This window comes from Azolla caroliniana, unplaced genomic scaffold, assembly GCF_043228905.1.
Source record: "Azolla caroliniana isolate FFs.n. ecotype wild unplaced genomic scaffold, voAzoCaro1.0.p SCAF_1, whole genome shotgun sequence".
NCBI classification, from domain to species: domain Eukaryota; kingdom Viridiplantae; phylum Streptophyta; class Polypodiopsida; order Salviniales; family Salviniaceae; genus Azolla; species Azolla caroliniana.
Window position 1 is genome coordinate 11757864 of NW_028230436.1, and position 71702 is coordinate 11829565.

Consider the following 71702-nt stretch of genomic DNA (forward strand, 5'->3'; position numbering starts at 1 on the left):
ATTGATGGCCATGTATGGACAAGAATGTGCTAGACCATGTGTTTGTTTCGAACTCTATGATAAAGTTATCTTTTATCTTGGCTTTGGTGCAACCTTTTATCTCCAATAGGAAATGACAATTCGTGTCTTTGGATTTCATTGTAGGGTTGCCATGTACTCAATGTCATGAAAATGTAGTGTTAGTTGTGTTTTTTTGGTTGACTAAGTTGGCCCACTTTATTCATATTGTGAATAAAGGAACTATTTTTCAAGAAGCCAATTGGTTTACTCCAATTCAACCTACCATATCGTAAGGAATAACGCTATGTGTGTCTTGATGTCATTGTTGTCCCAATACTTGGGATAGGTATACATGTGGTCTTCGACGATACTGTCTTATGGATAGGAAATGTTGATAGGTGGCGATGGTGTCATGGAAATTGCAAGGATGGGAAAGTGTGAGTGGGACCACAAGGGTCTTGAACCATGCCAAATGGTTCACCAAACTTTGTTGGTACAAGTAAGGTATCATTGTTAGCAGTTGCCCCTAATAGTTATTGGTATGTTCCTAATGCAATTGGGGTATTCTTAGTTGTAGTCCCCACACAAATCACTCTCATAATAAGTCCCCCCCAATCTAGACATCATTCTATTTGAGATGGGTCATGATCATAGGCCTCACACTAAGATTATCAATCGTCAAAGTCATAAGCATCAGAATAGCCTAAACAATCTTGGCGGTGTAATTGAGGTTGTAGTCTAGGATGACATATGTTTAACGTTCATCTAGGAATTCCCATTGAGTGACTCGGTCATGGTTTGTTTAGCTTGACGCCATGTACATAGGCACTTGATTGTTTGAGGTTGTTGTAGGGGCAACGTTCCATAGTGTGCCATTGTGCACAAACAAATTTCACGCTAAATAGGCAATGGGTAGTTGTCCATGATGAAAAGGGCAGAAGTTGAGGCAATTGGTAGGTACATATAGTGAACAACTTGTTAGAAATGAGAAACTCCTTGTCAATGGGAAGAGATCAATGTGGGTTTGTGCATCTCAAAGGTTGCACCAGTTCCGAATCAGTCGATGGCAAGGTGGGCGTGATGGACCATATCTTGATGCATCGATTGGAAGAAAATAAAAAGAACCCTAGGGGTGGTTCGGAGGGGTTCCATATATGTGTGCATAACTTTCTCGCAAGTGTTCTCACGTTGCTGCTGGATACATGCAAGAAGGCGGATGGATAAAGTCATAGGTATATAACGTCGGGAAATCGAAAATGATGGCGAGCAATATAAGGAGGGGAGGAGACTAGGCAAAAGGATGCAGTTTTTCGAGAAAAAGGCTACTATGTGTAAGTTATATATACAATACAATACAAAGAGGGTATGGTCAGTACTTAGTAAAGGATGAGATGGGATGGGATGGTAATGGTAATGAATGGTATGTAGTATGATGTACTATGGACAGAATGGAAGTGGCTTGACGTCTTCAGCATGCCCCTTTTCTTCTTTCTTTTGCTTTCCTAGAAAAAGCACTATCTTTGAACATGGATGGAGAAAACGCATGAGCATATGCACTAGGTCTAAAGCAGCATCTACATATGAAGGTAAAACGGTGTGCTACGTTTCTCATTCATCAGCGCAAACTGCGAATTCAGGATGCATACCACAGAAGGGAGTTTGGAAGCCACCTCTTATGCTTACGAGCCTGAGCCATGGAAAATCCATAGAAAAGTAGCAATTGCCACACATATCACATTTGATGATCAGATTTTACGACCTTTCTCGCATTCCTATCTATGGCTGTACTAATTGCTTCTGGTGGTCATCGGATTATAAGAGCTTTCTTACTGTTCCTATTGATGATTCAATGACATGCAAAACAGAAGGGAATGGAAATTACTTAAGCTTGAAGAAATGCTTGCATCAGGGGAAGACTTGCCTCAAATTCCCTCCATTGAGACCATTGGATACATGTTGCAGAAATGTAGGGAGGAGAAAAATGATTTTTTCACAAGGCGGCTATATGATTATATACAAAAATTTGGTCTTGAGAATCACCCATCTATCGGTAACTACCTGGTTCCTATGTTAGCTGATGCTGGAAACGTTTGTGATGCTCATAAAGTGTTCCATAACTTGGAGTTTCCCAATGAGTATAGTTGGAATTCTCTTATTACTTGCTTCATCAAGTATGGAGATCCTCAGAAAGCGTTCATTCTATACCAGAAAATGTGCATAAGCTCTGTGAAACCTACTGCATACACTTTTGTTGCTTTATTGAAGGCCTGTGCCAACTTGAAAGATGTCGAACGAGGTAAAAGTTTGCATTATGAGATCATTTCATCTAATTTAGAAACACAACTATTCGTTGGCAGCAGCTTGATTGATATGTATGCGAAATGTGGGCTTCTTGAGAAATCACAAGAAGTGTTTGATAAGCTTCTTGAGAGAGATGCAGTGTCGTGGAATGCTTTGATAGCTGGATATTTTACACATGGTCTATGTGAAGAAGCAATGATTTGCTTCAACCAGATGAAAGTGGAGGGTGTTGCACCGACTTCTGTCACATTTATTTTCATCTTAAAATTATGTGGAAACCTAATGAATGTATGCAAAGGTCAACAAATACACGCCTCTGTGATTGAGAATTGGATCATTGAAAGAGTTCCTGAAATTAGCAATGCATTGATTGATATGTATGCTAATTGTGGCTTCCTTGCAGAAGCAGAGGATATACTGAACAAACTTCCTTCCCGGAATATATTCTCATGGGCAGCATTGATCGGAGGCTATTCTAAACATAAACTTGATTTGAAAGTAATAAACTGTTTCCAAAAATTGTGCTCTGATGGTATTGTTCCAAATGTTGCCACTTCTATTTGTAGCTTAAAAGCTTGTGGCAACATTGGAGATGTAACGAAAGCTCAAGAGGTACATCATATGATATGTAAGGAAGGTTTGCTAGAAAAAAATGATCTCATTGGTACTGCAATGGTTGATATGTTTGCCAATTGTGGTATGCTTGAAAAGGCACACGAGGTATTCAAAAATCTTTCAGGTCGTGATATAGTGTCATGGACAGCACTGATTTCAGGGTATTCCAAACATGGCTTTTGTGAAAAAGCATTGGAATTGTTTAAAGAGATGCAAATTTCAGGTATTTCTCCAGATACATTCTGTTGGAATACACTAATAGACGGATATACTAAACATGGGTATTATGAAGAAGCATTGACGTGTTTTGAGATTATGCAATCTGAAGGTATCTCTCCAGACTGTCTTTCATTTGTCTTTACCTTGATAGCTTGTGGCTCTATGGGACTTAAGAACAAGGCCAAAGAAATGCATACTGAGATTGCCATGAGAGGGTTTTTGGAGAAGGACATTGTTGTTGGGAATGCATTGGTTGATTTCTATGTGACTTCTGGAATGATTCTTGAAGCTCAACATGTGTTCGATAAACTTCCAGCTTCAGATGTTATTTCATGGACAGCTCTCTTGGGAGGATATGCAAACCACGGTCTTGGTGAGAAAGCCTTAGATTTCTTTTCGCAAATGCAATTTTTAGGTATTGCACCAAGCCCTGTCACGTTTGTTTGCATTTTAAAAGCATGTGGCACTGTATGTGCAAGAGAAATGGGCCGAGTGATACACGGCGAGATAGAGAAAAAGGGTTTTTTTGAGCATGAACTGTTTGTTGGTAATGCATTGATCGACATGTATGCCAATTGTGGATTGCTTGATGAAGCACAAGAAGTGTTTGACGTACTTCCATCACATGACATCATCTCCTGGACTTCACTCATTGCTGGATATGCAATGCATGGATATTGTGAGGAGGCAATGAATTGTTTTGAACATATGAATCACAATGGTATCATTCCAGATGCAGTATCATGGAGTACGCTGATTGCAGGATATGCTAAACATAATTTGAGGGAGGAAGCATTGAATTGTCTCGAGCTTATGAAACTTGAAGGTATTTCTCCTGATGCAGTTACATATGCTTCTAGCTTGAAAGCTTGTGGAACTATACGGCTCATAGAAAAAGGAAAAGATATATATGCTGAAATAACAGTTAAAGGGCTTTTGGAAAGTGATATTGTTGTTGGCAATGCACTAGTTGATTTGTACGCAACCTGTGGCCTACTGGAAGAAGCTCAGGATGTGTTCGATGGGCTTCCAATGTGGGATGCCATCTCGTGGACCACATTAATTGCAGGTTATACCAAGCACGGTTATGGTGAAGAAGCTCTGCGTTGTTTTGATCATATGAAGGAGGAGGGCTTCTCTCCGGATGTTTTGACTTACCTTTGCACCTTGAAAGCTTGTGGTAGCATGGGAGCAACAGAGAAAGGTGAAAAGATCCATGAAGAGATTGTGGCACATGGCTTAATTGAAAAGGACCTTATTGTTGCTAATGCAGTGATTGATATGTACACGAGTTTTGGCTTTGTACAGAAAGCACAAGAAGTTTTTAACCAGCTTCCGGTTCAAAATGCTGTATCGTGGACATCACTTATTGCAGGATATGCCAAACATGGATCGGCAAATGATGCATTGAATTGTCTTGAGGATATGCAAGTTAAAGGTGTTTCTCCAGATGCTTTATCATGGAATGCTCTGATTGCAGGGTATGCACATCTAGGTGAAAGTGAAAGTGTTTTTCATGTCCTTGATAGAATGATTTCAGAAAATGTAAGACCTAGTTTTGACACATTAATAAGTGTGCTTACTGCATGCAGTCATGCAGGTCTTGTGAGTACGAGTCAAGTATACATAGAATGCATCAGTAAAGAGTATGGAATTGAATTGAGTATTGAGCATCATGTTTGTATGATTGATTTGTTTGCTCGTGTGGGCCAATTAGACAAAGCAGTAGCACTAATCAAGTTGATGCCTTACCATCCTAATCTTGTGGTTTGGCACACTATACTGGGTGCTTGTAGAAAATGGGGTGATGTTGAGATTGGAATATGGGCATTTTCTCATGCAGTGCAATTGGATGAAGGAGATGTTGGGGCTTATGTTTCTCTCTATAATATTTATGCTGATGTTGGCATGCACCAACATGCTAAGAGAGTTGAGGAGCTGAGCATTAGAAAACAATGGTGGGCAGCAGAACAATATTGGGTTGCTGTTGGCTGATGTAACATTGTTTACAATGGGTACTTTTCTATCCTATTTTTATTGGGAGTAGCCTCAATCAAGCTCATATCTGGCTTTGATGGTGAGATTTGTTTACACAGGATTATGGTGATAGCAACCTTGATTGCACCAGAAATGTGGATGCATAGCCTTCTATGCAAGTGTGAAACGAGATCATATGATGAGATGCAAACTCAGCCTTAATAGTGTGATATTTTTTATTTATTCGACAAGAACACCAGAAAAAGGCGTGAGTGAATGCATTTCCATACAAACTTCGAAGGTCAAGAATCAAATGGGAATAAACCCATGGGATTCATGTGAAGAATCAATCCCTTATAAACCTCAAAGGTAAAGTCTAATCAAGAGAGAATAAATCCATGCCTGCTCATGTGAAGGGCCCCTATTAAAACTTGATGATAAAGAATCCAAAAACAATAAATGATCAAAATTGCCTGAATGAGTTGATGTGAACCCATCTCTAAGGGGGTTGGGGGCATGTGAAGAACCCCTTATAAACACTGGAGGAGAAGGCCTTATTGAATCAAGAGCCATTACAACAGTTAACACACGATGTTACTACTCTAGGAATTCATATTAATGGCAGCCCTCCTGCGAGATACAGGGCAGCGCCATCACAAGCTTCCCTATATATGCCTTGCAGCAAAGGTGCCACGGCCCCCATCATGGTGGCTTACCAAGTCCATTGTTGTTGACTGGGGTCACTACACTCTGGAAAGTGTCATGGTGAAGGTAAGCGCTGCACACAACCTCCTTTTTCCACTGATTCACTTTCCTCTTTCTCTTATCATTGCCTCCCCAACTAATGAAATTGTTTGCCTCGAGAGCTCACGAAAAAGTTCATTGAAATCTTCTATTGTTGTCCTAATTCCCAACATTAGCTCCAAACTAGATGTGTCGACTCAAGATGTGTAACACCAAGCACATATTTAATCTTCGATGCAGTGATGCCTACTTGATAAGCTTGCATTGTTTGAGTGGATAGTAGATTCTTTACCAATAGCCAAGACCATATACTCAAGAGTGAACGAGTTTCGTGTTAGTATGTTACATGTGTGAATTGGGTCATGGATGCCCACTTTTCGGGGAGAATTGAACCTTGAGAGCATGATTTGACTCTCTTTGCTTCTTCCATCAACTCCTTTTTATGCATCAACCAAACACGATCATTGTGGGTATCGATATCTTTGCCACTCATTGTGTGTTGTGAGTTTTTGGTGGTACTGTTTTGCATGGTTGGGTTTAGTAATTAAAGTTACATTTACTCTTGTTTATCTGGGCAAGACATTGTTGTACCTTTTATTTGTTGATAATGGGTAGTTTACTTGAGTTGATCATGTGGTTTTTTATTATTTGCCAAAGTTAGATACACCTAACCCAATATGGTTTAATTGCAGGTAAGAATATATTGAGTGAAGAAAAACATTGGATAACACTTAATTGAATGCCCAATTAATTGAATGGATGTCAAAACTGGAAAAGAGAAAAGAAGAAGGAACAAGGTAGATTGAGAGAGTTTGACGAGATAGAAAATGTAATATAGATAGAGTAACTTTAATAATCGTGGCTAGATATAACTCAAGAGCTAAAGACTGGCGTTGAACTAGAATGCTAATCGTGAACCTCTTCAAATAGATTTCACACTGAAATGGGTGAAGAACACTTGGCACACATGAATGACAAGATGCATGAAGGGAACTTGGTGCATATGCATGAGCTTATGCATGAAGAACACTTGGCACACATATGTGAGCATGGAATGCTTGCAAGCTACATGTCCTCTCATGAGTCAAAACATGTATACATGATATGGGTCACGAATATCTTAATAGGGCATTGTAGTCATAATAATGGATGACAAGGAGGTTGAGGGATAAATTCATAAATTGGAAGTCACGAGTTTTGTGACCTCTTTTGTTTGTGTTTCATTTTGTATTGGATAAGAAGGCTTTGCATTTCATTTTGCAACATCTTCAATGTTTTTTGTGGATAAAGAGAGATAAAATAGATATCACATGAGTTGTAGGGAACCATCTAATAACCTCCAAGCACTTGAGGGGAGTTGCATTGTTGGACTTATCTAGGCATGTGATGGGTTACAAATTTTTGTTATTGCAAGACATGTGTTCACACTCACAATAACAAATATATTTGTCCAATATTTCATTGAGAAGAAAGGTAATTACTTAGTGGAAGTATTCCACTTAAAATTCCATGTTTTTCATGTGCTCAATACTTGGTTGTCTCATGACTTTTTTATTATTTTGTTGACATGGAAAGAAGAGTTTGTGCTCTCAATTTAATCACTTCTTTCATTTACGGGTCAAAGAGGTGGGAGTTGTAGTTGAGGCTCAACACACAACGATTATTATACCCATTTATGGATTTATTGGTAGTAACTATAGAGCATAACATTGATAGAGGGTCTTTTACATATACAAACTAAAGAACAACCATGGGTTGATTGGCTCTTCTGTATACAAACCATGGAAGATAATATTCATCATTTCATATGGCAATGTTTGCTCGCTCGCCAGATTTGGGATTGTGTTTCTTAGATTTGGCAAGTTTTGTCATGTTGTTATTTGACCCAAGCCACATGTGGTTACACCCTCAATATTATGGTTGTTTTATAATGTTCTCTTCTACCATGTTTTGGACCTACCAATGTCAAGTTATAGCCATAAAATCTCTTCTCCTTTCAAGAAACACCAACACCTAATCCATTAATGCATGATTATGTGTGATATTTTAAATAATCGTAACCATGCTTTTTAGTTTTTGAGTTCATGAGAGGGGTATGATTTTATATTTGTCTCATTTAAACATTTGTCTGTTTTTGGTGAAAAGTGCCACCATACTAACTTCTAAGGATGATTCGTGGGGTATGTTAAGGTATGATGTATATGGAGAGAAACAAGCCACAAAGACCTTTTTCTCTGAAAACCTAAGCCATTTGGTGAATAATGGCCAGTTTGATTCTTACCTACAAATAGATCGCTCTTGTTTTAAGAATCTAGTGTTTATCTTTAGTTTCGTTGGGTGAAAGAGATGGAGAACGGACAACATTATTGTCGTGGTTTTGTTTGGAAACTCAATAGAGTAGGGGGAATCTCCCTAAAGCTACGGCTCTCGTAGTACAAACGAGGGAAGGGTAAATTGATCACGCCACGTCTGTCTGGGGTGCAAATTAAAAGAAGACCCGCTAGCAATGGGTGGGAGAGGAGGGGGGAACCACGGGAGTTGTCGATTTGTACTTACTGTACATACATACATACAAATACATACAAACATATATGAGAGAAGAGAAGAGAAACGGGGGTACCAACATTTTGTATGTATGTACTACAAAGATGTACTACTACTACTACTACTACATCTACTAGAGAAAGAGCACAAGGGGCCACATTTGTAAATATGAGAAACTATGGGGACCAATATGTCTTAAAGCCTTCCATTTCCCTCTGAGCAGACGCAAACGCAGACGCAGACGACGAAGCAGACGACGACGAAGCAGAAGCAGAAGCAGAAGCAGAAGCAGCAGAAAGGGGGGTAAAGATGATGCACATGACCTTCTACTGGGGCAAGGACGCCACAATTCTGTTCGATGGATGGAAAACCTCCACATGGACCACCTACTTCCCCTCCCTCCTCGCCCTCTTCCTCGTCTCTGTCTTCTACTCATACCTCTCCATCGCTAGGGTTTCTCCCTCCTCTTCCTCCTTTCTCTCCGCTAAACCTACGTATTCCGTTATTTCGGATCCTTTGGTTCCGGACGGACGAAGGAAACGAAAGATCCCCGTTCCTTCAAGCAGGAAACTTCTGAATTCCGTCATTTTTGGCATCCGAGTCGCGATCAGCTACTTGCTTATGCTCGCTGTTATGTCTTTCAATGGAGGCGTCTTCATCGCTGTGGTTCTTGGCTTCATCGTTGGTTATTATTTTGCTAGTGATCTATCTTCTGATACTGATTCTTCTGCTGATGACGGAGATATCTGTTGCGCTTAGATCCTGCATCTTCTTACTTGTAAGTTTCTTGTTTTGTAATCCAATATGACGATGGATATTGTACATAAAGCTTTCCATTCTCTGAGATTTCCGTGGAGGTTCACGCACGTGTGCCATTAATGTAAATCAAGTCTCCATTACTTTTATCATCCATGAATATGTGGATCCTGCTTTCTTTCTTTACCATCCATGAACTTTTAAGTTTCTTTATTTACCATCCTATATGATGATTTGCATCGATATGCCTACTGCCTCTTAGATCCTGCTTCATCTTACTTGCAAGTTTTTAACTTTACCATCCAACATGGTGATTTATTCTTGAACGTCAAATTTCCATTTCCCATGGTAGCCATTGATATGTGTACATACACCAAATCTCCACTTTCTTAAAGTTATAACATAGATGTACATACAATTTGCATTTTCTGTTGTATACACGAGGATGGAGATGCCTTTACCATCCAATATGGTGATGGATTCTTGAACATCAAATTTCCATTTTCCATGGTATCCATAGATGTGTAGATACACCAAAACTCCATTTTCTTAAAGTTATAACGTAGATGTACATACAATTTGCATTTTCTGTTGTATCCACGAGGATGGAGATGCCTGTTAAACTTAGGTTTTGCTTCTGTCTTACTTGTAAGTTTCTTTCTGTTCCATATAATATGATGATCGATTATTGTAAACCAAGTTCCCATTCTCACTGATTTCATGGATCGACACACCAGTGTGTCCCGTTGGTGCTTCTTCAAAAGTGAATGATTGTCCTATATGTAGTAAATATCATGTGGGCCATAATTGGGTTATTGCATCAAACTAAAATTTGAATGTCTTTTATCTACAGTTGTGTCCTAACTATTGAATTTTACATGTTCTCTCACATTCTTTAGCATCAGTGGTGTTGTCCCTGCACATTCCTAGCAATAGAGGCATTGTTACAACATAGTCAAGGGACAATGTCTAAAGAGAGTTGTGTTTGGAGGAGTCCCAATCGGCCTAACAAAAGTTTAAACTCTGAGTTTACGTCCCTCAAATCTCTAATTAGTTGTAGTCTTCTTTAGTTTTAGTTGCTTTTCACTAATCTCTATTAATCCCTAAACCGCAAAATTTGAACCATCCATGCTACTTGTAATTGGGATTGATTGCGCCATGGCAACTTAGATAGGTAGATTGTTGCAAACCTACCCCACCAAGCAAGGATGGCTCAAACAAGACATTTGTAGTCAATGAGGTAATGGTAGTCCGATAGAACATTACAAAACAACACATGAGGTTGGTTGACACTAGAGGAAAAATTGATCAAACCCGAACCGAAGCAACTACATTAGCCAATTAGGCTCAACAAGCACATTATTCACCATAAACATCAAAACATGGTCATGGAAATATTGATCTTAGCATACTACGGCATGATAGATATGAAGTTCTACTTCAAATCATAGAAATGGGGATAAAACTTCGCTCTATCTTATTGGAAATCAAAATCAAAGGAGGAAGAGGTAGACCTTTTACAAGAGATATTAGAGGAAGCCGTTAAAAGGGGGGAATGACACACAAAACTTGGGCAAGAATATAGTGGTCACCCCGAAGTCTACTCTCCAAAGAACCTATCCCCAATCGAGAGTTGGTGGGCACTAGTATCCCTTATGTAGAGAGGAAGACCATTGATATCGTCACCAAGACGAGCAAATCACAATGATATGATTGCACCAATTAACAAGGTATGGAGACACCTATGAACATGTCCTTCCAAATATCATAAGGCCTATGAGCCTATCATAAACATAAAGCATGTCACGATTTTTGGGCTCACACTTGATAAACTAGTTGGAATAGACAAATTTGCATCTTTTAACCTCACATTTACGGTTGACTCCCTAAGAAGCACCAAATTATTTTAATTACATTTGGGAAGAATTTATCACTAGTTTTGCATGATGTGCCATCAAATAGAATCTAATTGATTGGCAATTTTTCCAAACAAAAAGCAAATGAGATAATACATGATTATATTGACCCCACGAATAATATTCAAAATCAAAAGTAAAACAAGAGATAAAATGTTTGATGACTATAAACTCATCAACCCTACATAATTTTCAATCATGTCGGTCTTTCTTTGAAGCGAAGCATACTCCGAGATGATGGTGATGGAGGACAATGATAGACTTCAAAAAGCAACCATGATAATCATAAACTTAAAAATGACAATATATATACACCCCACTTGAAGCACCTTAGAGGAGGACGGAAAGATCAATTAGTTTGTTAATATGAATGGGAGAATATAGGAAGTTATTTATGTCAAGCACACCATATAGACCACAACACCTACATTTAAACCATAATAACTGTGAATTAGGATATAAATTGTCTACCTATAAACTCCTAAGCACGCTGAGAAAATTCTAATAGCTTTGACCAACTTGAAATTGAGAATGGTGGGTGATTTGGTCTAGAAACTAGAAGGCATGGTCACAAACAATACATTCAAAGTCTATTGGCTAGAACTTACCTCATTTTGGTAGTCACGAATCGTGAAAGAAAGTAGTGTATGATTGCTTCTTGGAGTGAACTTTCTTAAGAGTCTCTATTGTGGTGTACGTGATGCTCTGATACCATATGTTGGAAGCGATCGTCAAGTACGGAACAATCTCAACATCTCTTTGTGATGAAGATCGTTAGAGACTGGAGAGAAACAGATTAAGAACAATAGAAAACTAGAACATAAGACAATATCAACGAGAAAACAATGAGAAGAGGGACCGCAGAGTAGGCACAAACAAGATGTAATTGTATTATTCTCAAAAGTTACAATAGCACAATGTACAAAGTGAACAACCCTAACACTAGGTTACAAGAGTCAATTTCAATACTAACTGACTTAGAGCAACTGCCCTTTCTACTATTTACAGAAATGGCCTAAACCTAGTGTGTCCAATTGGACAATGTGAATACATCCATTAAAGACCTATATTCAATAGAGATAGCATGAGACACAAGGGCTGAAATAGAGAAGAGAAGTTCTAAGTTAGCCCATGTGAGTAAGACAGAGAGAAGATGTGAAGACAACAAGGGTAGGCATAGGGATCGGCAACGACTCGGCTCAAGCCTAAACCGTTTAGCTAAACCAGTTTTAAACAGGTTAGCGGGTTAGTGGCTTGGCTCGACTCAGTTTAGGTTTGAGCCTACCTAAACGGTTTGAGCTAGGAACCGCTTCACAAACCAGTACCTAAACTACTACACAAACTAGTTCCTAAACTGATTTAGGCCAAACCAGTTTAGCCTAAATCGCTTTATGGATCAGTTCAAGTTTGAGAACCCCAAAATGGTTTAAGCTTAACCAGTTTGGCTTGGATAAGGACAAACCGGTTAAGCCTAAACCGAACCGTTGCCGATTCCTAGGTAGGCACAGTTTTGTGGAACTTGCCCAAACCTTATAAGTGATTTCAGACACCAATCTGTTACATCTACAACTAAATAGGTTTAGTCGTTTCATATATTCTTGTTATGAGATTCATACTTCTATGATACTCTCTAAGACTGGAGCCTTTCATTCAGAAAGCTGAAAGCTCTGTAATTTGTTTGTTTTTCGTACTCTTCATTCATAGTCAATTTGTTGGCTAGAGTGCACGTGATTTTTTCTTGATTTGTGTTTGTGTCTCAAAATAATTTTCCACGTAAAACAGTGTGTAGCTTGATTTGTGTTTGTGTCTCAAAATAATTTGCTACTTATCTCTTATTGTAAACACTTCATCTTTTCTGCCCACCATGTTTTGTGCTCGTTTCAGGACCCCCATGTTTTAGGTACATCGAACTATACTATTAGAATTTAGGACTTTGACCATGAGTTAATCTATATGTGAAAGGGAATAAGACATGTGATCACTAAGTATACACCTAAAAAATCCATGAATAGGAAGGCCTTGGTCACGGATGACCAATTGGTCACAACTGAATTGGAGACTAGATGTTTAGTTCATGAGCCCACAATAAATTGGTAATTCAGCCATGATGAATTGTAGCTAAAACATGGATATGGAAAACTTGCCTCCATTAGCATCTCACCACATTGTTTTTTGTACTCTTCATTCATAGTGAATTTGTTGGCTAGAGTGCCCGTGGTTTTTTCTTGATTTGGGATTTTCCACGTAAAATAGTGTGTGTTGATTTGTGTTTGTGTGTCAGAATAATTTGCTGCTTATCTCTTATTGTAAACACTTCATCTCTTCTCCCCACCATGTTTTGTGCTCATTTCGGGACCCCCATGTTTTTTAGGTAGATCGCACTATACTATTAGGACTTTGGACATGAGGTAATCTATATATGAAAGGGAATAAGACATGCGATATCTAAGTATACACTTAAAAAATACATGAATAGGAAGGCCTTGCTCACGGATGACCGATTGGTCACAACTGAATTGGAGACTAGATGTTTAGTTCATGAGCCCACAATAAATTGGTAATTCAGCCATGATGAATTGTAGCTAAAACATGGATATGGAAAACTTGCCTCCATTAGCATCTCACCACATTGGTTTTTGTACTCTTCATTCGTAGTGAATTTGTTGGCTAGAATGCCCGTGGTTTTTTATTGATTTGGGATTTTCCACGTAAAATAGTGTGTAGCTTTATTTGTGTCTCAGAATAATCTGCTCCTTATCTCTAATTGTAAACACTTCATCTCTTCTCCCCACCATGTTTTGTGCTCGTTTCAGGACCCCCATGTTTTAGGTACATCGCACTATACTATTAGGACTTTGGACATGAGTTAATCTATATATGAAAGGGAATAAGACATGTGATATCTAAGTATACACTTAAAAAATACATGAATAGGAAGGCCTTGCTCACGGATGACCGATTGGTCACAACTGAATTGGAAACTAGATGTTTAGTTCATGAGTCCACAATAAATTGGTAATTCAGCCACGATGAATTGTAGCTAAAACATGGATATGGAAAACTTGCCTTCATTAGCATCTCATCACATTGTTTTTTGTACTCTTCATTCATAGTGAATTTGTTGGCTAGAGTGCCCATGGTTTTTTCGTGAGTTGGGATTTTCCACGTAAAATAGTGTGTAGCTTGATTTGTATTTGTGTCTCAGAATAATTTGTTGATTATCTCTTATTGTAAATACTTCATCTCTTCTCCCCACTATGTTTTGTGCTCGTTTCAGGAACCTCATGTTTTAGGTACATCACACTATACTATTGGGACTTTGGACATGAGGTAATCTATATATGAAAAGGAATAAGACATGCGATATCTAAGTATACACTTAAAAAATACATGGATAGGAAGGCCTTGGTCATGGATGACCGATTGGTCACAATTGAATTGGAGACTAGATGTTTAGTTCATGAGCCCACAATAAATTGGTAATTCAGCCACGACGAATTGTAGCTAAAACATGGATATGGAAAACTTGCCTCCATTAGCATCTCACCACATTGTTTTTTGTACTCTTCATTCATAGTGAATTTGTTGGCTAGAGTGCACGTGGTTTTGTCTTGATTTGGGACTTTCCACGTAAAACAATGTGTCGCTTGATTTGTGTTTGTGTAGCAGAATAATCAGTCGCTTATCTCTAATTGTAAACACTTCATCTCTTATCCCCACCATGCTTTGTGCTTGTTTCAGGACCCGCATGTTTTAGGTACATCGCACTATACTATTAGGACTTTGGACATGAGGTAATCTGTATGTAAAAGGGAATAAGACATGCGATATCTAAGTATAGACTTGAAAAATACATGAATAGGAAGGCCTTGCTCACAGATGACCAATTGGTCACAACTAAATTGGAGAATAGATGTTTAGTTCATGAGCCCACAATAAATTGGTAATTCAGCCATGATGAATTGTAGCTAAAACATGGATATGGAAAACTTGCCTCCATTAGCATCTCACCACATTTGAATCGAGTTTTACATGTTTTACCTAATAGATGGAATGAACCCATAAGCACAAAGTTTTGTGACAAAGACAAAGTGATCTTATCTTGCTTTACCTCTAATGTTTCACATTATAAGGACCTCAATGATGTTTGGGAGGTAGACCCAAAATTCCATATCGAACAAGGTATGGCCAAATCCAACTAGTTTAAACACATCAAAGCAAAGGTAGGGGTGTGCTAGTCCTAGCAAACATATCTAGTTAGCTACTACACAATAGATATGCCAAAGAGGGGCCAAAATGAAACAAATTACTCAAGTTAAGGATGAGATCACCAACTAGAAGTAAAGGAAATATATGTCCCAAAGACCTTCAAAATATATGAGGAAGGTGTCAATCAATAGCATGTCTTTGAACTATTAGAAAAACCAAAAAATCTTACTTCTTCTAGTGGGCCCATGGAAGTGAAGGAAATATAACTAGAAGACAAAGAAAACCACAAACTAGTTTGCATAATATTTGACCTAAGAGGAAACAATGTTATTGACATTCCTATTTGAGTAGAAAGATGTATTTACTTGGAACTTTGAGGACATGAAATGGGTACCATTAGGCACAATTATGCATACCATTGCCCTGCCCAACACAGTCTAGTCTAGCAAAAGAACTACTTTTCCATGGAGTTAGTCCCATTCTCTTACAAATAAATGTCTTCCAAAACACAAGTTCCATGAACATTTACCAAAGAGGGGTAGAGCATATTTTCACCCCTACAAGTCGAATGAATTATTTTGTGACTCCACATGGAGAGAGCACCTTGCCTTTTGAGGTATATGTTTTTGAAAACGCATGAATACTAGTTTTATTCGAACCCACTTAAGTGTTATTTATGGGTTAAGAACAACTTGATATTAGGAAACATTGTGTTCAATGATGACATCTTCATTCAGAACATCAAAGTTAAAACTAGTAATCAAGGTGCAATCCTTGACCAACAAGAAATCATTGCAAAGATTTAAACAATTGTTTTTGATGTTCTTCGAAAAAGAGAGACCATTGTATGGTTACTAAGGAAGTTCAAATGAACAATTGATTATACTAAAAACTATTTAAGCTGAAAAATAGATGTTTGCCAACAATATCTTCTATCTTAAATTGACACATTTGTGACAAGCAATTCACGCACTTCACTGTTAGGCTACAAGAAGAAAGTACAATTTGTGGGATAGGACCAAGAGGATTAGAAAGGTCGCCTGAGCAACTACATTACTAGCTCAGATAATTTATATTTTACCTTTTACATGAGCATCCCGCCCTCTACTAGTCATTTACCCCACTAATAAGTTTTGCCTTCACAAAGCATGGAGTCAAATCTCAACTTATTGTTTCTTGACTAGCTACTCACAATTATGACAATATGTTCCAACCATCTAATAGAGAAGACGAAAGTAGCAATGGCCATACTTCTTCGTCAATTTCAATTTCAACTTAACTCAATTGGGTTGCAATTGTGTTGAGTTCATTAATATGTTGGGCTACAATGTGCCTTCAATCATCTACAATTGAATAACCACCTCATCAACTGAACTTTGTTAGAGGCTAATGGCTTCTCATACATATTGGAGAGAGTTGTCATAAGACCACTGTTGTGGTCCTTTCCTTTGCAATGTTGAAAGCAACATTGCGAGATATTGTCGATTGGATAACTCTGAGGGCTTGTCTGTCATCACAACCATTGATTATTGTATGGAGCGAATTGTGATCCAAGGCTAAAGTGTGTTTGGAAAGTGAAGATGTAGCTATAGGCATATATTGTACTACAAGGTCATAGTATCTTTGATTTCGCTCTATAGTTCATGAGTGATTGCGATCACACTCCCTTAATGATGTTGTCACCCACCTTCTGGATGAATTCATGGTCACACTTTGGAAAAGTACACCATATTGCCCCTAGTCCAAAATCCAAGTAGAATGTTCAATTCAAATCTTTCCCCTAGTTTTCCCACATGATTTGATTTGATTCCTTCAATTATTGCATTGTCCTCCCAATCTATTACATTCATCCAATCAACCTCTCATATGATTATCCCCTTCCCTCACCTGCTTATCGTCTCTCAATCACTACTCCTAATAGCTCCACACCTCCATCCACCATCCCATGAGCAAATCATTCATTCTCTATGACGCCAAACTTTCCCAAAACACAAAAGAAAACATAGACTATGTATCATTAGTTGCACATTTCAAGCATAACGACATGTACATTGGAATTCTTATTCAAAACATAGAGGGAAATGATCCTCGACCTTATAGTAAAAGGGAGATCAATGTATACAATTGGCATACCCTCTCCTATTAAACTTACCCAATCCCCTTATATTTATCACATGGGACTCAATAGGTTCTTGAAACAATCCACTTAGACTTTTCAAACTAATATAACTTAAGTTGTAACCACCAACACTTATCACACAAGCATTCCCAAGTTTGATTAGGACCTTGGAGAAGAGTTAAAGTGAACCTTGCCAATGGTCATCCATAAGATCACGCACACATTGCATATGTTTTATTTTAGGGAAAAGTACCAAGATACCCCTGGAAGTTCGTCTACTTACCATAATGCCCCTGGAAGTTTCAAATTACCAAACTACCCCTATGTCCAAAAAAGTACACTTTATAAAGTAATTATACACTCAAATCTACAAGCCCTATTTACCAAAGATGGAAGAAATGGACCCGAACTAGCACTATTTACCAAATATTTGAGTGTATAATTACTTTATAAAGTGTAGTTTTTTGGACATAGGGGTAGTTTGGTAAATTTGGAACTTCCAGGGCCATTCTTATTAGAGATATGCCCTAATGTAAGCATATGATAAGGATAAAAGAATGATAGATAAATAGATAGAAAGGAGAGAGAGAAAGAAGGGTGATGATCCACCCGACCACCCCCGAACGAAGGGATCGAGACGGACTCGAGCCTCGATCGGCATCCCATACCACCGTTGTGGCGTCGAGTTGTACCTGGTGTTGGTGCACTCGCTACAAGAGTTGACCCACCACAAGAACATAGTCTCGACGTAGTCAAAAGATGATGAAATGAGGGTAGCTAGGCCTCTTATTTATAGTGATACCCAAGGCCCCCCCAGGCAAGTTCACACTTGGCCTAATGGATTGTCTCAATCCCGAGGATTAAAAGTAATCTTCCCCTTCTTTACACTCTCGTTTAACCCTCACACTTATCCATGTGTATAGAATACTCCAGTAAATTCTCACCACGGGATATTATATGGTCATGCCCGTAAAATACTCCCCCTCTTTAAAACATTGCACTCTTGCAATGGAAAGTTAGGGAAGTTAGTTTTGAGAGTATTTTCACGTTCCCATGCGGCATCTTTTATTGATTTATCCATCCATTTTATTTTAAATTCTCGGATTTCTTTAGTAAGTAATTTTTTTGTTTTAACATCGAGAATTCTTTCTAGTACATGTGGTTTAGAATATAGTTCTTTAGAAGTAACCAGAGTTTCAGTTGTAATTGTATTGTTGCAAGAACCTAGAAGTTCTTTTAGACGACTCACATGAAAAACTGGATGAATTTCAACACCATCGGGAAGAGCGAGACGATAGGTTGATGACCCAATGCGTTTGAGGACTGTAAAAGGTCCACAAAACCGTGGGGCTAACTTAGCGCATTTACCCTTAGACAATGTCTTAGAATTGTGAGGTACATGTAAAAATACCTTCTGTCCAGGGTTGAATACACAAGGTTACCTATGATGATCGGCATAAAAATGTGCTCTATCTTGAGCAGTTTTTATATTATCTCGTGCAATATGCAACATATCTTGCATATCCCGAAGAAAGTTTTGCGTATTTCACAACTTATCATGATGTATATTAACATCAATCCGGGCTCGTGGTTGAAAACCATACATCAATAAAAGGACTATATCCCGTCGATGTATGCTTGGAGATGTTATAAGCAAAATCCAAAATTGGGAGATAACATTCCCATTTTGTTGGTTTTGTACCAACGTATGCTCGAAGAATGTCCTCAATAATTTGATTTACTCATTCTGTCTGTCCATCAGATTGAGGATGATCTGTGGAGCTCATGCTCAATGTAGTTTCTAACTTCTTAAAGACTTGCATCCAGAAGTCACTGGTAAACTTTGGATCTCGATCACTCACGATATCTATCGGTAACCCATAAAAACGAAATAACTCGTCAACGAATTGGTAAGCCAATTCAGGAGCTGTTACCGTGGTTTTCATAGCAATAAATCTGGCCATTTTAGTTAGTCTATCAACCACAACCTAGATGGCATCATGACCTTTTTGGGTGCGAGGAAGGCTAACAATAAAATCCATGGATATACTTTCCCACTTATTATTGGGAATGTCCAAGGGATGTAAAAGTCTTGCGGCTTTAATTCGCTCGGCTTTGTTAACCTGACATTGGTGACATTTAGTCACATAGCTATGTATGTCAAGGCGCATCTTAGGCCAATAAAATTGAGTGGAGATGAGAACGAGTGTACGATGTATTCCAGGGTGCCCCGCAGAGGGCGCATCATCGCATTCAAAAAGAATTCTCTTTTTGACCTTAGGCAAATCTAGAACACAAACCTTCCCATTACGGTAGCGCAGATCGTTAGCAATGTGGAAGTATTCCTTCGAGGATGTGGTGGTGTCTGATCCAGACTCAACTCTTGCCCAGTATTTCGCAAAACAACTCTCATCAGGATACTTTCCTCGAAGGTGAACATAAAGATCTGATGTTATTTAAGTGAAGCTAAGCATGTTAACTTCACAAATGCGACTTAGTGCATCAGTGACAGTGTTCATGGAACCTTTACGATATAGTATGGAAAAATCAAAGTCCTGGATGAGATCAACCCATCGTGCCTTAAGACCTTTCAAGTCTTATTAGTCACAAAAATATTTCGACTCGTGGTCCGTAGTTACCCCCAAAGCGATTTCCATAAAGATAATGGCGCCATGTTTTGAGCGCATGTATAATTGCAAATAACTCCTTTTCTTGAACGGTATACCGACATTGAGCAGAATCAAGTTTCTTACTCTCGAATGCTATTGGTTTACCATCTTGATATAAGACAGCACCTATAGCATAATCGCTTGCATCGGTTTCAACCTCAAAAGGTTAAATTGAAGGATCAGGTAAAAGAAGCGAAGGAGCCATGCACACCAAGTCCTTGAGTTCCTTAAAGGCGAGGTCTAGCGTATCATTCCAGACAATACGTTTTGTAGACTTACACGTTTGACCTTTTAGAATATCAGTAAACGACATCGTCAATTGGGAGTAATTACGAAGGGATTTTCGCAAAAACCCGACAAAACCAAGGAATGATCGAACTTCTCGAATATTCCAAAGAGTGAGCCAAAGCTTCATTTTCTTGATGCGAGAAGGGTCAATTTCAACTCCTCGTTCGGTTATGAGATGTCCAAGATAAGTAACTGATTTCTTGAAGAACTCACATTTTGAGACCTTCGCATAAAACTGTTTGTAATGCAATGTTTGTAAAACAAAGCGGACATGTTTAGCATGTTCTTGTAATGTACGGCTATAAACTAAAATATCATCCAAGAAAATAACGACAAATTTTCCAAGTTGTTCTCGAAAAATGGCATTCATTTCTTGTTGAAATTTAGCTAGAGCATTGGCCAAACCAAAAGGCATAACCAAAAACTCATAATGGCCATAGCGCGTACAAAATGCCGTTTTAGGAACATCGTCCTCACTTATACGAATTTGATGGTAGCTAGTATGGAGATCAAGTTTCGTAAAATACCGAGCTCCCTGGAGACGGTCAATTAGATCGTCAGCCCGGGGCAATGGATACGAATTCTTGATCGTCACTTCATTCAAGCATCGGTAATTAATACACATACGCCATGTGCCCTCTTTCTTTTTAACCAAGAGAACTAGTGCACCCCATTGGAGATTTACTATAACGTATATAACTCATTCGTAAATAGTCCTTGAGTTGCTTAGATACCTCATCCTCTTCGGATCGACTTAAGCGATAAGGAGGTATACTTATTGGTGCAACGCCAGGTACAATATCTATACGATGGTCTATATTACGTTTAGGAGGTAACCCATCTTGTAGTTTACCCGGAAAAACATCACGAAAATTATTTAAGATTTCATCAAGTTGTTGTTGTTCAAAATATGTTAATTGAACCGAGACATTATCGATATTGTAAACGTGAATGTCCGGATCAAGTACACAATAAAATAGAGTAGAACAAGACAACTCGGATATTAATGGAGAGGAAACAATCGAGAGGGATTGTTTTTTTACACATTGAATAAAATGAGTACAATCGTTCAGTACAAAAATTATTGAACGATGAAACCAATCAATAGATAAAGAAGAGTTTTTATTATAGAACCAGGGATAACCCAATATTACATCAATGGTACAAAGATTCATTACATGGAAGTCTACTTCTTCTATATAAGTATCAATAGAAATTCCTAATGAATGAATCGCCCCGTTGATGTATTGTACTCTTCCATCAGCCAAGTGCACCGTATAGGTGTGATCACTTATGGTGGGTTGGATTCCCCATATCTGAACCAAACGATCATTCACAAAGTTGTGTGAGCTTCCCGAATCAAACAAAAATTGTACGGGAGATCCATTGATATACCCGTTTGCATGTAGTAAATCATTGGGACCCAATACATAGTGAGGGAAAGAACATTGGCAATTACTTAAATGATGTGTATAGACCTGAAGGACATTAGGAATCTGACCTTTATGGTCTACAACTTTAGTTTTGTTGTCGTGCTCTTTCCGTTGAAGCTTTCAACATTGCTCTTTTGTATGACCCTTCTTTTTGCAAAATACGCAAAAAGGATGTTGTCACTTACAATCACGATCCATGAATTCGTTGGGTGTCTTGCGTTTCCCAGCGAATTGCGATTGCTTAGTCCCGGGCGCTTCGTTGGGTTTGTTGTGGTCCTTCTTCAAAGTGCGTTGATAGCGAAGAACTATTTCAACGGCCTCTTCGAAGGATTTTGGATCCTTATCATGCACTATCTAGTGATAGTCCGAGTTGGGGATGCCATTGACAAAACAAGTTATTAACCAATTGTCCCCTTCTAAACCCGATTTTTGGATTTGGGTTTTAGCATGGTGGAAATAGTCTTCTAGCGAGGAAAACTTCCTGCTAGAGAGGTTCATTAAAGCTTGTGCTACCTTGGTTCAAGAGGGAGGTTGCAGAAATTGGCCCTTGAAAACTGTGACAAAATTTGTCCAAGTATCGGGCAATTTCCCCAAAGTACGGAGCCCATGCCACTAGGCGGCGGCCTTACCCCCTAGTTCTCGGCCGACATATGCAATCTTCGTACTATCTGGTGTGGTATAGAGCTCAAAATGAGACTCCCATCGGCCCAGCCACGTGCAGATTGCTTCTTCGGTTCTTTCCTTTTTTTCTCCCGTAAATAGCTTAACGACAAACAATGGTTCACCCTATCGCTCATCAGGTCTATTAGTCTCACGTTGTAAACTAATGACACGTGCCTTGAGAGCACTTTAAGATTGCCATTGTTCGGTCATCTGTTGAGGGGTGAAACTAAGGTAATGGCTTATTTGTGAAAAGTACATCTCAATGGACATTTGTTCAGGAGGATTTCCTTGAGTTCTTTTCGCTTGAGCGGGTGACATCGGGTCGTTATTTTGAGCCATTGAATGATTATTTCTGGCAAAGAAATAGGATAAAGTCAGACAAATAGTCATAACATCATGTCGTGATGTAAACATATCATGGGAAAACATTAATCGATATCATGATCTCACGTCAATACCCCTCTAGACGTATGAGATGAGGTTGAAGATCAGGTTACTATGGTAACACATCGATCGATTACCGAAGTTCCTTTGTTGATTGTTGTATGGATCAAGGTCGACCGCACATCGATCGATCACCATCAATCAAGAAGACAAAAGACAACAAAAGAAACATTAGAACATGAGCTCTGATACCAACTATTAGAGATATGCCCTAATGTGAGCATATGATAAGGATAAAATAATGATAGATAGATAGATAGAAAGGAGAGAGAGAAAGAAGGGTGTCGATCCACCCGACCACCCCCGAGTGAAGGGATCGAGATGGACTCGAGCCTCGATCGGCGTCCCATACCACCATCATGGTGTCAAGTCGTACTTGGTGTTGGTGTGCTCGCTACAAGAGTTGACCCACCACAAGAACAGAGTCTCGACGTAGTCAAAAGATGATGAAATGAGGGTAGCTAGGCCTCTTATTTATAGCGATACCCAAGGCCCCCATGCAAGTTCACACTTGGCCTAATGGGTTGTGTCAATCCCGAGGATTAAAAGTAATCCTCCCCTTCTTTACACTCTCGTTTAACCCTCACACTTATCTACGTGTATAGAATAATACTATGGTAAATTCTCACCACGGGATATTATATGGTCATGCCCATGACAATTCTGGTAAATAGAAGAACTTCCATGGGTATCTTGGTACTTTTCCCTTTATTTTATTGCTTTAATAAAAACAATATGAGTTCAAACCTTGAGGAAAAATTTTGGAGTTCTTTTGTTTTATGAATAATATACACACAAAAAAATCACATTTGGTATGACGAGATGGTGCCACCATAATGGAAAGATATTTTATTTTCAATTTTTTGGAAATACCACTCATGTCTCATGTATTTATCTCATTTTTAGATCAATATCAAAATGGTGCACTTAATATTTGCAAAAAAACAGCACTTGATGTGTGATTAGGAGAATAAATGGTTGAACATGGAATCTAAGAGCATTGATGTTCATGGGTGTCTTATTGTTGTGTCAAGGGCGACATATCAATTGCTATGATTAATGTAATGCATGGTTATACACATAAGCTAAGGTTGACGATTTTCATGGGTATTGTCATGTGAAAAGCATCTCTCGTGAAAATGGTATGACTTGGAAAATGCATGTTTGAACATGGAATAGAAGGGCATCCATGATCATAGACATGTGAGTACATCATTGTTATGCCCCTAGATTACGGGGGACTCAAAACGCACGAAACATGGTTGGGACAAAGACAATTTGAACAAGAAGATGATTTATATTATAAGAAAGAGATACAAGATTACAACAATCCCAAATTCTCCCAATGTTAGGACAAAACCAAAAGATAAAGAAGGGCTAGAGAGTGTTCAATATTACAGTGGGGGAGAGTAGAACTCGGAGATTAGGAATCATCCAAAAATGAGGAGAGACTCCTTATGTAGGCCAAGATATGACCGTTGGACTAGCCATTCCGACAGGTTGTCCCAACCCAACGTGGTGCCCCTTTTAGGACTAGGACTGGGTATGGGTATGGATATGGTTCCTTTCTTGAGTCCCAACTCAAATTGGGACTGCATGTTGATCGATCGGGATTGTCCCAACACTATTTGGGACTATCCCAACTCTTTTTGGGGTTTCTCGAGTTTGTCCCGACTCACTTTGGGACCACTTGCTAGTTGGGATTGTTTAGTTGCACCACCACCACATCATGATGGGTCATGGAGAGGAAAAGCTAACTTTAAAAAATATAATAGGCATGGGTCATGGGTCACCCAAAAAAATCTAGTTAGTGTTATTCATGGAGAGGGAAAAAAGAAAACTTTAAAAAAGCTTATGGATATGGGTTAAAGCTCACTACACTTTATATCACAATAATCATCATGACAGAAGTCTACATGTACAACAAGTGGGATTAAACCAACTTAAATGTTCTCGCATAACATGATATGATAAAGAGGCTCATTTTTAACATCGTTGTGTACTTGGCTCATGCATGCATTATAGTGTAACGCTTTCCAAAGAGTTAATATATTCATGCATATTTGCCTTGGGAAAATCTTGTAAGTTTCAAAAACACAAAAGAAAAAAAATTTGAAATACAATAGGATGCAAAACTTATATTCCAAGCATTGTACTTGTATTATCAACGTTGAAAGTTTTTTGAAGCCCCAAGCACACCACGTTGTCCTTCAAACCACACGAAGTTTAGTAGAGTGAGGAATGAGGAATGAGGGGTTTGGAATTAGAGGCTTTGTTTGTAGCAATCCATGGAACCTTAAATAGGAGCACAAACGACCTTACAAATGCGTAGGGACATGCTCAACTCATCCATGAAATATCTAAAGGTATTCTTGTTTACACTAACATCACCACGTGATTCATGCACCCTACCCTCTCATTTAAAAACATGTGATTTGCAAGAAACCGTCCAAAGGACCTTCTTCCTTATTCAATAGCAAAGTCCAAGGGGATGATGTAAGGTAGAAAATGGTCGAGCTACAAGGTGAAGTCAAAAGCGAAGTGCAAAACTCAAACCACCAAGTTTTTTTTTTCTTCCTCATTTCTTTTTCGTTTTTTTAATCGCGTCAAGGGGAGACATGTTTGATAGGATTAAGAAAACCAAGTAATGATGTGTTGTATTAAGGTAAGGTGGTGAAGAGCGGGGAGGGATCGTGTGTGTTTTGCAAGGAGATTTGATCGAGGTAGACAAATGGGGCTACGGTGGGGGGTGTACTCGGGGCACTTAGCCTCGCTAACTAAAAGAAGGCGGGGGGAGCCCTATGGAAATTGGATGAGAGAGAGAGAGAGAGAGAGAGAGAGAGAGAGAGAGAGGGTGTATGATGGATGGATTGTTCCTGAATCCTACCTATGGCTTTGGAGTTGGATGGCTGGGAAGCGGCCACGACTCACTAGCCACCTCCAAGTAGACAAGTGGAGAATCGGACGGTCAGGAAGAGGCCACGACATGCTCACAATGAACGACCCAGATCTAGAGAGAGAAGGGAGTTGAGGATTCAGAAGAAGAACAAAACACGCGCGCGCAGAGGGCGACCCCCACAGATCTACAGTGTGTGATCGATCCATCTACACACACACACACACACAGACAGACAGACAGACGGGAGAGGTCGCAGCGGCGGCGGCGGCGGCGGCGGCAGCAGCAGCAGCAGTAGCAGAATAAGAAGACGAAGAAGAAGAAGAAGAAGCAAGAAGCAAGAGTTCTTCTTCATCAATTTTTGTGGTACGCATCCGAGTGTGGCGATCGACCCCTACCATCCATGGAGCAGACAAAACCTCTCTTTATGGAAGATGGTGAGATCTTCTTCTCCCTCTGCCTCTCTGCCTCTGTTTCTCTCTCCTTTCAGCATCTTGTAAGATATACTTTTTGCATTACCACTTTGGTCTCATTGTCAATCCTGATTGCTGTTTTTTTATTCAGAGAAATCCCTTGCATATTTCGCTACAATAAGTGTTATTGGGGGGATTTTTCTGTTTTAATTCATCTTCTGAAATATTTTGCATTTATCAGAGAAATCTCTAGCATTTCGCGGCAATAATTAACATACGTAGATGTGTAATAATGCATAGATAAATCTGTGCATAGTTTCATACACTTATTGTTTGCATCTTTGCAATATATGCAACTGTCTAGGCATGCTACCTTGAATTCATAGATGAATATGTGCACAATTTCATACACTTCATTGCCGCATTTTCACAATACATGTGAATAATGCTTGGCATGCTATGTGTGCATAAATGCATTTGTGCTATAGTTTTGTGGCACTTGTTTTCTGGATTTTGCAACATCCGTGGTCTAAGCATGATATACATGCAGCAGCAGCAGAGAATTTGTTCATAGCTGAGATTTGTTAACTACGGAGGATCAAAGATTAAGTGAGACATGATAATCTGAACGCTAATGACAACGAGATTAAGTGAGACAATATATCATAATATTACTAGAAGATCACTTGGCTACAATGAGATTAAGTGAGACATGATATACTAATATTACAAAATGATCATGAGTGATTGATATATTAGATGCACAGGGGTGGCTTTTGATAAAAACTCATTGTTTGCTCATATGATATACCTGGGGTGTTCACTAGGATCTACCAATCTAGGGCATATTTATATTGGGGATGTACGGAAGGGTGATACCCAACAATAGCTTTATACACTTGTCTTATCATTTATCTCAGAGGAAGATAGTGGATCAGATTCAAGGGAAGTTCCAGATATGGGAGGAATCGAAGCGAAGAAGTCTGTACCTGGATCAACCAAGAGCGGTAGTGGAAGAAAAAGGGCAGCTTTACCAGCAGAAAAAGAGCATAAACGAATGAAACGGTATTGATTCTAATGAGAGAAAACTCCCTAATACCCCGAGTTTTTTCTTTACTTCCTCAAATGCCATTTGGTATTCGTTATTTCCCCAAATGCCTCTGGTCAACTATAGAAAGACAGAGAAGGGGATGAAGTTGACCATATATGATTGATCAAGTAGCACATATAATTTCTGGAGAGGAGGTTGCCAAGAGCATTTGAGGAATTTATGAAAGCTTGGGGACATTTCTGGAAATAAAGAAAAACTCAGGGGTATTTGGGCTGTTCTTCCCTTCCAATATAATACATAGAAGAATTTTCAGGGTCTCATGAGCAACCTTCATATGCTAGAATTAAACAAACCGTGGTACAGGTTGCTTAGGAATAGAGTATCTGCACAACAAGCAAGGGAAAGAAAGAAGGCATATGTGTCCGAGCTAGAACTTAAAATGAAAGAGCTGGAACAAAGGAATGCAGTGCTTGAAGAAAAGGTTTCAACACTACAACAAGAAAATGCAATGCTACGGAAGGTAATGTAGTTCATTCTCTGCCACCTGGAGCCTTTTGCACTTCTTCAATGAATGGGTTACAATTAGCAGGAAAAAATCTAGTTTTGAAGAATATCAATTTAAAAATTCAATGGAGTAGGATTGATGGATGTCAGCATAGTAGAAAGTATACAGATTGGAGCTTCTCAAATGTTGTCGTAGGTCATAATTTTAGCACTTTAAGTATTTAAAAACTAGCATTGAATGCCGCAGGTCTAGAACATCTGACTAAAAGCATATACACATGTTACTCACGTAATCCAGAAATGTCATAAACTCATATGTACATATACAAATCTTAAGAAGATTAGGGCGGAAGTGCTTCGACTCTATATATGTCATATATGTTTTCAGTGGCAAGTACAAAGCTTAGAAACTTTGGGCTGAAGTGCTCAAAATAGTATATACTTGTCAGTGCCAAAGCAATTCTTACAGAGGAGCCGTCAGGGCCGTTGTGTTTTGATCAAAAGAGGCTGTATTTATAGCATAATTACATACATGTCTTGATGCTATTCTTAGATTATTGTAGAATGGTTGTATGTAAGCCCCCGTGTTTATATTATTGGGTTTACTTTAATGTATAGAATTGCCATTATGTGTTTTCTGCCATAGAGCAATTGATTAATATCAGTTCAATTACATAATTCTTTTTCATTCTTCTCCATTGAAATCTTTATTTGTGGTACAACTACTCAAGCTTTGCATTGTTTCATTTTCTACAAGTGCTGCAACTGTTTTTTGCAGTGCTAGGGAGTAATTTCAGTTATAATATACTCTCTCCATTACTAAATATGAACAAATGAAAATTCCAGGTTATAAGGAGCAGTACCTCATCGACAAATGAAAATTCCAGAGGATAAACAAGGTAATGATGCGGGCAGCGGAAGCATTAAAGTGCATTTAATATTTAAGGAAAAAGTCCTAGATGCCCATGTTTTTCTACATTTCCCAAAATGCTCGCAAGTTCTGGTTGATTCCCAAAACGCCCTGTGTCATAATTGTTAGAAAAAAGGGAAGAAACTTAAATAGCTAATGTAATTGCTTCTTTGGGTGTTGATCAACTGCATTCTGGGAAACAAAGAAAATAGGAATTTCGGAGTTTTTCCCTCAGCATTTTTACTTGTGACATCATTCTCATCAGGTTGTTGGTCTCCAAACAGCGTATTGTTCTTTGATACTCTTAATGTGAGGGTGTATCTTATTGTTTGAGGTGGAGGTGATTGTTTTTTTTTTCCAGAATTGATATTTTGAACCTGCACAACTCAAGGGCTGATGTTTTTCTCTGAACTACCAAGTGCTGCAAAAGTTCTTATTGTCCATGTTTAGCTCTATTACATCCAGAATGCTTACCATTAAATGTATTTGATGTGGAGCTGAGCTGCTTTTGTAAAGTATCTCAAAATTGTGATACAATTCTACTCACTACACCATAATCCAAGCATATGTAACATAGCAAATGGTTATTCAGATTGGGAATACTTTACCCTTTTAAATGCTTTGAGCCAAACTCCTTGTTAGTGGGTTACAAAACACTTTCATCTATGTATAACAACCTCAGATGCCTGAGCTTAATGTTAAGGAAGAATTCTATAACATCTGGATGGCTAGTTGAATGATTTACATCAATGTTCACTGCAAGGCAATTAGCTTGTAAGTTGTAAATTCTGAAAAATTAATGTTGAACCAAACACCTTGTTATTGGGTTACAAAACACTTTTATGTATGTATAACAATCTCAGATGCCTGGGATTAATGTTATGAAAGAATTCTCTAGAACATCTGGATGGTTATTCAAATGTTTCACATCAATTTTCACTGAAAGGCAATTAGCTTGTAGGTTATAAATTTTCAAAATGAACAGATTAATGGGCCATGGCTACTAGATTAAATGAATATAAACTATAATGTTGAATCGAGTTTTTTGACTCGAGTGTTTCCTCCATTTAACTTATTACATGCCCCTCTTCCAGCATGCAAGCAATTGTGCTCACAGAAACACCTCTTAGAGAAATAGAAAAAGTTATCCCTAAACCCCCCAAAAAATACAATGTACATTACTGACAATTGATGGCCTTGGCCTTATGTAGAATCACAGCCCTTCAAATTTCCGAACTTGAATGGACATGGAAACACTCCAAGAAAGTTAACATTATATTCAAGGATTTCTGTTAATATGTTGTTGCAAGCTAACTAGCTGAGCATATATGCCTCTAGGTTTATTGATAAGGTGCTTATGGTTACCATGCTCTACCACCTGACCATCTTGCAACACTGCAATGTTATCAGCACCACGAATGGTAGAGAGACGATGAGCAACAACCACTGACGTGCGTCCTTTCATTAACCGATCCAGTGCATCTTGGACAACCTTCTCTGATTCAGCATCCAATGCACTTGTGGCTTCATCAAGCAGTAAAATTGCTGGATTCTTCAACACAGCTCGCGCAATTGCAACACGTTGTTTTTGACCTCCAGAGAGTTGCATTCCTCTCTCTCCTACATCTGCTTGATATCCTTGTGGAAGTGATGTGATGAAACCATGTGCATTGGCAGCCTTAGCTGCTGCTATCACCTCTGCTTCAGACGCATTATCCGATCCATACTTGATATTTTCATAAATGGTAGTGGCAAAGAGAGCAGGCTCTTGCTGTACAAGAGCAAGGTGTCGTCGTAGAGAGCGAAGGTTAAGCTTTTTTATATCTTTTCCATCAATTAAGACTACCCCTGCTTGAGGATCATAAAACCTTGCAACAAGGGCAATTACAGAACTCTTTCCAGACCCACTGGGCCCAACCACAGCAAGGCTATGGCCGGAGTGAATGCGTAGACTCAAATCCTCGAATACTTGAACATCTGGTCTAGCAGGATATTTGAACACAACATGCTGCAGTTCAATTGACCCTTTTACTTGAGTAACAACTATTGCAAGTGGATCATTTGGCTCAATTTCTGACTTCCTATCAATGATAGCAAATACTGAAGCTAATGCTTGTGAACCCTTAACAATGTCTGGAGCCATTGCAATTGTTTCTGCAACTCCATATGCTGTTAAAATAAGCACCATGAATGCCTTCATCACATTTCCAAAGTTGGTCTCTTGATGTTTAACTAGTACTGATGCATACCAGAGAGCCAAACCATATGAACCATACATGCAGCATTGTGAAATACCATAGCCTATACCACTCAGTTGTCCTCTTAACCATAGCCTTTTGCTTGAAACGTTCAATTCAGACGTAAATAAATCTAATATCTTGTCTTCAGCACAGAAAGCAGCAACTGTGCGAATATTGCTCACAGCCTCTCCTGCCACCATACTGGCACGGGCATAAGCTTTCCCAAGATTTCCTCCAAAGCCTTTGAGGAATAATTGCTGTTACAGCAGGTACAATACATCAAAAGGGAGAGTTCTTAAAAAAAAAGAGTTTCAAAGGGAAAATATGTGGGCACGACATGTACCTCGCCAACTGATGCTCCAATAAGAAGAGGATAGGTTGCAAGTATTACTAGAGTCACACGCCATTCCATGATAAATGCGATCACAAAAGCTGTTACTGCAAGTGCAATGTTCTGTGTTATGCTTGACAATCGATCTGCCACAGCAGCTCTAACAAATGTGGCATCAGTAGACAATCTTGATGCCAGTAAATTACTGTTATTTTGATCCAGATCAAACCAGCCTACTTCATTGTGAAGAATGTCTACAAAAGCAACAGAAAAAGAGTGCTTTATTATACTAGGGCTATACCGTTTATTTGCCAAGAGCCTAAACTCCAAATATTAGCCAACAACCCAAGACACATGTTTCTAATCTACATCAGGTCCCAACACATACGGCATATCAGGACTTTATTTCCAAATAAAATAAATCTGTGATGCAGCACGCTTCATCAAAACAAAAGGACAAGTTAAGGGTTGTTGCATATTCTGATAAGCCCTAGACACACTACAGGAAATTGCTTCTTTTGGATCAACATATAATATTTGATATCCGTTCCAAGGATAATAGTAAGATCTATCTATCTTTACCACAGATAAGAAACGAGTTCTATCATGTCATTTTTCCCCTGCCAGTAAATTGGAACCATTATGAAACGAAACCATCACTGTAAGTGCTTTCCCCATATCAGCATCCAAATATGGATCTTAGTGACAAGTCTGAGAGAAGAATTTTTGAAAATCCACCTAGGTTACATCATGATTCATGAGGGAAACAGTTGGAATCCAAACATCCACTCTAATCACTCCCAATACCAGTCAAATTTCTTATTGAAAGCAAATTATAAAATATCAAACATATTGGAGAATGACAAAAGCAGTTCTAAGTACTCGATAAGCAATGGAAAGGAAGTACACATAGACCATAATAAACGTGTTCGTGCAAGCATTCAAACGTTTGAAAAGGGAAAAATGTGTGCTCCTTTTTTGTTTCCTTTTTTTCATTTATTATCATCACAAATCAGCTCACCCTAGAGGTAAGTTGTCATGCTATTGTTGTCTATGTCTTGAGTTCAATTCCCAATTTTCTCATCTCTCTCTCGTTAGTGTCATGTCATATCAAAATTTTATGTTAGTGTCATTTTTTTTCTTTTTTTCTTTTTTTTCTTTCTTCATTATTAGAAATTAGCTCAACCTAGTGGTAAGTTGTCATGCTACTATTGCTTATGTCTTGGGTTCAATTCCCAATTTTCTTATATCCTTTCGTTAGTGTCATGTCATGGCAAAATTTTATGTTAGTGTCATGTTCCGTTTTTTTTCTTTCTTTGTTATTAGAAATTAGCTCACCCTAGTGGTAAGTTGTTATGCTACTACTGCCTATGTCATGTTTTCTTCATACTCTCGAATATACGTTTTATGAGTTTTTGAACATTTGGTTATAATTTATAATGTCATATTTTGATTCAATCTCTATAGTTCATACTCATTTTTTGTAAAGTTCTAAGGTGAGGAGGATAGAGATGTCTTGATTCTTAAGAAGCATTCCAAAGGTATGCATGTGATACAATGCAAATATTGCAACCATACTTATGTTGGTGGTTCACAATGGATTAGAGTCCACTTATTGGGATTGAGAGTGAATCAATATATAATATAGACCATAATCAATCCAATCCAACTTCGAGATGATTTACCATACACGTTTGATTGAATCATTCTCGAATGTGAATGCACGTATGATACGTATAGTTCATTCTATGGAAGTAAATATCAATCAGAAATTTCCCTTTGAAGAAATTCAATGGGATATCATTCCACAAATTCTTGAACTGAAACAATTTCTCTCTCTACCAACAAACATGCAGGTACTCTTCTACTAACATGCAGGTACTCTCCTCAAAGTAGATTAATAGACAAATTAAAAAGGGAAGAAACCTACTTGAAAACATCATCTTCCGTATGCGTGCAGTCAAATACTCCCCGGTGAGTGTGAAGAAATAATGCTGCATAACGTAAATGAACACAGTTGCAACGGATGCACCAGCGAAAATAAGGGCCACTTTACGAACTTCATACTTCATATGTGGTATATCTGGACTGTAGAAGGTAATCAACACTTGACTTATAGCCAATGCAAAAAGGGGAGTCTCAACCCCTGCCATGATAGCACCTATTGTTCCCAATAGTGCATATGGCCACTCAGGAAGATTTAATTTGAGAAGCCTCCAGAATATAGGTGCAGATGCTGGTTTCTTGCTATAGTTATCACCTGGCTCAACTGGTGGATACAAATCTGATTCAAAAGCAAAAGAATGCATGCTTGACGAATGTGAGCTCAGGGTTTTCGACAATGTAAAAGATGTGTACGAATTCCTTGCTAGCTCCCTGACATGAAAAGCTAATCATGTTTAGTCAAATGCTAAAGAGATCGTGAGGGTAATTGCCCATAAATATAAAGATTACAGGCTTACTGGGAGTACTTAGTTGAAGCTGTAGTTCTTGAGTTTGTCCTGTTCAAAGAAGAATCCTGAAATTTGATCAGACCAAAATATTCCCCAGTTTCACCTTTAGACATGAGCTGATCATGTGTTCCCAACTCCACAACTTTGCCAAGTTTGATCACAGCAATTGTATCAGCATTTCGAATGGTTGAGAGACGGTGTGCCACAATAATTGTTGTCCTTCCAACCATAAGTTGATCCAATGCTTCTTGTACCAAATGCTCAGAGGCTGCATCTAGTGCACTTGTGGCCTCATCAAGGAGAAGGATGGATGGGTTCTTCAGCATTGCCCTTGCTATTGCAATCCGCTGCTTTTGACCTCCAGACAATTGTACCCCTCGTTCACCTACCTGGTGATGCAAGGTGTACGATAAAAAAATATTTTCCATGCATACAGGAACACCAAGTTAACTTTCCTGGAATATCATTATACCTGTGTAGCATATCCATTAGGAAGCTGCTCAATAAAAGAATGAGCATTTGCAGCTTTCGCAGCCATGTGCACAGCTCTCAAATCTGCACCATCCTTGCCATAAAGTATGTTTTCCATAATACTAGTTGCAAATAGAGCAGGCTCTTGGTTTACTAATCCAATTTGTGTTCTAAGCCACTTGAGCTGTAAAGTTTTTATATCATGGCCATCGATCAATACCTTTCCTGCAAAGCATCTGAACAATAATAAATTGCACAGACCAGCCATACTGCTCGGGAAAACATAGCTTTAGATTCTCGGAGATACTCACCAGATATGGGATCATAGAAGCGCTCAATCAGAGAAATCACCGTGCTTTTTCCTGAACCACTTCCACCTACTAATGCCATAGATTTTCCGGAAGGAATTTCCAAGTTGAAGTTGTTAAAAATAACCACATCTGGCCTAGAAGGGTAGCTGAAGCATACATTAGACAGTTCTATGTATCCATCAACTTGAGCCAGGATCTGCCCTTCAAGATGACTGGCATTGATTACAGGTTTAGATTTTATCATTTGAAGAATATTGTAACCTGCAGCCTTTCCTTTACCAAATGCAGTTAAGTTGGGTGCTGCCTGACCTAGTGATCTAGATAATCATAGAAGTACTTAATTGCAAGCAATTGATATGACTTACAATGTGAAAGAACTGTGAAAAGTTAAAACTTACATGCCACTAATAATCACATTCAAAATTGTTGTGAAAGCCTGGCCACCATTTGTCACCTTATGAATAACCAAGGTGCTCGCATACCATAGTAGTAAGGCCCATGCACCAAAAAGTACTCCATAGGTACAGCCCATACCAATTCCTTTTGCCATTCCACCTTTCTTTCCAAGTTTCAAAGAAGTTTGCAATGCTGCACTAAATGTATCAATAGTCTTCTCCTCTCCGACAAACGAGTAGACAGTCCGGATTTGTGATATTGCCTAAGATCCATAAGAATTCAATTCCAGTTATCAAGTATTATCAAATCAATATGCATCTTTCCACATGTGAAATTACCACCTAATGAAGAAACATCAGTGCCAAAAAATAAGCATGTGTATATGAGCCGTGGTATCACAGGCAAAAGCATGCTTAGAACCCTTACTACAATAAGCTCTATGCTAGCACAAATGATAAGTCTCTTGCAAGAATGACTACTCAAAATCTCAAAATGTTAGTAAATACTCAAAACATAGCTTCAAGCCATTCTCTGTATCCTCTTTTTATTCAGTTGTATTTGCAGCTCTTTGGTTTTTCCTTTAATATGGCAATTTGTAGCTTGTCACTAGGAAAACAAAGCTTCAAACCATTCTTTGCACTCACTCCTTACTCAATTGCATTTGCTGGCTTTAATTTTTCCTCCATGGTTGCAATTTGTACCTTGTCACTGGAAAACATTCTGAGGAGGCAATATCAATACATGTATTTAAAGTATGGAACAATCCCTCACCCATGGAAATGCTTCTATCTATACTTTGGCATTTTCTGGTTTGAATAACAAAAATATTGTGTGGAAAAACGTTAATATTGAACAATTTACAGGAAGCCTTGCTCACACAATACAAGCTAAAATGCTTCCTGGCATAGAGATGTAGGAAAGTCAGGCAGTGCTTTTTAACTCTAGGAAAAGTGGTATAGATGGTAAAAACAGCTGCAACTTTCAATTATAAATGGTGAAGCTTTACAGCACAGCACCATGCAACTAAAAGGGTAAGAGATTTAGAATGGGAGATATTTTCCAGTGGCTACATGTTCTCCTACAGCATGCTTCAAAACATTAATCGCATTTCTGTTATGCAAGCTGCAGAGTACAGTTTGTTCCCATGCAAGGATTTATGCAAAATCACAGATGTAAGAAAATCCATCATATTTCTGTTATGCCAAATCACGGATGTAAAAAACTCCATCGCATTTCTGTCATACAAGCCACAAAGTACAGTTTGTTCCATGAAAGGATATATGCTAAATCACAGATATAAGAATATCCACATCTCATGTGATTGAATGCAGACAATCTTGACATTTACAGATAAAGATGGCATTTCCATTTTTCTATTATGTGTGGCACGAAAGTTATTATCGTTCCAAAATACTTCAATCAAGCCAGTCTCCACACTTGAGATGAGATAGATCATAGCCAAGAAGGAGCCTCATATCAAATCGTGAGCTTTGATGAGGAATCATGATGAGACAATGTGTTGATCACAACGGCCATCAACAAACTGAATCTATATTTGCAACGAGACTCGGAACTTGTGTTTCATGGTTCCTAGTGCCAGATATCATTTCCGAGTTTCATTTCAAAGAACATAAATGATTTCAGTGAGTAGGCCCTCCAGGCACCACAGCTTTGCTGTATGGTTAGCTTACTAAAAAGATTAAGATAATAAAGACATGATACTTGTTTGGAAAAGAAGCTTGTAGAAAGATTGAGATATCAAGGTATTACCAGTACACAAGAAGGATTCAACTTTCTAAGAAAAGAATTTGAAAGAGTATCTGGGTAAGAAATTAGCTGCAAAAAAGAGAAAAAGTATTTACCTCCAACGCGACACCTCCTGCTTCTGCATATGCCTTTTGGCTTTTCCCGGTGAGTCCTACTGTGACTGCAGCATATGTTCCTCCAGCCAACGCCATAAGAGGAACAACAGCAACAGTGACAAGTGTAAGTTGCCATACAGACGAGAATCCCACAGCAAACCCAGAGATGAATCTGGCCATATAGTGTAGGTAATGGCCCATCTATAAACAAATAAATCAGCATTTCTTTTCATCACATGATCTTATATCACAACAAAGATACATTAAATATTATGTCACAACTTTTTCCTGGATCACATAGTTTACCACAATGAAGATGCATCCAGTATTGTGTCACAAATGTTTCCTGCGAAGTGTTTTTTATCACAGGGACTATTAAATTTCTTTCACAGGCAACATGGCTAACACACACCTTTTCACTGATGGCATCCTGCACAAGAGCAGTATCACTTGAAATCCTATTCACTATCTCGCCAGTGCTAATATCTATGTCAAAAAACCCCACGTCTTGATTGAGCATTGCTTGTAGATATAATGTTCGCATGCGTCCAGATTGCCTTTCCCCAGACTGCATCCAGCATGAGACCTCTGCACAAAATTAAGGATAATTTCTGTATTCTCGCAAATTTAAGCTATTACACATCAGGTATTAAACAACCCCATCCACTGGACTCCAGAATATATCATTTATGAGGGAAAAAAAATTCAATAGCCTAAAAATGTAAAGGATAAAGAAGTAATGGTTTCCGAAAAAGGCTCATGAAGAAGTAATGGTTCCAGAATCATATTATTAATGAGGGAAAAGAAAATACCAGAGCCTGAAAATGTAAAGCATTTCCAACCACTATAATCCGATTATCAATAAAAAAGTAAATGAAAAACTATACCTAGCCATCCCGATACCATGACTGCAATTCCCAAGTAAAGGAAGTAGAGAGCATACTGCATAGAAGAAATATAAACATTTGAGCCAACATTACAAGCATAAATTTTGTACATCTTCTCTCTTAGTTGGGAGATGCAAATGTGAAACTGGAAACCACATGCATATATCAGATATAAAGTCTTGTAGTTTAAAGGTATGCATGAACAGTTCAAGATTTCTTCAATAAGCACCTCAGGGATTCCATGGTGACTTATTTAGATAATGAAATCAAGTCTTGAGGGTTATAAGCATGTATAAAGGGCTACACTAAGCTTTTTGGTTCAAGAAATCTCTACTGCAGACATCATCAATTAGATGGCAAGATAGAAATAATTGATTGAACCTAATTAAACCAGTCAATAAGTTATTCTATTAAGATGGCAATGGACGCATCATAGCTCAGCTACTTGAGTGTAGGAGTTGGTGATCATTTATCCCATCAAAAAAACAGCCAGATAATATGATAAGCTGTGCGCAAAGGATCCTAGTAATGAATGCAACTAGGTCTGCAAAGCCAGGAAGGAGGTAGCAAAGAAGTAAAAAACATGAGAAAATGACCATGCCTTCGCAACTTCCTTCGCCATGACATGAGGTTCTGAAGCATGCGATCCAAATGCATTGATGAGCTTTCCAAAGAAGATGAAGAATATAGGGATGGATGCACCATGGACACATGCACCTATTGTTCCCAAAATCATGAGCACATAATCCACACCATCTGCAAATGAGAAAAGCTGATAGAGAGGAACACTTGGATTGGATTTTGAATCGCTTTCTTGCTCTGATTTAATGCTATTAATGGGGAGTACACTTTCTTCATGGTCAATGTCTTCATCTCTGGTCAGCCTACTGTTATTAACCACTATGTTTTCTTCTATCCCAAGGGTCTCATCATTGTAAATATAATCTTTTTTGCTTGCCCTTAGACTAGTATGTGATAGAAGAGAACCAGAATCCAGGGAAACTTCTTCGGTGTTGATCATGGCCACAGGTATACAAACAGAAGGCAATGGAGCCCAGACGTCTTTTTGACAATCTGCGCTGATAATGCCAGAAACCACAATGCAATGAGTGTGCAATCAGCCACACAAGGAGTCCTTTGGTATATACACTTTTAATGCCCACAGGTATGCAACCAAATGGCTGTGGAACTCAAAATTCCTTTACAATCTGTGGTTACAACACTCAAAAAACCACAATATGTGACGTAGTCAATCAGCCATGTGAGCGAGGAAGCATATGATTTATAAGGAGATGTGGGAAAAAATGAGCCCATGCAAGGAAGGAAGCATAGCACTGGTTTATATACTGATAATGGCCACACAGATATGGCTAATGTGGTCAGAGTTTTCTTCCTACACTGTTGAAGGTGATGAAGTAACACAACATATGGAGATATGGTCAATAGAGCCATTAGAGGAATCATGTGGTTTTTATATGCAAGTAACGAAAACCATGGATTTTGACCAAGAACAGAAAAGTCAGAATCCGTTTCTTGCTCGACGATGAGCAAGCATCTATCTGGCAAGGACGATGGTGACGGTTAGGTGGTGAAGGAGATTAATTAATTGATCTACGTTCTCTCCCCGTTATCTTACTATACACTCTCTCTCCCTCTCTCTAAATGAGAGAAGCTTAAAAGAAAATCCTCTGCATTGTTTATTTTTGTGTGTTCCCATGCTTTGCTGCGGCAAAGAAAGTGTGACGAGGAATCCGGTTCTTCTCTTTCCTCTCACCCCCTCTTTCTGTCTCTCTGTGAATTTTTATTTCTTTCCATAAAAGATAAACCTTTTCTCTCTCCATCTTTTTTCTTTGTGGTTAAAAAACATCTCCATTTCAGTGTGAGAAGACGTAAGTACCTGTATGTCTCCTCTTCTTTTTTATCTCTAAGCGTGAACAATATTTTCTTCTCTCTCTCTCTCTCTCTCAAACAACAACAGCAACAGCAAATGCACGGAAATCGTGTGCGCGCACACACTTTTCTTTTCTTTTCTTTTCATTCACAAAAAAGAAAAGAAAAGAAAAGAAATACGGGTGGAGATCGATCGGTCGGAGAGAGATACAAACAAAAACACTCACAGTCTGGAGCTTCTCTCCTCTTTCGTCTTCTCTCTTCTTCTTCTTCTTCTCTCTTCTTCTTCTTCCATCGCCGTCTGTGGAATGATACTGACTTCCTCGCGGTTTGTGGCAGTCTCCCTCGCCATTTTCCGCCCGTCTTCGTGCTGCTGCCAAACCCTGCAGAAGCTGCTGCTGTCATACAGAATTTCTGATTGTTTGACAGGAGGAGCTAGCTATAGCTATTAATTATTAGCCTATTAGCTATCTCGTACAATAATTACGAAGAAAAAAAGCATGATACATTCATTCATTCATTCATTCATGTGTTATTTTGTCCCCCCAAGCCCAAGAAGATATATATGAATATACATATAATTGTCATATGAATTGAGTTGGGTGGATCGATCGATCTATCGTTCGTCCGTCCATCCGTCCGTCCCTTTATTCACATACATATATAACTCACTCTCTCACCCTCTCGTTCTTCTTTGGTTTTTTGCTGGTTCTGGGCCCCCCGCTTCACGTTCATCGTACGTTGATCCTCCATATTTGGCTACCGCCACTTAATGTCGTGGTGTCGCCTCGAACCCTCACTCTCGTACCATCTTCATTACACCCTACATTCTTCCTTAGTGTCACGGTTACTATGCCGTGACACTTAGCCCTTCGTCTGTAGCCTGCATTTGGGGGTTCACTCCCGATTTCTTTTCATTGGTTTTTTTTTTTTGGTGCCATCATGGATGGAACCCATAACTTCCACGCACCCGTGTGCCTCGTCCATGTCTTACAATTTTTTATCCCCAACGATCACCAACCTTAATCTCCATCCCTTACCTACCTCGTCATTTTACATATGACGCTAATTATAGATCTCCCCCCTCCTCAAACTTTTGCCTTCGTATGATTATGGAGAGTCGTGAGACCGACCATTTGGATGATGTGGCAAGATTGATTGACATTGAGAGAGACGTGCATGTGTCTTGCCTTATCTTTGATCTAAATCTAGCAACTTTAACATGACTAATATATATAACACTCCAAGAAATGAAAGCACCGTTGAAGCTTATGGTTATTAGTATCCTTGATTGTTTTCGTGCGTATGTGAATATTCTAATTGATCAACCATGAGATGCTTGTTACCCTATGTTCAATGTACACACAATGTCTGTAGCATGGTTAAGTTTAACTGAATTGCAATCAAGTATTGTTGTTTCTCTTATTGGCGTGATTCTTAAGTTGCTAACTTTGTGAGCAATGATTTAATCATTATACTTCCCCATGCACATAGTGATCGCTATGATTCTCGTGCTTTGAGTTTGAAAATACTCAATACTTCGTGTTGGGCTTAGTATTTGACTTTCAATTCATTTTACATCCATGTGGTTCACATACATAATTTTGTTTGAACCATGTAGCTATTAATGAAAACAACCAATGTTTATAACTAAGGATTGTGTGTTAATACATTACTACATATGGATGCAGTAGATGTTGTTAAATTTTATGTAAGCTATTAATGATAAACTTTGTACTTTTTAACAACAACCCAACATTATAAATATTCTTCATTGACTATTGCTTTATGTCTTCGGGCTATTGAATGTGTAATTTGAAACTGTTTTTTTATAAGCCAAATTGTTGATGGTCTCATCTACAAACACGGAAATTTCATTGACTAATAAACCAATGTCAATACCACAGCATGTGACTTTCAATAGATAACGTTGTCTTGTAAAAGACAATCTCCATCACCCTAAACAATGATCATGACATATTTAAGTAGCGAGTGGGTCAAATTGTTAGGGGGGTTGTTTGGGAAGATTATTGAAACCTTATTGATGTCCTTCAAATTTACTCATACCTAACATTATTGTCTACCTATGTGTTCGTTAGAAATTTGATTTACTTTTTTGATCAACTCATGAGTTATATTCCATAATATTTTATGCGTTACATTGTTAGATGGGTTGTAACGGGTTCCTATATCAATGTTTCTTATGTGATATACAAAGACAACGTATCCTCTTCATAGCAACTTTAATGTAGCCACTCTTTTAACATGTAAGCAAGCTCAGCTTATGAGATGTGTTCTCTTACCAACCCATGATAAAAATGAAGGTAATATATGATGACATGATGGAAAATGATCATTAACATCCATGAAGTTATGGCGGTATAAAAATGGAAGGCATCTTACCATGTGTTGAACCTTTTGTGAAGGGTGTAGACACTCCACAAGTGCCAATAAATTCACAAGGTAATAAACACGTGTAAATATTGGTAGCGTTTAGTCTTAAATCATGCCTACATCATGTGTTTGTCAAATTAGGTAACAATTTTATTGTCATTTATGTATATTATCCTCGTAAAGATCATGTATTTATCATGATAGTGCTTATGTGTTTTTTCATAATTATATACAAATGGTGCACATGTCCATATTTTTATTACTTTTTAGAGGTTTTTATTTTCTTCTTCAAGAAGAGTGTCAATTAAAAAGGAATTCCGTTGCAATGCACGAAATGAAGACTAATTGTAGGTTTTTATTTATTTGTTTTACATTGTAAATCAACAGGAATGATTTAACCCATTTTCTTTGTTCACTAAGATTTAAAATTGTATTTTGAAATAGAGAGCAAGTTTCATGTTAGGAGGAACATTTGTTGACACTTTTTTTTTTTTTTTTTTTTTTTTTTTCAAAGTAAAGCTACTTTCCCATTAGTTAGGAAGGATTATTACATAGAGTCTATAAGGAAATTTATACACACATCGGGGAGACTTCCTCCGATCAAGCCAAAGAAGATGAGCCACTTACATTGCCTTGCGGCCTAACTTAATGTAAGAAGCTACCTATATCCAAGGCAATGCCCTTCAATGTGGCCTCGTACGAGTCGGCTCTTGGGGCCTACACCGAAAAGAGGGTGGCAGGTGAATAGGAAACAACCAGCGTGGGGGCTGGTAGTTCCACCTCGGGCCACTCCCGCCTTGCATCACCATAGGTGTGTTCCGCCATTTCTGCCAAAAGCGCAAACGGGCAGTGGTCACGTCGTTGGAGTGGCTGCAGATCTCTTCTAGTTGCCCTCGTAGGCAGCTGATAAGCGCGAACCATATGTCCATGATCACTTCCTCCGGGGGGCGTACCGTACCTTGGAAGACCTTGAGGCAACGCGCTTTCCATATATACCACAAGGTGAAACCTGCGATCAGCAACCAGATTTCCGGAAACCTAGGGGATGCGGGCTGCAAGCCTCTTTCAAAACGGATCTTGACGATTTTGCCTCTCGTGCATACATAGCACCAACTATCCGCATTGACGGCGTCCGTCCACCCTTCGACCGAGTGATCAATCCATGCCGCAGCGCTCCACGAGGCTGTTCCTTCAACGTCACATGCCACAAGGAGGCGAGTCACTCTATCCCATACCTTTTGAGCTTGAGGGCAATCCCACAAACAATGTCTCAGAGACTCATTAGGTAGAGAGCACAGTGGGCAGCCTAACGGGCCGCCCCGTTTATCTAACCATTCGCCAACGGGCACCACATTATGACCGATCTGCCACCAAAAGAGCTTGATCTTTTCAGGCATGTGGAGACGCCAAAGACCCTTCCAAAAGGCAATGAGCGCCTCATCGGGGATGCCCAATGTTCGCCAGCCGTTGCGAAGGGGGTCGCCTCGCTGCAGTTGCAAAGTCCGCCCCAATTTAGTGGTGTAATCGAAGAAGTGGTGGAGTCTATCGTCATGTTTCCATCTGAAATCCCCGGGGTCCCAATCCAGATCGACAAGGGGACGACAACCGTATACCCTTAACCTCCAATGGGGTTCCACCGTAGCAACATCCGGGTCTGTCTTCCAGATGTTATCAATCTGTGCCACCACTCGGATTGGGTGCCAAGAGCCGCTGCTCTGGCTGTCCCCAAAAACTGTATCACTCCCCGATCCGCTCATGCCCTTTAGCGCCTTGACCATTCCAGCCTCGTCAAAGAGACCGAACCATGCATGTTCTCTCGCCACCCCCATCGGAACCCTGTCAACTGCCTCAGCTATCAGTCTCCGCATTTTCGTAGCTCCCTTGAGGGGGGGGAAAAGGACCTCTTGGGCTCTTCCTGAATCAGCCATGCGTCTCCAATCGTCTATAGATAGGAGGCCTGTTTGTGCCAACTTTCCCCATGCTAGGCCCTTAAGTTGCCCTAGCATCGCGTTGTCATTCGTTCGCACATGAGGATTCCAGAATAGTGGCTGTCTAGTCCATTCGGTCACTGTTTCCGGGGTGTGCTTGACCAAATGTTGTCGTATATGGCACCATGCCCGCAAGATGGAGTTCGTGACCCTATCCTCCGGATGGCAAGCCAGCCTGGGTGGGACTCCACCCGTGCAGCACCAATTCAAGGAGTCGGGCCAAGGCCTACCATACTTGGGAGTCCCTACTTGCAGCCTGTTGCGAAGAAGTACCTTCCAGCACCCCTTACCTGGCAGGAGGCAGCGAACCACCATTTTAGCCAGCAATGCACGACTCTGCATTAAGGGGTCTATGAGGCCAAGCCCCCCTTTGGCCCGCGGTTGCGTTAACCACCACCATGAGACTCTGGCGGCAGCCCGTGGGTTGTCCTTACCTGACCATATAAACCCCCTAATGGCAGCCTTAATCGCGTGCAAACCTGCAGGGTCCATAATCCAGCATGAGACTGAGTGCCACATGGTAGCGAGCAGCACTTGGTTCGCCACAAGGACCCTACCAGCGAAGGACAATTTTGATCTACTCCACTGGTTCAGCTTCTTACTTATTTTGGCTTGTACGTGGGCCAATTGAGCTCCCTTGGGGATTGACCTCCCCATCGTAAATCCAAGGTACTTGAAAGTCGTCCCACTAGGGACCCACGTAAAATCGGCATGGGGTTGCCATCTTGGTGTCTCCTGTTCGCTGAACCATAGACCTTGGGTTTTATTCCAATTGATCTTGGCACCAGCCGCTTGACAAAAGTCCTCAACAAGATGTTCAGCCCGCTGTAAATTCTCCTCATCACCTTGCAAGAAAAGAACCGTATCGTCGGCATATTCAGATAACAGCAAATCTTCAGTCGCATTGGGGATGGGCAATCCCCGCAACCCGCTAGTTGGTGCTTGTAAGTAGGCGGAGAAAGCCTCGGTTATAAAGAGATAGAGATATGGGGCTAGGGGACAACCTTGCCTCACTGAGCGTTGTAGTTGGAAGGCGGGTCCCCTAGATCCAGCCATCAGCACGCTACTCGTAGCTGTCCGATAGAGTGCAGAAGTGCAATTCCTCCATTTTTGAGGTAGGCCCAAAGCTCTCATCACATTTTCCAAGAAGGGCCATAACACTCTATCGTAGGCCTTCTCAAAGTCTAGCATCAGAATAGCCGAGCTCGATACGGAGCACCCGGCCAATGCCATAGCTTCCCAAAGAAGCAACACATTATCAAAGATACACCTGTTCTTGACAAACCCAGTTTGATTGTCGTGTATGATGTCCGGTAAGAAGCTTGCTAATCGTTGAGCAAGGACTTTAGCGAGTATCTTGTATGCCGTGTTAAGGATCGTGATTGGACGCCATTGGCGCAACTCTAGGCTTCGCTCTTGGGATTTGGGGATGAGATATATCATCCCCTCAGCCAGACCATTCGGCATCTTTCCTGAGGACCAAATCTCTTGGAACCCGGCTTCCAAGGACGGGATAACACATTCCCAATGAATCTCGAAGAAATCCCGTGAGAGACCATCGGGACCGGGGCATGCACCCCTTCGCAATCCCCTAAGTGCCTCCGAGAGCTCTAAACGAGAGATGGGACTATCGAGCACAACTTCCATCTCTTGGGTTACCTTGGGGTGAATGCAAGACATCACTCGATCAGCCAGCTCCGAGTTTTGCCGCACATGCGTAGGTGCGAGGAGGTCACGATAATATTGTGTTGCCATTTCCAGAACCTCAGTCTTGTCCTCCGTTATTGAGCCGTCTGGTTTTCGCAGCCCGTGTATACGTCCACCACCACCCTTGGGTGCCTTGTAGTGAAAGAAATGTCGGTTGACCTTGTCGTCTTTTCTAGCCCACCATGCTGCGTTTCTTCGAAACAGCATTCGGTTCTTCTCCAAAGTCCTTTCTTGTACCTTCATCTTTGCTTCCTCTAGTTTAGCTCTAGACCATTTGCAACCAGGGTCTACCTGTAACAGCCGTTGCGCTGCCGCAACGGCCTTCCTTAATTTTGTTTCAATGGCTCTAACCTGTTGGAGGGCGCGCTTGGTCTCTTGTTGTAAAAAGGAGGACGAGCGGGCCAATTTTTTCTGCAGATCTTCGCTGGCTGATTTACTGCCCATGGTGTCCTGCCATATACTCTGTAAACCGGCCTTCACCTCTTCACTCTTCATGATCTTTATGGGGATCTTTACATTGAGACTGCCCTTGCTATCGTTGGGTGGGTTAAGGTCTAGTCTCACCGGTTGATGATCTGAAAAGGTAAGGCCTGCCAAGATAGCAAAGGAGCCCCCGAGCTCTTCGAGGGATGAGCTGATGTATATGCGGTCTAGCCGTGCAAGACTACCGCCCCTAGCATTCCCGGCGGCTCTAGAAAAGTGCAGCGAATGTGAGCTTCGCCTAAGGGAAGAGCCCCATGTATCCTTCACCCCGATTTTGCCAATTAGGAAAGCCCATGAATCCAGCTCCGCACCATAAATAGGCCTCTGGGTCCCTCCTTTCCTATCTCCCATGTGTTCAGTCATGTTGAAATCACCTGCCATTACCCAAGCCTCGACATTAGGTAATGTTGTCGCGAGCATCCTCCAAAAGATTGCTCTCTCGGAGGCTGAGTTAGGGGCATAAATGTTTAGCACCCCAATCTGTAGGCGATTCCATTTCAGAAGCACGTATAAGGCCCGACCCTCCACCAGCGTGCCAGATGATGTTACTTCGTATCGGGCCTTATCGCTGATCGAGATACAGACCCCTCCTCTTCGGTGGAGGTCACCCTGCGCAGCCGACCACCATGTGGTCCACCCACCCGACAAGGGGTTTACTAAGCTCTGAGTTCGCTCTTGCGAGAGGTGGTGTTCCTGCAAAAGCAATATGTCAATATGGCCCCCTATATTAAGGGGATTCAACTCCTCCTGAAGTCTTCTACACTCTTGGTGTTGTCGGCCTCCACCAAGGCCCTGTACATTCCACGTTAGGATCCTCATCCGAAAACGGTGACGTTGGCGCCCATGTTCGGGCCGATCTCCATGTCATGGGGCAAACTAACACCTGTTTCGGGGGGTATGGTCTCCACTGCAGGCTGCAAATCCCCTACAAGATTCTCAGCCGATCGTTCTCGACCCGCTTCAAATAGATCCCGCGATACATTTGTGCTCCGAAGCGGTGGCACAACTTGCACCCCTCTATCTAACAGAGTCGTCGCCAAACCAGGTGTTGGTCTTCCTATCTTACCCTTTTCTTTGTCCTTGAGCTTGCCCGTCCGGATCCACGATTTCACTAATCTGAGGCCATTACCACATTCCCGCTCCACCGGGAGGGGGGGCTGTGCCAGCTTCTCTTCCGGGGTGGACGGTACAAGTTGGGGTTGCATCTCCATCGGGGTGGAGAACACGAGTTCGGGCTCCCGCGGGGGAAGGCGTGAGGAGTCACACGGGGACAGCAATGCTGCCAGCGTTGCTGGGTCGCCATCCCCTAACCCTTGAAGAAGTGTAAATCTGTTGGTAGCTCTCACCTGTAGGTCGGGTGCCTTGGCACTCCCGGAGAGGATCTTTACTCGTTTCAAGGGTTGCTCGTCCACGCTTGCTGGTGACAAGGTGGCAGGACTTCTTTCAAGGGGGAGGTCATGAAAGAGGGCGGGAGAGGAGGCACCTAGGCCTCCAAGTTTCCCCTTCTTCTTAACGGGTAGCCAAGGAGCTTCTTCACCCTTGGATGTCCCGACTTTGCCCGAGGGTCGTGGTCCCGAGCTTCCCTTTCCAATCTTACGAGGACACTCCTTAGCTAGGTGTCCTGTCTGTTTGCAAATGAAACACTGCCCCGGGAGTCCCTCAAAAACCACTTTTACCACTGTGAGGCCTAACTCCTCAGAGTAGAGTCTAATCCTTGATGGAAGTCCATGGAGGGAAGGCACCAAGATACGCAACTTGGGCACCTCTGCGACTGTGTCTGCCATTGACGCTTTTTGAGGGCATATCATTCCTACTTGTTCGCCAAAAAGAGGGAGCAGATGGTACAAATGTGGAGGGAGGCCAGGAAATGTTGCGGTGATCACCCTAGGGTTGTTGAGTTTCCGTAACTCTTCGATCGGATTGAACCCTGGTGACCATGGTTGGAGCAACACCTTGCCGTACTTCAGTTCGAGTACCTTGAGCTCGACCAATGGCTGCGCCAGCGAGTCATTACCTAATTCAATGTGGAAGAAGTTTTTCCCTAAACCCCTGACACTCTTGATTACCGGCATGTTCTCCAACACAGCCACCTGAAACATGTCCCGAACCATGCCCCGACTTGGTCTACCTGCCAGAAACCTACATACGAAGGAGGTACGCCGTAGGCGTTCGATTTCTTCCGCTAAGACACGGTTAGCCTCAGGGGACAGGGTAATGGCGAGATCTGATCCATCTTCTTCATCGAGCAAATTGGGCGCTGGTGGAAGCTCGATTCCTCCCATCAAAGCGAGTTATGTGTCTTGCGAGCCTAGGTTGTATGTGTTGTTCTTCCCTTCCCCCTTTGTTTTGTGTTCTTTTTTTTTGTGTGTTACTTTGCGTTTTCTGGTTGGGGGAGGGAGGGAGGATTGTGTGTGAGAGTACCTGGACAGCAATTGGCGTTGTGCTCCTCCTCTTTCTCTGTTGGACAGCGCGCGTGTTCCTCAGTGTGCACCTACTCCTGCTCCTGCACGCCTTTTCCTGTTGCTCCCACTCCACGCTCTGCTGCGTTTGCTCCCGCCAACGCGCTGCTGCTTATTACCTGCAGTTCTCCAGTGTGACGGCTTGGACAGCAGTTGGCGCCTCTGGCTCTGTTGGGTAGCGCGCGCGTTCCTCAGCGTGCACCCGCTCCTGCTCCTTCACGCCATTTTTGATTTTATCTTACAACATTTGTTGACACTTCTTTTAAGTATCATTAGAATGTGTGCTTTGCTTCTTCCATAATAAAAGCATTAACTCGTAGAGAGCTATCATCCACAAAACTTACTAAATAAAACACCCGAACTATTATCTTTAGATGTCAATTAATTTTCAATGCTACAAAATACCTCTTTAGGGAGATAGTCATAAACATAAAATGTTGATGGCAATTAAAGATTCTCACAAAATCGCTAGGACATGTGATAAATTTTTTGTTGAATAGGCATATAAACATGCCAAATTTTGTGTATTTACCATTTTCATTAAGTTTTTTAGTTTCCATTGTCGTAGACACACACATGTAAAGTAGGAATGCTTGAAAGGCATGCGTATCTATGCCTCCTTTTTCAAGGGTTGTAGGCAAATATAATTGCCTATTAGAATTATGTGATCCAAACTTGCCTGAAAGGTATGTAGATGTTCACGTATTTATAATCGAGAAGGTGTGGGTGTTTTAGGACTCATAGGTACATGGTGCACCCATGAGAAAAGTTCAAATAATAGTAAGCATAATTACTATCCCTTTAAACATTTTTGGCCTTCTAGGCTTTAAGGTACCCACAATGAAGTTTATGCACATTTACACCAGTTTAAAATTTTTTTAGGCTGCATTGGCAATAAAGAAAATTTGTACACCATCTTCCTCTTCAATCTAGGAAAGTAAAGGAGCAAAAATTTCCTCACTCATGGTGCAAAATTTGAATGCAAAAGCAAGACCTTAGCAATTGAAGTTTAACCAACTCCCTACTTGATCGATGCCATTATTGAGATATACTCGCATCAATTGTAAGACTCAATGAATATGACTTTACATGAGCTTTCGAAACTCTAAAAATACTACAATCATCTCAAATCTCGTGTTGTGAATATGCAAATGGATTCTAGGTCTAAGAGCACCACTATAGCGAGCCTTCTTAGGAATTTTTTTTTGACATAGTTATTTGTAGTTGGTTGGGTCATTGGGAACCTCCTTTTTTGCTCCGTCCTAATGGTTTGAAAATTTCTTATATCACTAAATGCATACTTGTTCCATGTGCATAAAACAAGAGAAAGGGGCAACAAAAGATAATTGTCATTAGCTTGACCAAAACTCGAGAACTTCTAAATTCAAGCACAAAAAAGCAAAACTTTCAACAAAAAAGTCATATCCTTGACATTGTTGAAGGTCACACAAACAATTAATGAAAATTTCCAAGTTGTTTGCCCAAAAATTTAGTTGAAACTAGTGATTTGCAAATCAAACATGTCTACGAATCTCCAAGGCATTTCTAGTTTGATACTCGTATCTCACACAATTCTATTGACATTCACTCGATACAAATTTTGGAACTTTGAACAAACATAAGTGATCAAACTACTAAAGTTCACATAGAGGATTTAAGAATACAATTCAAGAATACTGCAATTTATCAATTATTGACCAAAGACTTTATAATTGTAATATTGGACACCTTTGAGGGTAATTTTTGTTGCGAAGCGTGGCTTCTAGCAATGACGTCACATTTCCTCTCTTATCAGTTGCCCACCACCTTGCTAACAAACCCTTGACCAACCCACATTACATTGCCCTACATTCACTGACTACACTTGACCAAACTAGCACTCGCCTTGGCCTACACAAATTTATTACCTCCATCTAGGCTTTCCTTCACAAAAAGAGCATGTCATACCCCTACATCAAGGACACCGATGAAGTTGATGCAAAGGCACATCTAATTGCTTTTCCCATGATATGGCATGCAAACCATGTTCCCCAATGTTTCAGCCTTACGAAGACTTGAGCATCAAAAATTGCCGAGTTCAGCCTTTCATTGGATCACTATTTGCCTTGTCAACTTCTAGACTTTCAATGTGATGCGCACAAACTTTTTATGAATGTTGCGAGGTTGCATCTCCCTAAAGGAAACCCACCGACTCTTCTATGTGGTTTATTGAGAACCCAACGAGGGTTTGTTGGAGTTCATTATCAAGTCCCCATAATTTTTATGCAAGCTATGTGTTGCCCACATGACAATGATCTTGACAAAACCTTCATCTGGGCTCCTTAGGAGCTCCTACGTACAATGATCAACGTAATTGATTTCTTGGCCTCAGCCTTTCATGGTGTGATTAACCATGTCCTAGATATGGATCATATACAAATTAGCCATGCCCTCCACACGACTAACATTCAACAAACATTGCCAACGAATGAAGACACCAACTTTTGCAATGTTTGTCAATGTAAAATTTACCTCAATGTTAGCCACTCGGCCATTGATTGCACTTTTTGTATCTAATGTGCTCTTTGTCACTTGTGTGCACACTGCCAAACTTGTTAGATACTTTATGTACAATGTAAAGCAAAAGCACACAATGTGGTAGTGAATGCTAGTTTCTTTAGAGTAATTAGAAGAGAGGTGGTTGAGTTGGATAAAGTCCACTGTGTGCCTAGGTTGATGAAGAGCTTGTTGCTGCTCAAACAACTAGACAAGATTAGATTCTTCTTGATGTTTATCATTGTCTCTATTGCAAGTATTGTGAAGAACCTATATGAGATATTGCCTTGAACCCTTGTCCAACTAGTTGATCCTTATAGTTTACGACCCTAATGTTCACAATGATAAAAAAGGGACAAGTTTGTAGTTTGTAAAATGTGAAAGAAGTATAAAATCGAATATATAAGCTTTATGCTTTGACTTCATTTTTGAGTTCTACCTTAAGCTTGTACTCCAAGCTTAAGCCTTACATTTCCATCTTAAACATTGAAACTCTTCTTTGTGTAGCTAGTAAGGAATAATGAGATATTATCAACAAAATGTGTGATTTCTAATTCTTTGCTTGATTTAACTTTAAACTTTAATGATTATGTCTAAGTTAAGTCCACACTCACCATTTTTATTATATCCAATAAGCTTAAGATACGAAGAACATGATTAAGAGGCTTGTTTAGGCAATCTCAAATCCCATGTTAGATACACTTATGACAATAACCATTAGCAAATTGTGTTGAATCACTACCACATTGGCACCTTTGTTGGGGAACAAAGGTGGACATCCACAAGTTTCTAGTAGAGCTTTTGTTAAGCTCCTGAAGCTTCAAGGCATCTTAAAAAGAAGAAGCCTAAATGATTAATTTTCTTCTCTTTTGTTATCCCTTAAATTCCAATTATTTTCACTTGTTTGTTAATCTTCTGTTGTTTGAATTGCATTATGGGGTTCTTTTAGCTTATACACTTGAGTAGTGGTGATCCAAGGGTTTCCAATATCTGAAGGATATTTGAGACATGTTCAATATGATTAAGAGAAATATCTTATCCACTATGGATAATGCGACATTTTCACCAACAAGAAACATCCTCCTTGATCCTTTGAGATAAGAGAACCAATGGGTATTTGTTGATTAATCTTATTGGTTTTGTTACTAAGTTGCCTAAACTATCACTGAGATATTGTGGTTCATGGATTACAAAGAAGATAGACAAGGTAGCTCATAACCTAGATTTACCCATCAAATAATCATACTCAATGAATCCACATATGAAAACCAAGTTGGACTAATATATACATTTACATTGTATTGTTTCCTAAATCCTAATTGTCAATGCATTTGAGAATTTCTAATATAAGCTTTGATATTCACTATGCCTTAACGTAGAATATTCCCCATGGGTAGGACCTTTGAGAGATTTGAACTACATTTTATTCTATTATCCATATCCATAGCCAAAGAAGTGGGTTTTGCATAGGTGTTTCACAGTTGATTCTGGAACCATGAAATTCATTAAATGATTCCATGCCATAAAGAAAATTATGTTTCTACCAGCCAGAAGATATCATTATTTTGCAAGTCCATTCACAACTGGATAAACATCCCATCTACTTCTTTCATCCAAGCCATTTGATGTTTACAGTTATGGTAGAGTCTCAGCTAAACATGAATATGTACAATCTACACAACAAACTCTTAACCAAGTTCAGAAGCTCAAACTTAACATAGGGCAAATGGCCACTTACATTCAAGTTTCTCTCCTTGACTAGCAATTAAGGTTTATTACTTTTTCTCACACACTCTATACAGTGTAAATGACCACTCATGAGGTTCTCTCCTTAACAAGGACTCAAGGAATTTTCTTTTTCTCCTCGATTGTTGAGCCAGGTTGAATCCATAACCAACCACCTGCAACAAGCGCAGTTACACCTGCCAGGACAGCGAAATTCTTGGAGGAATCTGATGCTGATTCTGGAATTGAATAAGAGCCTGATCCTGATGTAGAACTACCCACAATTGGTTCCTCATGTTTGGCTCCCTGTCATTCATTGTAAATATTTTAGAACACAATACTTTGATTGATATCTAGACGAAATTGGTAATAAAAAGGATACCTTCTTTGCTTTTTCAAGCTTCTCTTTCTCCATTTTCTGCCAAATGAAATATGATGAACTAGTTAGTCTAAAATAAATGTGTTTGTGCTAACATTTTAAGTAAATTCGGTGATAAATTTCTTTAAAATTTATTGAGGTATGTCTAAAATGTACGAAACTTTTGAACTCCTCAAGAAAAAAATTTATTGAGGTATGTCTACGGTAGCAAACTTCTATTCAAAGATAGTCTAGACACTCAAAGATAATCTCAACTCTATGCAGAATGGTGTCCCTCTGTTTGACTGCGACGATTTGTTGTGACTCCACCAAATTTAAGTTTTCTAGCAAACATTAAGAATGTTGTAGAATGTAAAACCTAGCAAACACTTATTAACTTTTCCTATCGTAGTAAACATTGATTCCAGGGGGGGTTATCTAGACAATTCTGTCCAGGGAAAAATGCAAATATTTTCAGATGGTAGCAATATTTGGTTCCATGGATGATATAGAATAGATTTTTTATGATCCACAAGAAGCCTAGATTTGACCTATGGAACCAAATAAACCTATCATCTTTGTGAATCCTTTCTAATATGGGGGGAACTACTCTATAATAAATACTCTCTATGTGAGAATAATACACAGATGTATGTGCTCACATTTCTTGAGGAGATTTGATTATGATGCTTAAATGATCATGCCTACCTAATAAGTCATCATACTTATCACGAATTACCTTACATGTTGAGGGTTAGAAATATTGAGAATCAAGTGGATAGGCATATAGAGTTACAATCACAGAGATGTATATATGTGGCAATACAAAATTTCTATTAAATATGAGAGTAGCTCACAATGGCAGTCCTCCCGTGCACTCACATCTTATAGATGGTAGCCATCTCAACGACAGTCTGGTTTCAACGTTTGACAATGCCATTCTGTTCTGGGGTGTAAGCGGTTGTGAGTTGGTGCTTAATGCTATTCTCATTGCAGTACTCACAGAATTCTACCTATAAGAATTATCCACCCTGATCAGAGAATAATTCTTCACCAACTTTCCCAACTTTCCAGATTCCCGCTCAACAAACTTACGCCATCTTTTGAAGTTGCTAAAAGCTTCACAGTTCTTCTGAAGGAACTAAACCCACATCTTTCAACTAAAGTTGTTGACTACTAGCCTATAGTAGAGTCAGCCATTTTTCCAGAGAGGTCGACATGTATCAGCTCTAGAGGAGACTTTGTCTGATTTCGACTCTCTTTTGGAGTGGTTGATCTTTATTGCTTTCCCATCACCCATATGACTTAAGTCAGATAGGGTTTGCAACCCAACTATCATATTCAATTTCTTCATCTCCTTCAATACAGAAACACTTAGATGCCCAAATCTCTCACGCTACTGCTTCGTGTTGGTACACTGGACGGTAGCAATTGTAAGCGCATTCAGCTCATAGGGATTGTTGCGCCTTACTACGACCTTGCAAGAGAATCTATTATCTCTGCACCCGACTTCTTGAATCGAACATCAAGGCTGTTATCAATCAATGCAGAAACAGATAGTAGATTCTTCAAATCCGGCACATACAACACTTCAGAGATATGCTTTCTCTCACCAGTTGTTGTTTTGAGGGAGACAGCTCCCTGTTCTCTTGCTAGACATCGAGCATTGTTCTTGACCACAACATTCACGGGCTCTTGAAGAGATGTCCAAGAGTTGTACCAGTCAAGATTGTTGGTCATATGTCGGGATGCTCCAATATCGAGAATCCACGAGTTGTTAATGATTTGAGTGTCGATTGAAGAGCACAATTCTTCAGTCGTGATCTGCAACTCAAGCTCATTCATATAATTGTTGGCTGACTCGGGCTTTCTCCAAGAAGTCTTATCGGATCCGTTCTTCTCACCTACCATCTTCTTCCAACAATCCTTGATAGTGTGACCCTTGTTGTCACAGTAGAAGCATGTTCCACTAAACTTCTTCTTCTTCGGTATCCTCTTCACATTGTTCAAATTGGGTGTCCCTTTACCCTTATTCTCAGCAACAAATGTCAAATCTTCCCTTCCTTCTCGTCTTCAGATGAAGCTCCTCTTCAAGGAATATAGCACTCAGTTTGTCAAATTTCAAAGGAGTGGGTCAAACCTAAGTGTTTAATGTTGTCACAATGCCATCATACCTAGAGGGAATTACTCAAACGCAATGATGAGCCATATCCTCTGGAGAGACAGCTACACCAACGGCAGCCAGCTGACATTGAAGATCCTTAATCCTTTTTACAAAGGGTTCCACTTTATCTCCATTAATGAGCTACTCTGCAGCAAGTTGATTTTCGAGGTTTTGTATCCTTGTATAGTTTCTAGTTTCATACTGGCTGGCCAGTATGCTTCAAGCTTCATGTGCCTTGGTCATACCTTGCACTAATGTTAGTATGGAATCAGATAAACCAGTGACTGGTACATAGCGCATCAGTACTCCTCTTTCAGGCTTGAAGTAGGTCAGCATTTGGAGGGATTGTGTGGTTCGAGGGTATCATGGGCTTAGTGTCTCCTCCCATGGGTCCCATGATTGTCTCCAACAACTCATAGGAATCCAATGAACTTCCATAGAGTGTAGATGGTGCCATCTAGCTTTCCGTCAAACATTGTAGGAAGGCAAATGTGCAGTGGAGCACTGCAACATTCGTGGACAAGGCCATTGATACTCTCTCTCTCTCTCTACAACACTGTGGCGCTAACAAAACTATCCATATAATCTTAATCTAAACCACTGTCTCAGCTCTGATACCATGTTAGAAATGTTGAGAATCGACTAGATAGGCATATAGAGTTACACTCACAGAGATGTATATATGTGGCAATACGACTTATATACATATGAAAGTAGCTTACAATGGTAGTCCTCCTGTGCACTCACACCTAAGAGCTTAGATGGGACCTGGACTAGCAGGCCACAAAGTTAGTTGACGCAAATAATAATCACATCAGTTGTGTAAGATAAAAGAGGGTGGATATTTATATTTTGTTTTTGGTCTTATTCTTCACATTAAATGGGAAAGTCAATTGATAGTAGTGGAGGTATTCTTTTTCTGACAGCTGGCTTGTCATTTAATACAAGCTCATGCTAGATAGTGCTTAGCTTAAAGTCAATGGCACATACTTCAAGACTAAGTACATATTAGCCAACCATGGAGAATATTCTTCTAGTCGAACTGACTAGTCAATCCCATAACCCTGCTTCCCGCTTTCCTAAATACATTCTGTCCTACTCATCTCAGTTTCCCACATCGACAACTCATCGACTCATATGGTCAGGTTGCACAATAGATACTACACATTTGGGTGCTATCACAGAATGTGCACTCTAGGAATACATGTAGGGATAAACTGAGAACTTGGGTATGATCAATGGCTATATCTAACATTGAGCATGCGAGAGGTGATATTCATCATCCACTAGGTTTCATTCCATAGGTTGCATATCTTCATACTTGAGTGATGATGCCATGATGTTACCCGTCAACACCTAACTTGCATGAGCATGTTTGAAGTAGTGTTACGGATCTCCACGAGCCAAGGCTCATGGGGGCAGTAAGATGTGATTGGATAGATTCTAGCAGCTAAATGGATTCATTCACTGCGTGTAAGTTCAATGAACTTCCGTTATTGCTCCACTTAATATTAACCTACCTCCCAGGAAACCACATCCCTTCCACCTGAAGAGAATTCTGAAAGACTGTTGAATGAAGAACTAAAAAGGTTGAATTCATTCCAGGCAAATCAATCGTAGATGTCAAACAAACAGGACCGCTAAATAGCATTTAATATGTTTCATGACTGTATTGTAATGTCCTTTCGGACGAAACTGGCCTTCCATACTTTCCATGGGCAATAAATACACAAAGTTATACCAATTTGAAAATTTTCCGACCAGCAAGCCAAAACAAATCATATAGACAACCTCCTCTACATAGACATCATAACCCAACTCCAATGGGCTTGATCTAGCAACCACATTACAGACAACCTCTTGTCTGGAACAAAGGTTCAGAAGAATAGTGGGCATGGTCCCCGTTGCAGGAGTGATTGAATCTGGGCGTGCCTGTTCTCTTGGTGATTGAGCAAAGTTCAGACAACTGCCAACTACAATAGGTCCAGGATCACCTCACCCAGTCCAACCATGGTTGGAGATATCGACACAAGCAATAAATCTTGGACCCCATGGAATGTGGAACTCTTTTGTCAGCTAAAAGCACAGATGTCTACATGGCTTGCCTCACAAACTGCCATTGGAAGGCCAGGAAAAGTCGGCAATCAAGTAAGATAAACTCAATTTGTCATCATTAAAATTATTCCTCTGATTTTGCTTCTTTTGCTTGGAACAACTAGAGATACTTAGGATCTTTTTTCCTGGTTCTCATTTCATTACACACCTTAATGCTACTCTTAGCATTTGTACATTAAGACTCCACGAAGGATGTAAAGCTTGGGCAGTTTTATTCATAACTAATGGAATGACATTGTCTTATCCCATGTAAATAGGCTAAGTTATCTATACATGTAAATGCCATTATGAAAAAATTCTTTCTCTTAGCAACAAAACCTTTCCGAGACACAATTTACAAGCGAGTTATTTCTCAGAATTTTATCCCTGCAGAGGATAAAACATGGGCAGTTCTATTCATAACAAATGGAAGGGTCTTTTCTTATCCCATGCAAATAGGCTAATTCATCTATCTACGTTGACATTCCATAACGAAAAAAACCTTTCTCTTAGCTGCAGAGCCTTTACATAACTAATTTCTGAATGTCATTTTTCTAGGAATATTATCCCCTAAAAATACCAGATATACATATGTTCCAAGAATATGAATCCCTTCAAAAAACACTTGATACGGAAAAAGATATCACGTCCAAAACTGGCTGTGCTACTCGACACCTCCTTAGGTGATTTGGGAGGGGTACATGTTCAAACTGCACAATCCCTAGGCTTTTGACCTTCGGTAGCTTTAGGTTCATGACACATTTTCTTTCCAACTAATTGGTATATTAGCTTCAAAGCAGGAGAAAGAAAGTATTAACTGCACCAAAACATAATGGCATGCATGGAGAACTATAACCATTACATGCGCATTCAGTAATGTGGAACTAAAATTTTCAGACGGCCTTAAAATTAAATGCTTTATGGCATGCATGGGAGATGTATAATGAGCATGTATGTATTAAGAGATGTGCAATTGGAATCTTAACCGAAGTTTTCTTCGAGCATTGGCAGACACATAACAATGAGACAAGCAAAATCGTGATGGTAAAAAGAAGAGCTAAATGAACATGCTTTACATCACATCCTGTCCTATCCCATTGACATGTAACATTCCACGTACCGTATTGCATACTGCACAATGCATATCTAGGTCGCATATCACATCTTAATATACCTTAATATACATGGTTTCGGCGGCACGTTCTTCATCGGTGAGGACTTTCCCGTCACTGCTGAGAAATCTCGTCGAGAAAGAAGGGGCACGTATGGAATCCCATCGCTTCACAAAACCTCGCAACGCCATGGCTACCTCTGACAGCAGCACAGAAGGAAGAAGAAGAAGAAGGTCGACACGAACTGAACCGAAGAAAGAGCGCTACTGCCAAAGGTTCTAGTGGACAGAGAATATTTATTGCTGGTTTCACATTGCAGTATGTCCGTGTTTTGGCCGGACACATTTCCCATGTTGATGTGTCGCAATCTCGTTGGTCTCCGGTCTCCGTGGCGCACACTGGGTGGTTGTCAAGTTAAGTTATCCACCCCGATGTGGCGTAAACTTTATTGTATGGTGGTGATTCCCAGAAGTCCCCATACTACAAAACTCGATCCAATTGGCTCTGCGAAGTAAGGTTGGGTGGTTCGTAAGAATCCCCATGCTATATTGTGGTGCAAACTTGTTGACCATAGGAGGAAGCAAGCTTCAGTAGTTGTTGAAATCCCAAGTGTTTGTATGGCACGGTGTCGTAATGTGGCGTGCTTGAGAGTGGGAAAAATCGGCGAAAGGGGGGTCAAAATGTGCATGTGCAATGAGTGTGCACATAAAGGTGATTAATTGTGCATATGCAAAGCAAAAAGGAAAAGAAAGGGTGGAAAAGAGGTATAGAAGCTCATGCAAAAAGTAAGAGAGAGGAGAGATAAAAGGCAGAGGGGAGACAGGCTATGAATTTATAGAGATAGAATTAATATAAGAGAGAGTTAGTAGGATAGTGGATAGTCACATTGACTACTAGCTAAAGGTGCACGGTTCAAATCTAATCTTACAGTGTAGCATGATTTAAGGAATTTTATTCCTTTTTCATTAAAGACAAAATTGGCGACCCCCCTTCCCCTTTTTCCTATAAAAGGAGGTCGAGGGGGGCTCATTCGGGAGGACGTTTTAGGGAGGAGGAGACTATCGCCAATTTTCCTTCGAAGCTCTTTATCTCATACCCCTTTATCCCCCCATTGCCACGTGCTTGTGTTCTTCGCATCGGCACTTGAAGTGCTCGTGAGCCCAAGCTTTGTTGGTTTGACGTTGCTCCGCCCCGTTCGTCGTTGGGAGCCATTCGGGTGGTCGTGGTTCGTTGGGATTGGCATTTTGGTGGTGCTCGTGTGTTCATCTTCGCCGTGTTCAGATTTGCTTTTGTCTCTAAGGGCATTTAATATTTATGTTTTGATTGAGCTTGTGGTTAACTATAAGTTGCCATTGTAAACAAAACCTTATTTTATAAAAGGTCCTCGTGCGTTGGAATCGAACACATATTTATCTCTTTGGTCGATATCATTCGTGTTTCTTTCTCTCCTTCTTTCTTTATTCGTGTCTTCCTTGTACGTTTGGCCGTCTTGTGACGAGGGAGCGTTTCGGGCGTGCCCATGCACCTCTCCTCCTCATAAAGACGTACGAGCATTTGTGCGTGTGTTTGTGTTTTTCGTGTACGTTCGGCCGTCTTGTGACGGGGGACCATTTCGGGCTCGCCCATGCACCTCTCCTCCTCATAAAGGTGTACGAGCATTTTGTGCGTGTGTTTGTGTCTTCCTTGTACGTTCGGTCGTCTCGTGACGAGGGGGCGTTTCGGGCGTGCCCATGCACCTCTCCTCCTCATAAAGGCGTACGAGCATTTGTGCATGTGTTTTGTGTCTTCCTCGTACGTTCGATGTCTTGTGACAAGGGGGCGTTTTGGGTGTGCCCATGCACCTCTCCTCCTCATAAAGACGTACGGACATTCGTGTTTGTGTTATCGTCCCCTTGTGCGTTCATGTTGCGTGCTCATCTTGCTTATACCCGTTTGGTCACTTGGCTCGCGCGGTGATCTCGGAAGGTCGACGAGTTGTGATCAATGAGAGCCACCGACCTCACAAAACAAAGGGCAACGAGACCCTGCTCGGGAAGGGGTCAAGAAGTAGTATTGTTGTAAAGCAAACCTCAGGTCTTCTTTATCCCTTGAGTACTCCCTAGTCCAAGATCCCCGTGGTCTCGCCCAAGTAACACACGTGCGTGAAACTTCGCGACATGAATTGGTGAACCCGACGTGAAAGGGCGGGAAGGGAGAACCAAGATGCGAGGAGGAGAACTCGTTGAAGTGATGGCGGCTGCGGTGGACCGCTTGGTAAATGCCCAAGAAGGCATCACCGGCCTAGACCGGGCCATAGAGACGGTGGTCAGCACAATGGGTCGGTTCAATGGAAGAGATATCTGTTGGGATTTCGGTCCCTCCGGATGGGATGTCCGGAGATGAATGACGGCAAGCCCGGTTGCGATTACGGAACTGGATGATGAAGAGTACCCGGCATGAAGCCGGATGAAGAGCAACCGGTTACGGATACGGATGATGAAGACCCCGGCTACGGAGCCGGATGACGAATGTACCCGGAGAGAGATCCGGATGCGGGGACATATTTGCGAATATGTTTGCCAAGGGCCCTTGAGGCTATATTTGTAAATAGCCCGAAAGTCATATGTGTATAAATATGACTTAGGGCAAACAGTTTAGTTGTTGTTGCTCATTTTTCTATTTTCCACTTAGAGGGAGCGAAGTGAGAGCAGCCGAGAGAGAGAGAGTGAGAGAGAGAGAGAGAAAGGAAGAGGTCGACGCCTCTGTGTAATACCGCCGCCTGTGGCGAGGACAGCGAGCTCAAGGTCGTCGCCTTGCAGCTCGCCATTGTACATTCCCTACGCATAGTGATAGTTGGAGTTCGAGGACTCCCGTGGTTTTTCCCATTTAGGGTTTTCCATGTAAAACATCCTGTGTACTTTTCTCTCTATTGTCTTCGTGCATTTTGTGTATTTCCTGTTTTCTGTGAGTTGATCCTATTCCTCGGTTGTGGCCGAGCATTTTGTCTAACAAGTGGTATCAGAGCGACGGTAACACAGAAAATGGAAGGCGGCGGTAGTGGGCCTCCGGGCATGATGGTGTTGAACTCACAGAACTACGCCGACTGGAAGATAAAGATGGAAGACCTTCTCATCGTCCGAGACCTGTACGAACCGATCGACAATGCCGGGATACCCAAGGGAGTAATAGAGTCGGAGTGGAAGCTCCTGAACCGGAAAGCCGTAGCGACGATCCGGCAATATGTCGATGTAAGTGTCCTGCAACATGTGGCGAACGATACGAACGCCTATGAGATGTGGCAGAAGCTGTCCGGACTGTATGAGAGGAAGAATGCCCTGACCCGGACCTCCCTGATGAGGAAGATAGTGAATCTTAAGTACCGGGACGGCGAGAGCATGGTCGAACACGTCAGCACGTTCATGGGATTCGTGAACCAGCTTGCGGCGATCAAGTTCCCGTTGGATGACGCGATGCAAGCCATCATGCTGATGTGTACCCTCCCGGAGAGCTGGGATAACTTGGTAGTTACACTCAGCACCTCCTGTAAGGAAGAGAACTTGTCTTTACTAACGGTAAAGACAAGTATTCTAAATGAAGAAGCGCGTCGGAGAGATAAAGAACCGGCCTCCGACTCGAAGGCGCTGCTTACCGAATCGGAACGGGGAAGACAACGGAACCGGAGTCCGCAAAGACGGGAGAAGTCGGGGACACGGTCGCAGTCGAGGGGGAGACCTACATGCTTCTACTGTGGGAAGCCGGGGCACTTCCAGAAGAACTGTCGGCATTTCCGGAAAGACAACGGAACCGACGGTACCAATTCGAAGAAGTCACCGGAGCGAAACGGTGCATACCGGGGAGCCGCGGACCGGAGAGGTCCAGATCGGCGAGGGCAGGACCGGAAAGGAACGACGGCACTCGCGGCAAGTGAAGAAGAGATAATGCTCATTACCGAAGAGAGGGAGCTGAACCTTGCCGGTGAAGAGATGACCTGGGTGGTCGATTCCGGAGCGTCGTTCCACCTGACCCCGGAGAAGAAATACTTCTCATCCTACATAGCCGGTGAGCACGGCTGTGTCCGGATGGGAAATGAAGGTACATGCCGGATTGCCGGCATAGGAGACGTGTGGCTGATGACATCAACCGGATGCAAGATGCTGCTGAAGGATGTTCGACACGTTCCGGAGGTTCGATTGAACCTGATTTCGGCCGGGAGGCTAGACGATGAAGGCTACACGGGTAGCATCCGGAACGGTGTCATGAAGTTCAGCAAAGGGAGCCTGATAGTGGCTCGGGCCCGGAAGGTCAACACACTGTACCTGATGAATTCCCGGCTATGTCCGGAGGAGCTGAACGTGGCAGCTGACACTACCGGTGAGCTGTGGCACAAGAGACTGTGCCACATGAGCGAGAAGGGGATGAAGAGGCTTGCCGAAGACAACCTGATACCGGTAAAGCACGTACAACTGGGGAAGTGTACCGACTGTCTGGCCGGTAAGCAAAACCGGACCGCCTTCCGCTCAAGACCACCGATGAGACGTAGTGTACCATTGGAGTTGGTACACACTGATGTGTGTCAGGTAGAAACGAAGTCACATGGCGGAGCCCAGTACTTCGTAACATTCATAGATGACCATAGCCGGAAGCTGTGGATGGCACCGTTGAAGACAAAGGACCAAGTATTGTCCGTCTTCAAAGAACTCCACGCGAGAGTGGAAAGAGAATCCGGCAAGAAGCTGAAAGCACTACGAGCGGATAACGGAGGAGAATACCGAGGGCAATTCGAGGAGTATTGCCGTTCGATGGGAATCCGACTCGAGTTTACTGTGCCGAAGACGCCGGAACTGAACGGGCTGGCCGAGAGGATGAACCGGACCATAATGGAGAGGGTCCGGAGTATGCTGGCGCATGCGAAATTACCCAAGGGGTTCTGGGCTGAGGCAATGTCGACGGCGACATACGTGATAAACAGATCACCCTCAGTACCTTTGAACGGAGACACGCCGCAGAGAGTGTGGACCGGTAGGGAAGTATCCTACCGGCATCTGAAGGTGTTCGGGTGTCTCGCATATGTGCATGTGGCAAAGGACCGGAGAGGAAAGCTAGATCCAAAGACCCGGCCATGCATATTCCTCGGTTACGGCGATGACGAGTTCGGCTACCGAGTATGGGACCCGGTCGACAAAAGGATATTCCGGAGTTGTGATATCATCTTCATGGAGGACAAGACACTCGCTGACTGGGAGTCGGAGAAGAAGATGAAGAGCTCCAAGTCGACCGGTGAGGATCAACTCTACGAGGAGCAGTCCCGACCGGCAAGGGACCGGTTAGCACTCGAGGATCCGGCCGAAGACGGTGAAGAAACAGAACCGGCCGAGGAAGATGATACTGATACCGGAACCGGCCCCGATCCCGAAATGGATTCGGATGAAGAGGAAACGGAGGAGCCGGTTACCGAAGCTCCGGAACGGAGATATCCTCTAAGAGAGAGAAGGGCCCCCCGGAGATTTCCGGAACCAGAGCACGTGCTGCTAACCGACGAGGGGGAGCCGGAGAGCTTTGAAGAAGCAAAGCTTGACACACATAGCCGTAGGTGGTTAAGTGCCATGCAGGAGGAGATGGATTCCCTGCATGAGAACCACACATATGAACTTGTGGAGTTGCCGAAAGGAAAGCGGGCACTTCGAAACAAGTGGGTGTTCAAGCTGAAACCGGGAGATGCCGGAAACCCCCCGAGATACAAAGCCAGGATCGTGGTGAAGGGGTTCCAGCAGAAGAAGGGCGTCGACTTCGACGAGATATTTGCCCCGGTAGTGAAGATGACCTCCATCCGGACGGTGCTGAGCATAGCGGCAAGCATGGATCTCGAGGTAGAACAGATGGACGTGAAGACGACATTCCTTCACGGTGACCTCGAAGAAGAGATCTACATGCAGCAACCAGAAGGATTCGAGAAGAAAGGGAAGGAGCACCTGGTGTGCCGGTTGAAGAAGAGCCTTTACGGACTGAAGCAGGCTCCCCGGCAATGGTACCGGAAGTTCGACTCCTTCATGACCGACGAAGGGTACCACAAAACGCAGTCCGATCACTGCGTGTTTGTGAAGAAGTTCGAAGGAGGAGACTTTCTAATACTCCTCCTGTACGTGGACGACATGTTGATCGTCGGACGGGACCAGGCCAAGATACGGAGTCTGAAGAAAGCGCTTCACCGAACTTTCTCAATGAAGGACCTGGGTCCGGCAAGGCAAATACTAGGGATGCACATCATCCGGGACCGGAAGAAGAAGCAGTTGTGGCTGTCACAGGAGAAGTACGTGACAAAGGTGCTTCACCGGTTCAACATGTCGGAAGCAAAACCGGTCGGGTCGACCCTCCCGGCAAACTGCAAGTTATCCGGCAAGCAAAGTCCCAAGACAAAAGTTGAAAAGGAGGATATGATGAAGATACCATATGCCTCTGCCGTCGGGAGCTTGATGTACGCAATGGTGTGTACCCGACCGGACATTGGATACGCAGTCGGAGTGGTGAGTCGGTATATGAGTAATCCTGGCAAGCAGCACTGGAACGCGGTCAAATGGATACTCCGATACTTAAAGGGCACTTCGAACATGTGCCTCCGATTCGGCTCCGGTAAGCCCGAACTCGATGGATTTACCGATTCGGACATGTCGGCTGATGCGGATACCAGCCGGTCTACATCAGGGTATGTAATGACATATGCAGGGGGAGCCGTTTCGTGGCAGTCGAGGTTGCAGAAGACGGTTGCGTTGTCAACCACGGAGGCGGAGTACATGGCGGCTGTTGAAGCCGGCAAGGAAATAATATGGATGAAGGACTTCATTAGAGAGCTCGGTATCCGGCAGGAGGAGTACCGGCTCTACTGCGATAGTCAGAGTGCCATCCACCTTGCGAAGAACGCGGCCTACCATTCCCGGACGAAACACATCCAGCGTAGATACCACTGGATCCGGGAAAGGATAGAAGACAAGGAGTTCGTGCTGACGAAGATCCACACGGAGGAGAACGGGTCGGATATGCTGACCAAGGTGCTCACATCCGACAAGCTGGAAGCATGCCGGAAGAGGATCGGATTGGAGAGACATCCCATGCCGAAGTGAAGGGGGAGTTTGTTGGGATTTCGGTCCCTCCGGATGGGATGTCCGGAGATGAATGACGGCAAGCCCGGTTGCGGTTACGGAACCGGATGATGAAGAGTACCCGGCATGAAGCCGGATGAAGAGCAACTGGTTACAGATACGGATGATGAAGACCCCGGCTACGGAGCCGGATGCTAAAGACCCCGGCTACGGAGCCGGATGACGAATGTACCCGGAGAGAGATCCGGATGCGGGGACATATTTGCGAATATGTTTGCCAAGGGCCCTTGAGGCTATATTTGTAAATAGCCCGAAAGTCATATGTGTATAAATATGACTTAGGGCAAACAGTTTAGTTGTTGTTGCTCATTTTTCTATTTTCCACTTAGAGGGAGCGAAGTGAGAGCAGCTGAGAGAGAGAGAGTGAGAGAGAGAGAGAGAAAGGAAGAGGTCGACGCCTCTGTGTAATACCGCCGCCTGTGGCGAGGACAGCGAGCTCAAGGTCGTCGCCTTGCAGCTCGCCATTGTACATTCCCTACGCATAGTGATAGTTGGAGTTCGAGGACTCCCGTGGTTTTTCCCATTTAGGGTTTTCCACGTTGTCGGGGTTGCTACGCCCTTGCGTGTAGAAAGGAGGAGGGACCACGGGGGTCTTGAACCGAAGAGCAAGAGAGAGAGGAGTAAGAGAGAGAAGCTCCGAAATCGGTTCGGCAGCACTTCGTCCTCTCCGCGGGAGATACCCCACTTCTATTCTTCCTCTTCCTTTTATAGCCCGTCAAGAGGCCGTTTGGCATTAACTGCATACCAACCGAATCTACCCACCTAGGATCCTCGTATGTACCTACTTCGTCCTTAGGTACTTCTTGGCGCGCGTGTGTGTGTAGAGCCGTTTCCCACGCCTTGTTCCTCCGATTCCTCTTGTGGGCGGTTTTCTTCACGACATCCGCCCCCACCTAACCGCGCATCCACCGGCATGCGCCAAATTAAGTTGGCACGGAGAAAACCGGCCCGCCTTTACTCTTCGCCTACCGGCCCTTCCTCGGCCTCGGATCGGTCGTCGCTGCTGTCCAGGAGAATCGGGTCGGGTTCGTCGTCGTGCCGCTTCTTGAAAGCTTTGATCCTCTTCCCGGCCACGGGTATCGCTATTCTCGTACCGTCGAGCTCCGCCAGATGATACGTCCCGTTGTCGTTGGCGCTCTGTACCGTGTACGGCCCGAACCATCTCCGTGCGAACTTCCTTGTTGCCCGGTGCTGGTTGTCGAGGCTGCTGTCGTAGACGAGCACCCAGTCACCTTCGTCGATTTTCTTCGGTCGTAGCCGGTGCGTTCGGTCGAACCGGGCTTTGTTCTTTGTCCTCGCCACCCGGAGCTTCTCCGTAGCCAGTGCCACGTCCTCCGGTCTCCGCTCGAGCTGTCGTATACGTGCGGCTAACAACTCCTCCCGGCTCATCTCGTCCCTCCAGTCGACCGTTGCCCACGAGGAGATCGTCCGTTCAATCGGCATGATCGGCTTCTGGCCGAACATGAGCTCCGTCGGCATGTACCCGGTTACCGAACTGTGCGTGGTCCGGTCTGCCCACAAAGCATAAGGTAGCAGCTGCGGCCAGTTACCGACTCGGCCTCCGCATGCCCGAATCAACGCCTTGACGATCGGTCCGTGTCCGCGCTCCACCTTTCCATTCGCCTCCGGATTGTACGCAGTGGTGAGCGAGAGCTTGACTCCAAGCCGGTCGAACAGCTCCGCGGCCTCTTCGGCGTCCAACTCCCCTCGGTCAGCCACGATCTTCCCGACGCACCCGTACCGGCATATCACGTCCTCGACTAGGAACCGACACACGGCCGCGGTCGTCTTGTTCTGAAGGGCCCGGCCTTCCACCTGGTTCGTCAGGTCTTCCCGCGCTAGGACCAGATACCGCATCTGTCCTACCCCCATCGGCATCGTCACCAGATCTACCATCCATTTGAAGTGGATAGTCGGAGGGTACGTAGGGTGAAGCCCGTCCCGGTGTCGGACTATCGAGTGCATCTGACAACTCTCGCAAGTTGACACGAACCGATGCACGTCCCGGTACAATCCCGGCCACCAGTACTTCCCCTTCAGCTTCTCGAACGTCGCCCACGTTCCACGGTGTCCAGCCCAAGGGCTGTCGTGGTAGGCCGCCAGTAGCTCCTCCTGTACTTCCTTCATCGCCACCACCCGGAGCGGGACGCCGTCCCTCTTCTTCGGGTGCTTCCATAGATGCCCATCTCGGAGAAAGAATCGATATGCTTTCTTCCGGATCCGGTTGGCCTCGTCCTTCGTCCATGACGCATCGGGCGTCATTGTCTTCAAAAACCCGCCGATCTGCAGCCACTCCCCGTCGTACTTGCTCGCGTCGAACTCGTTAAGCGCCGGAGTGCTCATCCCGTCGGTCGTTATGTATGCCGCCTCGAAGAAATCCACGCCGACTTCTTCGTCTTCCGAAACCATGCCGCCCTCGTCGTCGAACCTCGCCCTCGAAAGCATGTCGGCCATGGCGTTGTCTTTCCCGGAAAGGTGTCGTATTTCCGGGTCCAGGGACTTGATGTACGCTATCCACCTGAGCATCGCCAGGTCCGGAGTCGCGCATCCGGAAACCATTCCGAGAATCGGCAGGCAATCCGTCTCGATGATCACTTCTGTCCCTATCAGGTAGTCTTTGTCGGCCTTAACCGCCGAAACAATACCCCAGAGTTCGCGTTTAACCTGGGCGTATCCTCGCTGCCGTTCACTGAGGACTTTCGCGCCGAATCGGATCGGAAACCGATTGCCGTCCTCGTCTTCCTGGTTCACGACCCATCCGATCCCGGTCGGACTGGTATCCACCGTTATGAATACCGGGGTACCCTTCCCGTATACCGCCTTCCGGAGTGCCGGTGCCGCTGCAAGGGCCTCTTTCAGCTTCCGGACCGATTCCGCGTGCTCGTCTAGCCATTCGAACCTTCGCCCCTTTTTCAGCAACCCGTACAGTGGCTCCGCGACGTGTGCGTAATGCGGGATCCACATGTGGTAGAACGCGCACGCCCCCAGGAATCTCCGTACTTCCGTGACCGAGCTGCAGTCGGGCTTCATCGCGGAGATGGCTTCTACCTTTGCCGGAGACGGTTTCCGGCCATATGGTCCGCACAGGTGTCCGACCACCATGATTTCTGACTGCCCGAAGGCCGACTTCTCCCCGGAGAAGGTGAGTCTCGCTTCCTCTAGCCTTTGCAGCACCTTCTCGCAGTCATCGATGTGCGTCGCCACGAATCGCCGGCATCCGTCCGGCCCGATCGTCTCGTCCTTTTCTTCCACCGGGCATCCCTTGATCGGGATGTCGTCCAGAAACGGCATGGTGATGTCCGGGATACAGTCCCTCAGAACCTTGTTCATCGCATTCACCATGTGGGCCACCGAGTTGGTCCCTCCTTGCGGCAGTGTACACATCCGAACTAGGCCGAGGGGAGTTCGCATCGTCGTAATGTCTCTGCTCTCCACGGCTAGCTGGAACTGGTCGTACCCTGAGTATAGATCCCCGACCGAGTAAATTGACCTTCCGGCGAAGGCCTCCGCGAACTCGTCTATGGTCGGTTCGATCCCTGCGTTCCGAATGGTCACTCGATTGACCGGCTGCAGGTCCTGGATGAAGCGCAGCGAACCGTTTTTCTTCGGTACGGTAAACCATCGATTCGAATATGGGGCGCTCGACGGCTCGAGAATTCCCATATCAACTTTCTGCCTCAGCAGCTCCATCAACTTCGGGATGTGAGCTCTCGGAACCGGGATTGGCTTGAGGTTCCATGGTACATGCGGTACCGTGAATATCACCATCGGCTCCACGATCGTCGGGTCAACGCACCCGATTTCCTCCGGCGAGAATGCGAAGGCTTTCCCGTGCCTTCCGAGCATTCTCCGAAACCGGTCTTTCCTCCGCCGGCAGTAGGAACCCGCCCCCACCGATTTTGAGCTCTCGGAGCGTCTCGTCAGTGAAGGTGTGCCCTATGCAGGCCGGATCTCGTAGACTAGGGTCCGATGCAACCCCTTTGATTCTCGACGCGCTGTCCTCCGGTAAGGGTGCCGCTACTGGCCTTACCTTCCGGTCCACAGTCTTGTACTTGGTGTTTACGTGGGCCGTCCGAACTGACTCGAGCCCTCGACCGAAGTCCGCGATGACTTCGTACATCTCCTCGGAACACACCGGTATCGTCCGGTCTTCGTTAAGGCCTTTTTCGACTACCTTTCCCAGCATTCCCAAGGTGTCGTCGAATGAGACCGCCTCCACGGCTCCGTTGATTTCCTCGTCCGGGCCGAGAACTCCGCACGCTCGAAGTCTCGCCTCCGTCTTTGTTTTCTCTCGGCCGGCGATGCCGACCATCGCACACGCTCCGCTGTCGGAGAACAAAAATTCCCTACCTATGGTACAAGGTTTCTTCGGTTTTATCGTACAGGTGTGGGGTTTTCCCGGGGTGTCCGGACTGTCGCGGCCCCACGCCTTGGCAGCCCTCTCTAAAAATCCTCTCGGTTATCGGAACCGAGGGAGTCGCGGTTACGTTCGTGGTTCGGCCGTACCGTCAGAAACTGGACCGTATGGCGCCCGTCTTGGCTTTTGACCCTCGCGTAGGCCGAACCATTGTCCAACACCTTGGTCTCCATCCGCGCCGCCGTGATGTACGGCTCTCCCAGTATGACCGGATGCGAAGACGTCTCCTGCACGAAGAAGTGCTGGTCAATCTCGACGTCGCCGATCTTGACTCGCACATTCGGACAGGCCCCGTGCAGTTCCTCGGTGGCGCGCGTTGCTGCCCTTATTTTCCACCCGTGCTTGGTGTTGATCGGCCATTTGCCCTTCTTATAGAAGTCCATGGACATCAAATTGATCTCCGATCCGTGGTCCACCAAAGCTATCACCGGTTCCTGGACATCGCCGATCTTCACCGGGGTTTCCGTGGTCGCTCGGGCCCAGTGCGGTCTCGAATAGTGGCTTTCCGCCCACTCGCCTCCCAGCGCCATGTCGTCTAGGTGCGTCGTCCGCACTTCCACCGGTCTTTCCGGTTCTGTCTCCGTTGACAGCCTCTTCCGTTTCACCAAGTCCACGATGGAGTCGTGGAACTCCTTCTTGGCGATTCCCAGCACCTCCCGTAGCGACAGCTCCACCTTGCTGTCGAGGATCCGTTCCTCCAGGACCTTTCGTAAGTCCGTGGTTCTTTCTATCTCCGTCCCCAGACGGTACCCGCCCTTCTGGGGTTTATCTTGCGTACCGGCCCCGCCGGCTTCGTCCCGTCGTGGCCCGGACCGGGTCTCGTATCGTTGTGAGGGCCCGGTCGTCCCGGGTTTCCCCACCCGCTTCTCTTCTACCAGAGCCTCGTAGTTCCGGCAAGCGGCTTCCACGAAGCCCGTCCTTTCCTCGACCGGGTCGCTCCACCCGGTCATCTCCCGTACCCGTTTCTCCGCACGGTCCGATTCCTCCCCTTTTAGCCCTGCACCGGCAAGGCCTTCCAGCATCGTCGGCCAGAATCCGGCTTTGCTTTCCTTTCGGGCCTCGCCGCCCCCGACTCGAATACCGGCCGACGCCGAGTAGTGGACGGTTTCCGCATGTCGGGCCGCCGCCTCTTCCATCAACCTCTTCATTCCGCCTCGCCCGTCGTTTCGGTTTAGGGCCCTTCTCGTGTCGTTGGCGTGAACCCGGCCTTCCCATAGGTACACCACCCGGTTCCTCAGCGCCTCTGCGAAATCGCCGCAGTCTTTCCGGATGTGGCCGACCCCGTCGCACCACATGCACCTGTTCCCTGCCGCCGGCCGTCGGTCACGAGCAGGTTCTCCGCCTTCTCTGCGGGCTTGTGCGATTTGGAGGTCTTTTATCGCCCTCGTCAGTTCCTCCAACGCAGCTCCTCCAGTCGAGCCTCTGATCACGCCGATCGGAGCTGAACCGGATTCCAGCCACTCCCGAGTCTCTTCCCTTCGCACCGGCTGCGCCGGCTCGAGTTTCCTCGCCGCGACTGAGCCCGACCCGGCTGCTCTGTCATCCTCCCACTCTCGCCGTTTGTCGAAACGGCCGCAGGCTCTCTTGACCGCCGCCCAGTCGGCTGTCAGCCCGTCTTCGG

General features: G+C 42.6%; 5 protein-coding genes across 5 annotated transcripts; 3 read left to right on the top strand and 2 right to left on the bottom strand.

The window, feature by feature from the left end:
* The first annotated feature begins 1598 nt into the window (after positions 1 to 1598).
* On the top strand, positions 1599 to 5394 carry LOC147868996 (pentatricopeptide repeat-containing protein At3g09040, mitochondrial-like). Its single transcript, XM_087325629.1, has 2 exons — positions 1599 to 5150; positions 5232 to 5394. The coding sequence occupies exon 1, from the start codon at positions 1855 to 1857 to the stop codon at positions 5128 to 5130; it is 3276 nt and encodes a 1091-aa protein (XP_087181755.1). The 5' UTR covers positions 1599 to 1854; the 3' UTR covers positions 5131 to 5150; positions 5232 to 5394.
* Positions 5395 to 8609: 3215 nt separating this feature from the next.
* Positions 8610 to 9379, top strand: COPT5 (copper transporter 5). The gene has a single exon (XM_087325633.1). It carries the CDS (start codon positions 8710 to 8712, stop codon positions 9157 to 9159), a length of 450 nt encoding a protein of 149 aa, XP_087181759.1. The 5' UTR covers positions 8610 to 8709; the 3' UTR covers positions 9160 to 9379.
* Positions 9380 to 26096: 16717 nt separating this feature from the next.
* Positions 26097 to 29388, top strand: LOC147868998 (transcription factor HY5-like). The gene is made up of 5 exons (XM_087325646.1): positions 26097 to 26230; positions 27127 to 27271; positions 27621 to 27777; positions 28608 to 28660; positions 29033 to 29388. The coding sequence occupies exons 1-4, from the start codon at positions 26197 to 26199 to the stop codon at positions 28653 to 28655; spliced, it is 384 nt and encodes a 127-aa protein (XP_087181772.1). The 5' UTR covers positions 26097 to 26196; the 3' UTR covers positions 28656 to 28660; positions 29033 to 29388.
* Positions 29389 to 29734: 346 nt separating this feature from the next.
* On the bottom strand, positions 29735 to 39845 carry LOC147868999 (ABC transporter B family member 19-like). The gene is made up of 11 exons (XM_087325638.1): positions 39740 to 39845; positions 37623 to 37677; positions 37148 to 37323; positions 36736 to 36936; positions 34876 to 35135; positions 34478 to 34794; positions 34168 to 34391; positions 33705 to 34084; positions 33173 to 33618; positions 31255 to 31496; positions 29735 to 31168 (listed from the first exon to the last, which is right to left on the bottom strand). Exons 2-11 carry the CDS (start codon positions 37639 to 37641, stop codon positions 29951 to 29953), a joined length of 3483 nt encoding a protein of 1160 aa, XP_087181764.1. The 5' UTR covers positions 37642 to 37677; positions 39740 to 39845; the 3' UTR covers positions 29735 to 29950.
* A 12809-nt stretch (positions 39846 to 52654) lies between these two features.
* LOC147869000 (uncharacterized protein At2g27730, mitochondrial-like) lies at positions 52655 to 58772 on the bottom strand. Its single transcript, XM_087325656.1, has 3 exons — positions 58594 to 58772; positions 53186 to 53221; positions 52655 to 53109 (listed from the first exon to the last, which is right to left on the bottom strand). Exons 1-3 carry the CDS (start codon positions 58720 to 58722, stop codon positions 52921 to 52923), a joined length of 354 nt encoding a protein of 117 aa, XP_087181782.1. The 5' UTR covers positions 58723 to 58772; the 3' UTR covers positions 52655 to 52920.
* Between the last annotated feature and the right edge of the window lie 12930 nt (positions 58773 to 71702).

Bases quoted from the DNA above. Each gene is read 5' to 3' on its own strand.
- LOC147868996 (XM_087325629.1), top strand. From the start codon at position 1,855: ATGCAAAACAGAAGGGAATGGAAATTACTTAAGCTTGAAGAAATGCTT.
- COPT5 (XM_087325633.1), top strand. From the start codon at position 8,710: ATGATGCACATGACCTTCTACTGGGGCAAGGACGCCACAATTCTGTTC.
- LOC147868998 (XM_087325646.1), top strand. From the start codon at position 26,197: ATGGAGCAGACAAAACCTCTCTTTATGGAAGATG. The intron at 27,272-27,620 runs GTATTGATTCTA...ACCGTGGTACAG, and splicing joins GAGCATAAACGAATGAAACG to GTTGCTTAGGAATAGAGTAT. The intron at 27,778-28,607 runs GTAATGTAGTTC...TGAAAATTCCAG, and splicing joins AAAATGCAATGCTACGGAAG to GTTATAAGGAGCAGTACCTC.
- LOC147868999 (XM_087325638.1), bottom strand. The intron at 36,937-37,147 runs GTGTGTGTTAGC...ATTTGTTTATAG, and splicing joins AGGATGCCATCAGTGAAAAG to ATGGGCCATTACCTACACTA. The intron at 31,497-33,172 runs GTAGGTTTCTTC...TTGCTTTTGTAG, and splicing joins ACGGAAGATGATGTTTTCAA to ACATTCTTCACAATGAAGTA.
- LOC147869000 (XM_087325656.1), bottom strand. From the start codon at position 58,722: ATGGCGTTGCGAGGTTTTGTGAAGCGATGGGATTCCATACGTGCCCCT. The intron at 53,222-58,593 runs GTATATTAAGAT...TTCATTTGGCAG, and splicing joins CCGAAACCATGTATATTAAG to AAAATGGAGAAAGAGAAGCT. The intron at 53,110-53,185 runs GTATCCTTTTTA...AATGAATGACAG, and splicing joins AGCTTGAAAAAGCAAAGAAG to GGAGCCAAACATGAGGAACC.